This window comes from Porites lutea, chromosome 10 (genome assembly GCF_958299795.1).
Source record: "Porites lutea chromosome 10, jaPorLute2.1, whole genome shotgun sequence".
Classification (NCBI taxonomy): domain Eukaryota; kingdom Metazoa; phylum Cnidaria; class Anthozoa; order Scleractinia; family Poritidae; genus Porites; species Porites lutea.
In genome coordinates this window covers 26,494,512-26,555,459 of record NC_133210.1, presented here as the reverse complement: position 1 = coordinate 26,555,459, position 60,948 = coordinate 26,494,512, and the positions used below count along the sequence as shown (strand labels likewise).

Below are 60,948 nucleotides of genomic sequence, written 5' to 3'. Positions count from 1 at the left end.
TGCATCATGATCTCGCGCGTTTTGACCTCCTATCATGTGAAACTTACACAAAGGAAAGCTAAAGAGCGTTCTGACCTTCGATCGGTCTCGCATGCACTTCCTAACCCTTGATTACGCCTAGTCTGTATACACGACGACACCTTCTATGGGTTAACTCGTCTGCTAATGAACAAAAATGACGTCACCAAAGACTCGCCTATCAACTTTCGATCCTGTGGTGTGACGTTTTCAGTAAAACCTGACTACTAACAGCTACCACTCCAGAGGACGAAACTTCACCGAATATCGACGAACAACCTATAGTATTTTTTTAAGTCACAAAACTGCGACGTCTGATACATCAACATAATGAAGGACGAATTTAAACTTTAAAACACCACCGTAAAGTCCCGGAAATAACCGAACTCTCCTTCCTTTTCATGTCGCTTTCGTGGGAGTTGATTTAGAACGCCTCAATTTGTAAGATTAATTTTAGGGATAAGGGGGCGGTTCTTTAGCTTCAAGATTTATTCAGATGGCGATTTCCCTTTTTGTCCTTTTTTTTTTTTTTTCTTGCCACGGTTTTTGTACCACGTGACGTTCTACTTGTTAAGGGGAAAGGAGGGGAAAAGATCGCTACCTTCAGAATTTATTTCGAAGTTGTCAATAGGCTCGCTGCAGCTAGCCATTCACGTGGAACAAAACCGCCATGCTGGAAAGTAAACGCCGCACTGCGACAGGACAAACAAAAGGCAAACATAATTTTAAATAATAATTTCCTTTGTTCGTCTTGTCGCAGTGTGACTTTTGCTCTCCAACATGGCGGTTTTGTACCACGTGAATGTCTAGCTGCAAAGGGCCTATTTGTAACACCGTTGTCGGGAAGAAGCTTAGAAAAAATGAAGCTCCTTTCACGTGTGGCTCTCGCCTGACTTCTTGCGACTCCCCCAAATGAAGACCTTTCCCAAGGACTACAGGGAAGAGGTCGTTACTCGCAGGACTTGACGGTAAAGCATTAACGTAGGTAAAATTTCCAGTTTTACTGGCATTAATTCTGTGTTTTTTAGTGACTACTATGTCTCGGGAGAGCTCTTAACATGAAGACGCACTATGAGTGGAGGATCTTTGACTACCAACGCCGGACTACGATAGTTTTTTTCTCTTTCATGTAACAAGGGTCTTGGCATTATAACTTTATTTAACTTGTTTATAGTCACTGTGGACATTCTCACTACCGACTATAACTCATTCTTTTAAATCCTCAATCACATTCTACTTCATATTCCTTTTTACGTTTGTTGGGTCGGACAATGCGTTACAGAGATGAATCTCGAAAAATCTCTCTGTTCTTGGACTGGCATTTTACCAGGCCCTGTCGTTTAGATCAAATATATATATATAACCCGTCATGTGATTCTAGCTATCAAGACAGTGGAGGAGACCCTCAAGTTTTTTATAGTGCACCTTCAATGATACAGAAAAAAAAAAAAAAAAAAAGGAGCAATCCCTCCATAGCTCTCTTTTGAAAAGAGTGATAGCCTAGGACCCAAACTAGGCGCGTGTGCGTTTATTGGAATATTTGGGGGGACGTGAATGTAAACAAACATGGAGGAAGCGAAGTGGAATGTTCCAGCGGGGTTAAAACAGCTCAAAATAGCAAAACGGAAGGTGGAATTGAAAGAAACAACATGAAATTCTGAAGCTGAGGGAAGATGTGCCTGGGGCGATTTTACTTCGAGAAAAACCAGAAGAACGCAAATCCATGTGCTATCCGAGTTCAACTTCAAATTAGCGTTCCCAAGCAAACGTACATATTCTCGCTAGATACGTTTTGCCTTTGACATTCTATAAAATGCCAGACCAGGGAAGTTCCTGAAGTTATTTGTGCACAAGTTCCCACAACAACTTGCATGTCTCGTCATAATTCAAGGTGGCGGCTCGAACTGTCCTCCCAAACAATCCCATAAATGTGTGCGCGCTTAGTCTGGGTCCCAGGCTATTACTCTTTTCTAAAGTGAGCTATAAAACTTGACGGATATAATACTTACAACGATGACCGTTAGTGTGGTTGCGAGCGCAACGAATGTGTTCCAGTCAAGACTGCAAGAATCTCTCGTCTCAGCATCTGATCTTCAGTTCTTGAAGGCATAAGACGCGTAGTAAATTGTCACCCCGTCACGCTAACCTTACTCTAAGAGCTCCGCCACCAAAGGAGGCATATCCAACTTGCCGAAAAATTCTAGGGCTACATAGTTCTCCATGGCCTTTTCGCTAAACAAGCGAAGCGTTGGCAGACAAAGCAGCAGCTTACCAAGCCGGTTCGTTTTCTGTGGGTAGAGTGACACGCAGTAGTCACGCAAGTGGCTGTTTACTTTGGACTGAAGCTGTGTCACCTTCTCTTTGTTCTTAAGACCGGGAGTATCTGCGCACGAAGATAAGGTTGATCCTAATTATTAGAGATCTTGAGATTCTGAGACGAGGATGACTTCGAGAACGAGATTTTCTCAATACTACGTAGTGCGCACGCGTGAACCAGCTTCATTTACGGCAAACGGCAAACGTTAACTCTTACCACGTGACTAAGTTTCCCCTTGTCGTTTACTGTTCATTAAAAGTACACAAAATTCGGTAGATTCACCCCAACTCTATCCATAAGAATTGTTTTAAGCTGTTTTAACTGCTCATTTCTCATTTTGAAAATTTCTCAACTTGAATCTCGCGTTTGCCGTTTGCCGTTTGCCGTAAACGCGATGCTTAATAGAGACCTTTAGCATCAGGTAAACCGCAAACCTTAAACCGCAAACCGCAGTTACGCGTTTGCAGTTTCGCGTTGCCGAGATTTCAAACTTTAGCAAGGCGTTCAGTTCGATTTGTTCAGTTCAGTTCAGTTCACTTTTATTTAGGCAAAATACAATACAATACAAGAACACATATAGGAATTGTAAGGTTGCAAGGGAACCCAGAAGAAACCAGAAGGCTTTATGAAGCCTGAGCTCCCCAGTCTAAAGGAAATAAGCAAAATAAAATGATATTCGCGGAGTGATATGCGGGTACGTTAAAAAAAGGAACCAGACAGAGACTGAGTTAAGTTATGAATTTAGTAACAAGATAGAAAAAAAAAAATTTAACTCTGGATTGGAACAGAATACGTTCCATTGTTAGTACGGCAGAAAGGAATATAAAATTGACTTGAACTACGCGTTCATTGTTTATGGCCGCCATGTTGTTTTCATCAAGTCGAAGTGCATCACTTTAATCGCCCAAAAATCAGCAATAATTCATTGATTCGAGATCAAAAATCCAACAAACACATCGCAAACGGATACAAAAAGCTAGTTCATACCTTTAAACGCGAGGCTGTACCATTTTTTGTGGCAAAAAACCTTGCCGTAAATAGCTTACCGCTGGAAGCCCTTCCTGCGGTTCAAACGTGAACTGCAAACTGCAAACGTGACCGCAAGGACGCGGTCACGTGACATTTTGCGGTTTGCGGTTTGCCGTTTCCCCCGAAAAACCTGATGCTAAAGGTCCCTAATCTCTCTAATGTGAACGTCGAAGCCATGCGCTTCGATTCCACGCGAGTAGAAATGCACTTCCCTTTTCCCTTTCAAGCAGCCCCTGCACAGGCCAAAATAATTGAAAATCGTTCGAAAATGTCATATTAAGGTCATTACTCTGAAATAGAACCTGCCGTGTTTTTTTTGTCAAACTTTACCGAAGGGTTGTTTACGCTATAGAAACGTTAATTTTGAAATAAAATTGGGGGTCAACATACTCGCTTAGGAGCAGGAGCAACTTGTATAAACGCAGTGATTCCTTAAAATACCAATATGAATATATTTACGAATACATACTTTGAACACGTTTCTGACGGTTGTTTCTTTTCCTGCACTGGAAAATAGTCTATATATAATTTACGGAAAGTAAGTTACTACTGCCACTTTTGGAAAAAGAGAAAAAACCATAGGCCACCACACTTGTTTAAGAGAAAATGAATCTTTACATCATGTTTTAACGTGCGCACGCTAACCTCGCGTAAAATTATGCGCAGTGAGGACGCGCAATGCAGTGCTAAGGAATAACTTTGGAATTCTGGCGATCGCCTCAAGTTAAAGGGAATTACACAAAAAAATCCACCTCTATATCGCATGGAAGAATTGACCAACAATGCCGGGAATTTAAAGACAAATTAACAATCTAAGTATAATTCAGTTCCAATCTTTTTTATTCGTAGTTTTCGAGTGAACGCCAGAAATATGCAATTCTTGACTTTTTTGTGCCTGTGAAAATTGATAGCTCAAGTGTCGCTTGATCAAATCAAATCAAATGTTTATTGTCCCTTTTGCAGTCAGAAGACTGAATTGTAGGATACCTTACAAGCTGTGATTTATAAAATAACTAAGATAGTACGCGCGCTCTGATTGGCCGAGAGGAGTGTTTGCATGAGAGTATGTAAACATGGTTGTGGCGTCAAGTTGTTTGGCTTTTCGCGCGTTAATCACGCAAGCACGAATTTGAAAAAGTTTTCGAGTTCAAAACTCAAAAAGTTTACTTTATTTACCTATTCCTTCGTCGGCTGAAAGAATGTGTGTCAATTTTTCTTCGCTTATGCTGACATTTTAAGCGAGAAAGTCCGTATTTTGCAAAGCATCTTTTTGCAAAACAAGAACTGATTACGCGTGCAAGACTTCGTGGACAAGATTTGCGACTGGTAAGAATTTCTCTTTTAATTAGTGCCATACAAAGAGTTTTGCGTTTTTTTCTCGGGAAAGTTATTTTATAAAAGCGATAGAAACTTTTTTCCTGTGTTTGCATAGCCTGATATAAACACTCGAGGCGTTGGGAGAATTCTCGACAGTTATGCAAACCCTCGACTTCGTCTCGGGTTTGCATAACTGCCGTCTCGAATTCTCCCAACCCCTCTCGTGTTTATATCAGGCTATGCAAACACGGAAAACGTTTTCTATTGCTTAAATATATACTAATACGCTACATTTATTGACAAGATTGATATTTAACACTAACAAAATTTGAGAAACGTTCAGTCCTTGTGGCCAAGGGCCTGCTAGAACTCCCTGATCTTAGACACACACCGGTAGACATAAGTACCACTCTGTTGTGCATTAGGGGGTATAACGGGTTACCTGGCCGAACCTTACCTACAAATTTAATACACGAGACTGCCCGACGGTCAGAAAGAGTGGATAATGTAGCTTTGTCAAGTGCTGTTTCATACGAAATACCAGGCCAAATGATGGGAAGGCCCCTTTTTGCAGGTTCTCAAGATACCAAGCAAGATACTTAGGTAAGTCAGCAAAGGTAGCGGAGGCGCACTCTAGTATAGAGCAAATTAGTGCGCAGTAGATAGCCTGATAGCCTGGTGTAATTTTTATTTTCGGGAATTCTATTATTTGAGAAACAAATTTTTGAAACGAACCGGTTTATAACAGATCTAATACCTCAAGATAACTTACATACCTGGACACAGAAGAACAAGGGCGCACATACACGCAAATTCATTCGGGTCCAGGTTCAAACTGCGCAGCTTGTCAGTGAACTCGAGGTTGGTATCAACAAGGTCTTCCGTCCAGCCAAAATCGGTAACCTCGTGTTTCTCCAGGATGAGGTTCTGACCAAACCTTAGTGACATTGGATCGCACGGCACGGACCTGTACGCGAGGCGGAAAACAATAAGATCCATGAAGCAAGCCTTGATCAGGGTAACTTGGTCCTCTAACTCGACATCCTTGAAGCCGGGCACATCTTTGGCCCATTGGATCACCTGGTAGAGTTCTTGATACGCCAACTGCATCAGCTTCTTCACGTCTTGAGACTTCCCATCTTCCCCCTTCACCGTATGACCGGCTATATCAGGCATATCAGTCGCCCGCTCGCGAATCTTATCAATGAACGCCATGACTTCCTGCTGATTGACCGGCGTGTCTGGCTGTCTACCGGCAGAGCTGTCGGTATGGTCATCTCCATCTACGACGGTCCCGTTTGTGGTGGGTTCTTCCCGGGCACGTTGCTTTTTAGGGCGATGATCTTGAAGCGATTTATGCCGATGTCTTCCCCCTGGAGTCCGATCCTCTCGCACAGCTGTAAAGGAACGAAGTGAGAAGATCAAGGAATTGATCTACAAGGATTAACAAGGTAATTGACACCTAAAAATACCCAGGGAAGAACAATGCTGTGAATTACCGGCTTTCTTTTCTGAACACCTTAAGTGAGACTAAAATCTGCAATTTACACCCCATGGCAAGACTGGGAGTCCCCCAAGGTCCGAAGTCGCACTATTACACTTCCCTCGCGATATATTCCTACGGGTACGATGCCGATACCCTTGGAGCAAGCTCTCAGGTCGGACCGGGGAGGCGAGAAAACGTCAGCGCTCCTTTCTCATCCCCCCACCCCCGTTATTTATTTATTTATTTTTGCATTTTTCAGGCGAGCGAGGGCTCGCGCGAGACGAACGTGTGCGGGCGCGGAGCGCGAGTGACTCGCGACGGAAGGAAGATTTACCTCGCTCTTGCTCGCCTGAAAAACGCGGAAAAATAACGCCTTCTCTGCAGGCTACCGTCACAGCTTTTTCCTAGGCTACGATACCTACACCTTTCCCCTGGCATTGGTACAAAGACGCTAAAATTGTCATCATCGAACCCAAAAAAAGAGAAAATTACTTTTTGAGTTGTATTCACCTACTCTGTAAATTAGGAAGTTTCATGTCGCAGTGCAACGATGGCTGAAAAATGTGCAAAAAGCGTGATGCACGTGCAGAGTAGTTGTTTTACTAATACAAACTTATCTGCTCTTTGCCGTTCTCGTTGCTGTTGTTGCCTAAGCTCCCTTTGGTTGTCATCCAAAAATTTTGCTACCATGGTAACGTGACGTCACACTTCTTCTCTCTCTTGACGTCACAAATGTTTACCGCAAACGACAAACGTCAATTTGTACAACGTAACAAAGTTTCCCCTGGCAGTAACGTCGTCGTTTACTGCCCATTATGCGTAGACAAAAATGAATCAGCTGAATGTCAGGTTAAATTATTTCGGACAGTTTTATCTGCTTATTTCCTAATTTTAGAAATTGTAAAACTTAAATTTCACGTTTGCTGCTTACCGTAAACGTGATTCTAAGCTCGTTAACCATTTACTAAAGGTTTCCGGAAAAATGCGGTTGAAAGGTAAACGGAACACGGCTTCCCGTGTCGTTTCAGTGGAAAATTTCCGGGAGAAACAGAACATTTGAAAAGGAAGTCAGGTTTTTCAGGACGAAATGTTTCAAACAGAAATTCCTGTTCCATTTGTTAAAATCCATCTTTAATGCCAGTTTCAGGCTTTCGCAGCCGTTTTTCGGTAAAAGGAACTTGTGCATTTCTGTAAATGGTAAACACGATTCCGGAATGAAATTTCAGGGGCACCAGACGTCAATTTTCGGAAAATATCTGTTCGGAAGACGATTTAAGATCTAGAATTTTCGGAACATTTGTTGTCGAATTTCTTGCTTCTCTGCCTCTCCTAAGAATTTTCGAACATCTAAAAAATGGTATAATTGCCCATTTTTAACGGATTTTTACCCTAAAAAGGTGACCTAGAATTTTCGGCAGCCTTTTTTCTGGCTGAAATCACTAGACTTTCAGCAAGGAAATCCAAACAGATGAAAAATTTTTAGGGGATACAAATATGTCTATATCTACCGTTTAAATACGAAAATACGTTTAACAATACTATATTTAAGTGGTTTTGAACTATATTCTCGTTGGGTGCCCCCGAAATTTACCAGTCCTGAATTTTTCTTCCTATTTGCCTAATCCGTGAAACTGACTGTGAACCGACTGATTTGCCAAATTATTAAATGGTAAACAACTTTAATCTCTCTAGTTTGTAGTTGATTGATTCACGGCGGTTATCGAGTCATTTTCTGTGCCACTTTCGATCATGAAGAAAATTTTCGCGCTCAAAATTTTTGTCTTTTGTATGAGGGTCGTGGAAAATACCTCAAACCCCCTAAAAATTAGAATCCGCAAAAATTTAGAGCCATGGGGCAATCGTCCGGTCGAAACTTGAAATTTTACGTCAGTTGGTGCGGCCGCTTGTTGCATCATCCCTCGGGCAAAGTGTATACAGTTGAACTTCGATAAATAAGATGAGTAAACAATCAGTTGTTCGAATAAAATTTGAGGCCATGTTCTAATTATTAAATTAAGTCACAAAATCGGTTTGTTGTTGGTAAAATCGTTCGTTGCCATTCCCATATAAAGTGAAAAACTTGATTGAAGTTCTAATTTACGAAAACAAAATCTGCTGTAAAAACTTCCTTCGTTAGCATACATGTGCATAGCCTCATGCTGTCTAGCTCTCCACGTGTTTTGATTACATAACCATCGTAAAAATCCGCTTAAGACGTGAAAATAATGAATACATCATCGTCAAAAATACTCTCTTGGACAGCCTTTAAACCAGAAACACGTCATTTATGACAAAATTTCCTCGCTTTTCACGTAATATTATCGACTTCTTGACCAGCCGAACCAAAAAACTGAATTTTTTTTGTCTCTTAACCAATAAGGAATCCGCGAGTGAGGTTTGTAAAAAATTGAAAAAACTGTCTTTCCCAAGTAAATATTAAAATAGAATCTCTCAACTTCAGAAATGAAAACAAACAGTTCAAGCAGGGGTTTCTTGTAGCTGAGGATTTTGTGATTATCTAATGACATACACCAGAAGATTAAAAACACAATCACAATGCCCCTATTACAACGCAAAAACTAACAAGCAAAAACTTCCGCTACACTGACCAAGCACAAACTTCCCTGTTTTTTTTTCCGACCGTTTCTCCACATGTGGGGCCACATGCGTGATCCACTGGCGGGAAAACGTCCGAAATCACCGCGTGGCCTGAAAAAGCTTACTCCACGCATGTTTCCACTTGAATTAAACAGCGACAAAGACTGCGCAAATATAGTCAAATCCCGTAAATACGGACACTGATGGGGTCATAGAAAGTGTCTGCATTAACAGCGTGTCCGTATTAAGCGGGATTGAATTTAGAGCAAATGTAAGGGCTTTCTTTCACCAGAGACAGAGCAAACTGTCCGTGATAATGTCCATATTAAGCGGAGTTTGACTGTAGTCAATGAAAAATACACTGACCTTCTTTCAGCATTCCCTGAGCCACACACTTCTGAAAGCGGCAGTATTGGCATCGATTTCTGTTGATTTGATTCACCTCGCAGTTTCCGTCTCCCTTGCAAGTATACTCCAACTGCTTCTGTACTGTACGCTTGAAGAATCCTTTACATCCCTCGCACGTGAACACGCCATAATGGTAGCCAGTCGCCTTGTCGTTGCACACAACACACTCAGTAGTAGAAGAATGGTTCGACCCCACGCCGCTGTCGCTCTCCTCACTTTCCACAGACATACGCGGTTTTGCCGCCTCCGACAAGGAAGACGACGACGACGAAGACGATTTGCGTGAGAACTTGCACGGGGCGAAAGACTCGTTTTTGTCGCGGTCATCTGGCTCGTTTTTGGATAGCGTAAAATCCATAAAAACGTCTGCTAGATCGCTCGAAGCTGAATCTAGATTCCCAGGACCCTCCATGAAACTGAGTGTGGAAAAAGACAAGTGTAATGCAATGCTTGGGTATAAAAACCTCAGCCGGGTAGTTCAACGATCACAAACGCGTGCTAGCGTCGCGCAAAGGCAGAGCACTTTGATTACCATGCACAGAATTACATTCAGTATTGGTAAGGGTTAATGCACTCAATATTGCAAAATGCGTCTCACCTCAGTGTGTCACGCTAACCCTCTAAGAAAAACTATCCGTTTAAAAAAAGGGTAAAACTCGGAAAATTTCACCTAAAACTTTTTTAACCACGAGAACTAGACCGGAAGGATGGAAACTGCGATAAATAAGTCCTAGACGAAGTTTATAAATTTTGGCCTCTAAATCGGCTTTTCAAGGCGTTCCCAGTGACGTGGCTGAAATGTAAATATAGGTGCAGATTTAGGCTTAAGCAAAGTTCAGTTTACAAGGGAAAACACTCCTTCAGAGAGGTGGGTGAAAATTTAAATAGAATTTAGAAATGAACAAGAAATTTGTATCACGCACAACTCGATGAGTACGCAAGAATTTAAGGCTGCCATGTAACAGAAAATAAGACTTAGCGAGCGGGAAACATTCGGGGCCCCCAAAATTTGCAAGCTGCTTTTCACTTTAGCAATATCTCAGCTAAACTGTGACACTGGGTATCTGATTTCTCCTTAAGATATCACAGCCTATGCAAACGTGGATATCACGAGAATAGGGAAAATTATCACCAACGTGCCCTTGATTTTCGGCTGGACAAACTCCTGTCATATCATTACAGTGTATGGAAAACGGCGTTGCACACTTGTATACTTTAAAACTGGAAACACGTTTAGAATACAGCAATAAAGGTGGGTTTCCATTGTCGCGTGATTTTTAACGTGTGAACGTACTTAAATTTTTCGCCATTAAATAAAATAAAATAGAGGCAATCTAAAAAGTGTCACGCGTAAACGAAATAGTTGAGCGAAGTTTAACTGATACATTTACGCGCGACCTTTCATACACTGCCTCTATTTTTTTTACGCGCGTACGCACTTTAGAATAACGCGACAGTGGAAATCCACCCTGAAAGGGCTTAGTTTGTAAAAGAAACTGTGAATATGCGTCGTGGGAAGTTATAGCTAGAAAACTTGATATTATCAACTGGGTTGAGAGGATTCGCTGTGACAAAGACCTTGCCCTCAAAACGTCAGCTTACGAATGCTTTTACGATGGCCAATTTACTTTATCAACCAGGTAAAAAGGTGCACATGTGTTACGAATGAAATTGCTCAAATCGTAAACATTATCAACAAAAAATTGGCGCCAAATTGGCCAGTAACTCGCGCCACTGAAGTATCAATTTCGTAAATAGACCAGAAAATCTTACCACTTAACTCTTTGCATATGGTCTTTTGTAATTGTTATCATTTAAATTATAATATCGCCTTATAACTGTCACTTTTGACCGATGATAGCCTTGGAGCTGCCAAAACTTGTCTCGTCATTGAACGAAAAACACTTAAAAGAGTTCTTACGTGTTCTGTCAATTTAAAGAAAACAGATAGCATTTTCTCACGCAAGGAAAATTCGAACAACTCGCATTTTCAAAGGCAAGTTTTCTTTGGACGTGTACATGAAAAAATACGACAAATTCCTTCTTGACAAGGAAACAAAATAATAGACTAGTGTATTTTTCATTTAGATTACAAAAGAAATTTGACATGAAGGTAGCTTCTAAGCGTAGGATACAGCAATTTTACTACATAGTCAAATTATGGAGATAGGTTGTTGAAACTATTGAGTTAGACAAAATCTTGTGACGATCGCTCCTAAAATCAACGAAAGAAAAATTGTCCCAAAGGTTTCAAATTTCTTCTTGTTTTAAATCCTAAGCAATAATTATAAATAGTTATATGCAAAAATTTGCGTAAGTGTTTACATTTGAATGGTTTCACCTTAAAATTTAATGACTAGGCCATAGATTTAAAAGTTGAAGTGACATGACAACCGCGTTATAAATTTGTCTTCAAGAAAAAAGGTTGAAGAAGAAATCCCTCAAATTGTATTATTAAATATTTTTCAGTAGTTACGAATCCAAAATTTGGCATATTCCTCGATTTTAAATATTTATCTATCTATGGAGTTAAAAAGAGGTTGCAACAGAAAGCAAGCACCTTTAAAATTTATCTACGAGTCCCAGAGGAAAGTATTCGGGCCTTAAAATTTGTGAGTTGGTACACGCGCGCTTAAGGTGCTGTCTCAAGAGTGACTAACACCGATTTTCTCCTAACAATAAGAATAATTATCAAGCGAAAAGCTTATGAGGGTGAACACAATGATCACCAAAGGGAAAGTGTTTGATCTTTTATCAAATTCTTCCAGCTGATTCTTTAGGGAAATGAACCGAGAACGTCTGGAGAATTTGTATGTTGATATTGAGGCTTAAAGAGATAAATCTAAAACGAACTTTAAAGGCCTTTTAGCGCATTGAGCGGAAAAAGGACGGGAAGTTTTAGCTACTCAACTGATATTTAGTACCTGCTAGATGTTAAAATGTACTTGGGATAAGCCAACAAAACGGTATGCTGGTACCTTTCAGGGTTGTTTCGAAATCTTCCGACGAACAGTACCCCACCCACCACCCCCTCCCCACCGTCTACATTAATCCCACGTGCTAGATGACTGAGCGATATAACCTCTTCTTTTAAGCCTAGGCCAAACGTCGAACTTTTCATGACACAAACTAAACTTGCGACGTCTGACTCAGTTAAGTTCTTCTGGATGAGTTTGGATCGTCCAACACGTTCTATCCGTTTGCTTCAGACAGACAGAACGTCAGAAGATCGTCTCCAGGACAAACATTGATCTTCACACGCAACGAGCTAAACTAATAAATAAAAAATTTGTATGATAATGTATATCTAGCCTCGTTCGGCTAAAATTGCTTTTTGGTCTGATTCAGTTGATTGCTTCGACGCATCCCTGTTCGACGTTTGACCAAACAGACGATCTTAACTTAATTTAGGTCGACCCAAATTAGAGTTTAGTTTGTCCAATGAAAAGTTCGACGTTCGGCTTCGGAAGGAACTACCTAAAACCATCGACAGGAAACTCAATAACCTCACTCGTCAAACTTCCGCAAATTTTCCGAATTTCACCTTGCAAAATATTGAAAAATAAATAGTAGTAAGTAAACGTATTACCCAAGGGGTTTCATTTGAATGGTAACACCATAGGATTTCATCCACAGACTCAAAAGTTAAAACTACATACTAAATAAATAGTACCATGTGAGAGTACTGCTGAAGAGGTTTCATTTGAATGGTAACACCATACGATTTCATCCACAGACTCAAAAGTTAAAACTACATACTAAATAAATAGTACCGAGTGGAACTAACGCCAAAAGACATTTCACTTGAATGGTCACACAATAGTTTTTCATCCACAGACTCAAAAGTTACTTACAAGCCAACTGACAAGCCTCCGTCGTTCACTCTGAGCGAGTGAGTCGGTTAAAAAAGTAGGAAAGATATTAAACTCAACTGACAAATAAAAATCACTTCTAGAATGAAAAATAATAAAAACGGCTTCCACATGCATCACCTGAAAAACTTCTCACCAAAACAAGTCAGCTTGAAGTTAATCCTAAACAATGCACCGTCGACAATGAACCAAAAAAGTGTAGTTAATTGAAAGGCGAGTTCTGTGCAGTTTGAGGAACACTCTGTCTTTGTTCTGATCTTCCTTCCGCGGACAAACTATAAATATTCAGCGAATCAATCTTCATGCGACGTAAAACTATAAATTTTCATAATTTCTGTACTATTTATCTTCATCGCGTGAGCTAATAAATATAAACCCTGCCTCTAAACTTGCAAATGTCAGATTGTTTACCCGAAATGTGACTTTTTGGACGACTCCTCTGCCAGCTAAATAAACTAGAAATACGTAAAATGCAATAACCCTCGATAAACTTGTTTTTTTAGTAGCCCCACTCAAGTTAAGTCAAGTCAAGTTAAGAATATCGTCGTGAAGGTCCCTACTTGATTCTTTCTTTTTTCTTCTTCTTCTTTCCGTATTGTCCGGTTTTATTTTTTAATGTGTATTGAAAAGTTAGTATTATATCGGCCGTCGGATTTAGAAAAAAAAATACAAATAAGGCAGTTCGCGTGCAGATTATTCAGGCCGTAAAACGGAGCTGAAACTTTGATCCATCGGCGTGGACTGTCATTTAAATAAAAAATTCTATTAATGCTTAAACAATTATACGCCTCGGGCTCAGTGTAATGTAACTTTATAAAAAGCGACTATTTTACTTTACCTCGCCTTAGGCCTCACTGATATTCATCATCATCTTTGACCATATTTATGTTTTAATTGTCATAAATTATAACAATGTTAAAACAACAAACTTCAGAAATAAAAACAGAATATCAAACATGACGTGAATTTTCTGTACCATCAAATTCGATGTTGATTGTCTTTACGGAGTGTATAATTTATGAAAGCAGGCTGTTCGACCCTAAGGACGAATGTCATTAAAGGGACCACGTAGCGCTATTTGCAATCTTTTTAGAAGGCTAAAATGTGTCTTTGCATCAATTAAATTCCAAATATAATGGTCCTGTTTTGTTACTTAACCCTTTAGGTCCCAAGAGTGACCAACATCAATTTTCTCCTAAAAACATCAGCAGATCATCAAGAGTAAAGGTTATGAGAATTACTAGATTGATTACCACAGGGAGAATGCTTTGATCTTAAACCAAATTCTCCCAACTATTCTTAAAAGAAATGTATGGGGATCAGTCTGGAGAATTTGTATGTGGATCTTGGAGCTTAAAGGGTTAACACAAAGGACTTCAAACTGTTTCCTGTCGTCTGTTGCAATGAATGGCAAGGATGGACATGGATTAAAACTTGGAAAAATTATGCTATACCAACAGAAATCACCAAAAAAATTAGGGCTTTTGCTCTTCTATGAAATTTCTTTGTTATCTTCTCTATTTACAACTCTCTGGGTTCATTTTGCGGGTGGATAAAGGCACTAGGTAACGACGTCAACACAAAATTGACCTAAAACAGTGATATCCTCGTGACATAGCTCCTTCAAGGTTTTAGCTAGGGATAATTACCATCATCATTATCATCACGATTCCATCATTAATATCATCATCATCGACACTGTCAGCATCATCACCATGGTCATCTTCATCATCACCTTCATCATCATCAACATAGCCATTACCATTGGTAACACCAACACTACCACCACCAGCATCAAAATTATCATAACATTGTCATTGCTGTCATTATCGCCACTACCACTATGATCATCACTGCTATCAGCATCAACACAGCCATTACCATTGGTAACACCAACACTACCACCACTACCATCACCATTATCATATCGACATAATATTGTCATTGCCGTCATTATCGCCACTACCACCACAGCGTGCAATGAAAGTAGTGTCCGATAGCCCGGGGCTAGTGGATTTTGCTATCGGGCCAGTGAATTCTGTTATTAACTTGCCTGGCGGGCAAGTGGATTTTTTTGAGGAATTCAAATTACAGAAGAACTGTGAAATCAATCTGCTCAACAAAACGTTTTTTGGGCTAGTTGAAATGATATTTGGGCTAGTAAATGTTAGCTTCAGCTTGCACCCTGCCCCATTATCATTACTGCCATCACCATCAACATAGCCATTACCATTGGTAACACCAACCCTACCACCACTACCATCACCATTATCATAATATTATCATTGCCATTATTATCGCCGCTGCCACCACCATTATCATCACTGCCATCACCATCAACATAGCCATTACCATTGGTAACACCAAAACTACCACCATTATCATCACTGTGTGTACAGTAGCAACATAGTGCCAGATATTGTCAAATTGTGAAGTTACTGGTATTGGTAGAGCTTGTCTGGCTAGCAATAGATAGCTTCAAACTCTACATACACTTGTTGAATCTTTTGATCATCGATGGATAAGACAGCCTACTAAAATTACTTGGTGACTCATTTGGCAGGGCAGTGGGTGCAAATAAGCTGGCCCTTTTTGTAGGGAGACTAAATGTAACTTGTATTCTTCAGTTTAGCTGTTACTTGATTTTGTAAGGAGAATGTACTGATAAATCTCTTTGAATAGGTAGATGCAAGTACACAATGTGCATCAAAACTGTTTACTTTGGAGATTGGTTTTGCAACATACATATATGCAGTGATTCTGTTACCTCTGCATCCTGCATACCTTATGCATAAAATCCCTAAAAAAGCAAAATAATCTGTGGTGCATGCGTCCCGTAAGATGCAAAGATTGATTGATCGATCCGAAGATGTTTTTGAAGAATAGATCCTGTTTGTGTGATTTCTGTTACTGTTCTTGTGACTGTTATTTAATGATGCATATTTCTTTTAGTCTTTTTTGTACTTGACAATAGAAGGAGTATATTTTTATTTCGGTAACTGTGTGCGATACAGTGTTTTGGAGTCTGTCTTCAGATTAACCGTGTGGTTACATAAAGACCCAGGGACTCGCGTTTTTGAATTGGGACTCAGTGGTTCTGGACTGGGACTCAGGGTTAACCATAACCATTTGTAACAAAATCACTGTGTATGAGACTAAATTCATGAGCAAATTGTAAAAAAATTCAAGTCAAACAATCAAAAAGCATAAATTATGTCTAAGTTAAAAAATAATTTTACCCTGAGCTCTGCAAACCCTTTACACACATATTCAATATAATCAATCTCCCTCAAAAAATCATAAATTAGAGGCACTGTCATTATAGCAGTGTGAGTTAACAAACAAGAGACTCTCAGAGATACCTTGAAGATCATGTTATTAATTGCTTGGATGGGATTAACAAACAAAGCATTAACTGCTGTCACAGCTAGAATTATAACCAAATTTTGATCGAGTGAAGTTGGCAAATTACTTGGAAGTTAAACTTTGATTCTTTGCTGTAGGAGTCAAATACAAAATGAACTGATTTTGTTTTTGTTGACTACACAGTGAAGTTTAAACATGTCAAATATTACTTCCATGGCATGCAAAGAAAGATATACAAGTCAAACACAGACATACAATATAAAATGCATACAACATCAACTGGAAAATGCATTGTTTGTTCTCTAGTTTCCAGCTACCTTCTCTTAGCTGATCAAAGAAAAAGAGAATGAAAAAATTCAAGTAAATGTAGTTCTTACCTTAGGATATGAATAAAAGGATGGTGTTTCTTTTTAATAATCGTATTAAGTTTTGGTTCATTTATTTGGAAAGTCCAAACAGAGCACTGTAGATCGTTCCCTTATCCAAGGTAAAGTTCATTGTTTCACCGAGGCTGTTTGTGATACATTATTTATTCTATTAAAGGGTATCCTAAACACACTGAAAAATCAACAAAAGTTTACAGCTGAAATGCGCACAGCGCCCTACTGGGCTGAAATCATCGCAGAAGAATCAAATTTATTGGACTGCAGAGAATGGTTGCAACCAATTGGTCAAATCCAAGCAGTTGAAAGGAATAAGATCATTTTGATTTGAGCCACGCACAATGATGCTCAGCAGGAAGTCAACTTTTTAAATCAAAACAAAACAAATGGAAGACATCATGGGTGGGATGAAACATGTGGTTCTTTAAAAATATTAACACATTTGAAAATTTTCTGATTAGCATCAAATCTAAGAAAAACATTTGAGATGCAAATAAAAGAAATGTGATTACGCACACAAGAAAATCTGCTTAAAAGATACATGTAACTGTAGGGTAATGAGTTATTTTTACAGATTAAAACTAACCAAATGGACTAAGACAGCAAAAATTTGTTTTGTTTGAACAGGCTAAGAAAAAAATGTAGATAACCTACAAACAATTTATCAAGAAATCTTTATGTATACATGTATTTAAGTATTATTCAAGAATTATGAAACTAGGAAGAAAAGCTTTAGTAAAAGCTTACTAATAGTAAGCTGACAAACATTTCTTTTATCAAGTTTTTTTTAAAGGACATAATAAACAAAATTATGAGGGCCAAACTTAAACCTTCAGTTACGTCTAATTGACAAGTTGTTTAGGTTTCAGAAAAATTGATAATGAGACATTTTTGTTGGAATTACCACCATACAAACAGGCAACATAAACAGCGTTTATGGAAATTACGTATACAGTTTAAATTTCGATAAGGTTGGTTCACTTAAACGAATAAAGACATAACACTTTGAAAATTTAAGTTCATACAGGTGACGTTCACAAGATTTCCACTGTTTCTAATTGTTTGGAAAAACAATGTGCGTCTGATCAATCACTGTCGAAAGGAATATATTACACACCTGCCATTTGACTAAAAACACTCAGGGAATCTTTATTGCTAGCAAAAAATGACCATTAATGCCACTTGCAAGCTAAAAATGATGTAAAGGGTACACAGACAGTAGACCACAAGTGCAAGAAAATTAATCTACAAACATTTTATACTAACAACATTAATCAAAACGACAACATCGAAAATTTGCATATTTGGGATTCTCAATCAAGAAAAATCATACATGGTGTCTGTCATTTATTTTTTGGATAATATTGACTAAAAGTAGACAAATTATCAAATCAAAAATTCTAAAAAAAGAGAACTGAGACATAAGTAAATAAAAACCTATAGTAAAATGATATTTAATAAACTTAAGCTACATGTATGTGTCGCATGATCGATCTACTCCATGTGGAATTATCTGATTAAACCACAAAATTTTTTACAATAGATCAGACCATCTCTATACTGAGTTTTATCACTTTTCCTTTTTACCTTGCTGTTGTAGAAAACATCACTAAATAGCATTCCTTAAATATTAGAAACCAATATCATAAGTCAACTATAAAGAAAGGTAGCCCTTATTTTAAAGATGCTTTAAGCAACATTAGATGCAAACTTTCTTGATCGACTTCTTAAGAATACTGCCAAATTGGTTGTTAAAATAAAACTCCTTTGTACATTATTTTAATTAATCACTATCATTTATACCTAAACCTTTGTGGAACACAAGCAGGATTTGTGTTGGGTAAAATAAACCTCTTACTTCAAACAGTGGCTAACTTGAATTTCAGCGAAATTTCCAAATTTCATCATTATAAAATGCTGAATTGTACCATAAAAAAGAACTGACAAAGAAGTTCCATTTGAGCGGTCACTGCACATTTATCAAGCACTTATCAAGCCCCTTTGCATCAGTTATTGATGAAAATAAGATGGGCTAAAAATGTGAACACCAAAAACTTTATATCAGTGAGTGGAAAAAAATAAAAAAAAATAAAAAGAAAGATCATATCCAGTAAAATTAAAGCCTTAAATGATTACCTATCTTTTTGTTAAAGCACCAGGGTTAAAAGTTTATTATCAGCTCTATATGAAGGGGTCTCTTTTTTCCAATACAATTGTAGGGATCGAATGACCCCAGCTACATGTACATGTAAAAGTGAACGATCACTTGCAACATTAAATGAGGCATTTGTAAAATTAACAGAGGAAACATTTTGTGATTACAGTCAAATCATGTCAATACTTGGACACTGAGCGGGCCTTAGAAAGTGTCCATATTAAGCAGACTGAATTTAGAGAAAATGGAATGGGTTTCTTTTCCCAGGAACAAAACAAACTGTCCGTGATAATGAGGCATTTGTATTAAGCAGGCATCTGTAAAATACGGTTTGACTGTATTTTGGCTCCCTCACATTGTGTTTCTGTTGTAGGTAAAATCAGGCCTGGTTCAGACGCCGTACTTTTCATGTGCCGAACCTAACTGAATAAGTTTGACTTTGGAGTGACACTGGTGCGACATCTAATTCAGACGGCACAGCACACCATGTGTTGAGCCTAAGTTAAGTTCGACAAAAGTTTGACACTTTTGCCACACCTTACTAAAACTGCCACACCAAATTGATTCAGATGCTGCTCTTTTGCCGTACTTAATTCATTAGTTAGGTTCAGCACATGAGTGGAGCGGCATCTGAACTGGGCCTCAGTTTTGAGGTAAATCCAGAATTTCCTTTGTCTCATATGAATAACCACAGCTAGACACAAAGGAAATTTTGAATCAAACTTAAGATTGAAGGCTGGTTTAACCTGAGAAAGGATTTTGCATTTCTACTGTAGTTAAATTCAAAAATAATAAAATCTGTGTTTTCTACTGTCATTCAGAAACATTATGACAAAAAATTGTGTCACCCCCAGGACAGAAAATATTTCAATCCACTTTCAATTAGTGCTAAATGGGAGACATAAACATCGCAGGTTGTTCCTGCATTTAAGTCAATTCCTATTACAACATCAATCACTCTTCAAAACTGACTGAACAGCTGGAGCCTGAAACACACTTTGACACTTAACTATACTCATTAATTTCAATATTTTAGAGGCCACATTTAGCATCTTTTAAATATTAAAGCTACGACATGGATGTTTAAGTAAAAAATAGCTACCAAATTATTGCATTTTTTTTAATTAAAGAAAATACATGTAGGTCAATAAGCCCATTCTAGTAAAGGGATGAGAAAACTGATTAAACGCTTTAACGCTCCATTTAAAATGGATGGTGAATGGATAGTAAACAGATTTGTCAGTTAAATAGTAAAGCGGTATAGTACGAACTTCTGTGCCAGGTCACATATGAAGATACAATGTACATGTTGGCCAATAAGCCCCTCACCAATATAACTTTTCACAAAAATATTTGCCCTCACCTGGCCCCCCACACACACACACACACACACACACACACACACACACTCACACACACACACAATTTTGTTCTGGCTTAATCCCTAATACAACTCCACTACCAACCAGTCATTACTTTAACACAATTCTTTTTACTGAAAAATAAACAAAGCAAGGAAACAATCTAAAAAAAAATAATGAACCACAAGATACTTTACAGTACAAGCACCTTCATCCCATCGTAAAACAGCGTCACAATGCAGAATGGATAACCAAAATTGTGTAATATTTTTGATTATTTAAAACAATTCTAGAGCTCTGATTGGCTTAGCCAATCATGGTATATGAGCCATTGTACCATGTTCTCCAAATATGGTAACTGTATGCATCTGCTCAAAATTAAAAACAAGCTGAAAATTGTTTGTTTTCACAAATAAAGGAGGGAAGAATTCTCAAAATTTTGTAGGTGTTTTTAATAAAACAATTATTCCACGCGTGCTTATTGGATATGAGATGATTATAGCCAACTCGGCCCTACACGCCTCACTGACATCTACCATCTCATTAATTTTTAATTGAGAGAGAGAAAAAGAAAGAGCATGGCCTTCCTATTATTGTAACCTTCCTATGATTGTTACTAAATTTGGTAAAAAAAAGAGCAGAGATTCTCCTTAGGATAAAGCGGAGAAACATGTTCACATTAGACAACATTTTCTAAGTGAAACATCTGTAATATCAAAACATTCAACAGCTATCTAATTTGCCCTTTATAGCCTTGAGGCATGACTTCAGGAGTACCTCTTCAACCCCGAAGAGGAGAAAAAGGAATTTCTACTGACTATGATTTAATACATAGGCTCATATTGTGCTGGTCACCTACATTTTTAAGACTTGTACACCACACAAGTGCAACAAAATGGCTCTGCACCAAATGTGCCTTCACTGACGAACAAAAGAGAAATTAGCAAATCAACCGAAACAAAATCTTCACAAAACAAAACCTTCAATAAGTAATTTTGTTCAGAGAGGATGGCTACTTTTTCTTCTGTTCCTTAAAGACAGATCTATAAGTACTTGGAAATGGATTTCATAGCTGCAGAGGTGAACATTTCACAACAAATTTTTGTGGAGAACACTTTTGATAAATCACTACAAAATGCTCTGAAGCACACAGCTATCATTGACAAGGGTACTCAACCGACTTAATATTATATATTTTGAGGTCATGCCAATATCAAAATGGTTCAATTTCTGATGGTTCCAGTAGGAAATTCATTCAGCTTTACTTATTGCAGTACTATAAATAGCTGGGAGAGATAAATTCAAATCTGATAAAAAAGGATACTAATACAGCTGTACAAGCAGAAATATTTTAAAAGGACAGCTTGAAAACTTCCCTCCAACTTGTAACAAGGCACTGCATTTTTTCCATGAATGTTTACAAATTGCAAGAAATGTGTGCAAGTAGGAATGTTTAAGGGGGCAGGTAATTATCAGCTTGAAAATTTCCTTCCAATTTGTAACTAGGCATTGCAGTCAAGCCCATTGGTGGTATACCCATGAATGGTAAATTGCAAGAAATACCCGGGGGTGCGGGGGGAGGGGGGGGGAGGTTATTTAGCTAATTAGCTAAACTTTTGGTGGGTATGTGCCGCTGGCCTCTCAGAGCCCCTACCTCCATTCTGTGCCCAATTCAGGGTTTTCATTAAGAATTTTAGTGGCAGGACAAAGGTGTAACATTACAGGAGAATATTTTGAAAGAGGCTCCACCTCTGAATAAAAACTTGTCATAGGCTACTGAACGTTAGTTGGAGAATTCTGCATAGTAAACAGAGTATTCTCCGATTTCTGATGCCTAATGAACACCCTGCAAATTATGAACCCCATCTTAGTTACTTTTGGAAAAATGTAATTTTCGCGATCCCACCTTAGTCACACTTCTGATTATGCATCTAACTTATAAAGTCTTTTAACTAGGTCATCCTGATATGAACTGACACATTTGTTAAACTTAACATAGTAAATATCTTTCCATTTATAAATCCCTACCTGCCTGAATTTTCTGACCTCCAAAGTCCCGAAAATGTGCGACCCCATTCTAGTAACTCTATTGGAAATACAACCCCATTATAGTCAATCCATGTCATGAAAATGCAACCCCCATCCAGCAGCACATCCCTAGTACCCTATTTATAGGAAGTAGCCCCCCCCCCCTCCGACCTCCTTCTGGAAGAACTGATATCTTATTCTGAGAAGAATAATGAACAAAAAAACTTGGTAGATAATGAAAACAATATGGTGACATCTACGTTATGTAATCCTTTCTACACCTGAAAGACCTCAAATGGTTTTCCTGAAAAAATGACATGCCCATATTATTTTGATGCCCAACAAAAAGAATTATAGGCAAAATAAAACAGAAATGGATGTCACTTCAAGGTTGTATACAAATGTCGGTTGATCACTAAAATTTGAAAGCACTGGAAAATTTACTGCAGTGCTTATGCAGTCACTGAGATACATGTACAATGGTCTACTTTTGGTCTACTTTTTCTTCTGGAGACATCTGAACATATACTAGACATAAGAAACTTTTATGACCACTGTTTGCATTAAACATTTATTATTACACGATACACACTCAGGAAAGTGGTCCACAAAAATAATTATTTCAATGTGCTATGCATGCACTTTACAGCTTGCAAATATATATAGCACCTTACAGTATGTTTGCACAGTAAACATGACCAAACTAAAAAAAACTATTGTGCGTATGCTGAAAAGATTCCCTCTGAATGATCAAACTTTATGGATAGAACCTCAAACTTCAAAAGTTAAAATACCTCTATTGCATGACTTGAGGTTTGACACTAGGCGTGGAGGGCTTAATAAAACTAAAACAACACCTTTGTCGTCGTTAAAGTGGACATATGAAGGCTTTTATCACTTTTGATTAAAAAACAAATTCGAGTGTAAACTTCTGGTTCATGCACTTCACATGACTTCACCAGCAAATATATATTTTTTCATTCTCTCCCATTTTGGGTCCACATCGGTGATGATTATCTTAAGCTTTAGAAACAAAGAGAGTCTATTAAAAAGACATAGGAAAAGCTAAGACCAAGAGGCGAGATAAAAAAATTAAATATTCAAATTTCATTAATTGCTTTTGTTTGCCGAGCGCATCATGGAAGTCACGATATAACAATCATTAGTCACGCATAATCGCTATTTCCTAATTTTATTTTAATAGAATTAATCCTCCGAAAAACGAGAAACAGAAAAAAAGAAAAAAAAAAAACAAAAGGCTGTCTCTTTTCGTCCCCGACACACTACAAAAACGATTACATAACCGAACAAAGCACTGATATTAATCTAAACTTTATAAGCTGCTTTTGTCAGACATTCGTTGCTGTGCCTTCATCTATCACAACTGGTTCACCAAAGTGCAACCTTGATAAAGGAAACATTACGCTCTGTCTTGTTTTGACAGGCCAGAAAATGCTAATTTTAGAATCAAGCTTATAGAAGCGACCGCGTACACCTTCGTGATATTTTTCGAGCATACATTGTATCGTATCATTTCACAAGATTAATATAGACCGGTCAAAAATACAAGGCAAATGACACGAAACTGCACGTTCAGCTTAGAAGCTTTCTTATCATTTTAGATCTGATATTGACAAGCGACATCTTTGAATTTCAATACCAAAGTGAAATATTGCTAAAAGCTTTACGGAATTGAGACATTGAGATAAATTCGGACTTTGCAAGTTTTCAAAATTCTGTGATCTGAACGCCGTGATGCGAGTATTCTTGTTTAAAAGCAAAATAAAACCCTTCAGATTCACCCGATTTAGAATAACAAGGCCATCAACGTATGGTCATGACTTGAATGAGGACGCCAAAATAAACAATGTAGAAGATACATCGCAGGTACATACAGTGGACTGAGCTGCAATGCCTTCGACTATGTTATGCAGGCCTGCTTTTGGAATGTTAGGCGTATTTTCAGCAGCCTCGTCATTTTCCAGCCTGCCAAACTATAAAAACACATAAATGCTTACCTTTTCCAAACGAAGCCACGGACAGAAAGTAGTTTCTTCAATAAACTCAGAGAAAAACACAAGTGAACATGAGAACACCGTTCCGCTCTTGTCGCGTCGACATCGAATAAAAAAACTACGATTGAGAGAGACTGAGAATAGATCACGTGTTGCGCGAGAGAATGTGAAGCCCTCTAGGCATCAGGGACGACCCCCCAGAGACTTTCTTCAGTGTTTTTTTCTTTCCTCGTTTTACACGTTTTATTGTACTTTCACAATTTTAATGTGCGTCTGAATTTTTTCTTTCCTTTCCAGAGTAATTATATTCAGATGGTCAAGCTCAAAATCGAAGCTTCCGTTCAAAACCATTACAAAAACAAAATTGGTCGAGAAGATTGAATATTGTTTCAGCGGTGGCGTCTGGGAATTTTAAAAATTACTTTTTGTCCCTCAATGTTTACGTATTTTTCCTCTGTAAAAAGTCGCTTGACTCTCAACTATTTGATGCATGCATGACTCGAAATCGAAAATGCGTATCGCGAGGCACGTGGGTTATATGGCACGCTAAGATTTTTGAGAATGATTATGATCAATGATGCCATTATGTTGATATCATCACGCACGTTACTACGAAGCACGAGTGCACAGCTCGTGTCCCTCGTCCTTGAGGATTTTTTTTTTGTCGACAAAGAAAGCTTCGTCGTGTAAAAGGGAAAACTTTCTTTGTCGCGGAAACACAGTGTCAAGTTATCATATACGGAAATGGTGGCCAGTCATTTCCTTGACAAGAACAAACTTTTAATTCTCATGGACGAGCGAGAAGCACGAGGAGGACACCACGCTGTGTAACTACCCCATAGCTTGCGCTTGCGAGCAAGCTCTCCATTTAGTGGGATATCGTGAAAAGTAGACGCGCGAGAGGCACGCGAGAGAAGACGCGAAAGCGGCTCGGCCCCACGCGGCTTCGCCGCTCGCTCGCGCGTATTCGCCCGGCTCGCTTTGCTCGCCAAAATAGGAGAGCTTGCTAGGGCAACAAAGGAAATAGGAGACGTCTGCACGCAGACAAGCAGGCTACCTATCCCATGAAATTGTGTTGTGATGTGGGTATTGTTCAGTGTCTTTTCAATCGTTTGTATTACGTCATTTGAGACTTCAACCTCGTTCCCAGGGTTCTCTCCTACCCGCCCTACGGAGCGGGTAGGAAGGAACCCTGGGAACTAGGTTGTTGAGACTTCTCCAATTTGTAACATAAAAAAGTACCCATATAAAAGAGATGCCGGGATTTAGGGATACTCGTCTCGTCGCGCAGGGGTATCAGTTGCAGATTTTGGTCTCTCTACTGAGGTGTTCAGGATGGAAAGCCAATATTTTTGCCCTTAATGATTTCACTTAGGCAATAAGTATCCATTAAAAAATAAATGAAATCAATGTGTCGTATAAACAGCGGGGACACCCGGGGGGTTACTTGAGTAAGTTTTTGCTGGGCATTAGAGCGGTTTTCATTTGAGTGTCGAAAAGTAATTGGTTTTGCACTTTCTACACGATGCGATTGGCTTAAAAGATTCGCGCCACCTTTTCATCCAATCAGAAGTAAAACCAAAGCCAATTGTGACGCGCTCGCATGCATTTTCCCGCGCTTTGCGTCAGCCGCATGTAATTACTTCGAGTTTTGATTGGTTCAATGTATTGTCTGTGTCCTATGTGATTGGCCAGAGTAATTACTTTGGTTTTGGTTTTACGACACTCAAACGAAAACCACTCTATATGCCGCTAGCTAGTCTCTCAAAACCTCTACCTCATTATCGTCAATTTTGCGGCCAATTATAGACCCCGTATTAGTCACTTTTGGTTAAGTGTAATTTTCGCGATCCCAACTTAGCCACTTTCTGTTTATGCATCTACCTTTTAAAGTCTTTTATCAAGGTTATCCTAAAATGAATTGGCATATTTGTTACACTTAATGTAGTAAAAATCCTCACGGTTTGAAATGCCTAATTACAGGAACCCCATTCTAGTAACTCCATTAAAAAATGCAACCCCTTTACAGTCAATCCTGTCGTAAAAATGCGACCCCATCCAGCGGCACGTCCCCATTAGCCTATTACTAGGAAGAGCCCCCCGCCCCGCACCCCCGCCCGCTTCGCCCCTTGAGGGGACAGCGCTCTTAAATAAACCCCTCAGACTGTCAATTCTGTGCTTAAGCAACCTAGCTTAAGTCATTCTTTAGTGCCTCTACCAATGCACAAATTCTCCTTTAGAGTAATAATGTAATATATCAAGCATGAGACGCAGTGTTTCATCACCAAATGAAACACCGAGAAGAGAGTTGAAAATACGACGCGCAGCGGAGTGTTTTAGACGAACTTCGAGCTGTTTCATTTGGTGATGAAACACTGTGTCGAATCCTTGATAATACTTCTCAAACAAAATGAGTTTTGAAGGAGAAATTAAGGATGCAAAAATGAACACTCGTCAAGGTGGCTGAACACAGTTTTGGCAGTTTGTGCGTATATGTCATTTGCCAAATCAGGGCAAGAGAAAGGTTGCAGCTCACAAGCTGAAGCTTGGCAAGTGAAAAAGATACTGATGAAAGATTTTGATTGACAGGTAAAATGTGACGTTTTCGTAGTTTCGATGGCAAAGTGAACGATTGAACACAACCTACGCACAACGTAAAATTTCACTTTTGCTCAGTTTGTACAAAATTCGATCATTAGATTTTCCTGTAAACTTGCACACAGCTTACTACAATTAATCATTACGGTTTGAAACTTATTTGACCAAATTTTAACAGACGGCTTTTTAGATAATCAATAATATAATTGTACTGTAATTATTAAATGTGTCACAAAATTCGTCTGTTCCACTTCCATTTTTAAGTTCTCATCATTTAAAAATACGGTAAAAGTAAAAATTCTGCCAATTATCACGAAATTTTAAAGAGTAGATTTTGAGAAATCGTCTTCTTTGTACCATTGCTTTTTTCGCCGCCATGTTTGTTTGTCTAATTTAAAACACGCGCTACCGTTGACCGCCCCCAAAACTTTGTTCGCCACTTTGAAAAGAATATATCAAACAAAAAGTGAGCACTAACCATGAACAATTTATTGATGATCGATCTTTGCAGGCGTTGCATTGAAACTTGAAAGAATTGGCCCCACTTTTAAGTTTCAATCCATTTCAATGCCTAAATATAATAATCTTAAATGGCAAAACTGGACCATTATTTTTGGGATTCAGTTGATTCATAGACACGTTTTGGAATAGCGTGGAAAGCCTCTTAAAGAAATTATCGAGTGAGACAATCTATTTTTAACGCAATCAGCTCGTTTCAATTTAAAAGCAATCAACTTTTTAGCAAACAAAAAGCGACAATTAGTCAACTTTTTTCTTTTTTCTTGTCAGTCATTACTGGTACTTCCTATAGTAACATTGAGACCCACGTTTTCCACTGTTGGCGAATTCACAAAGCTACAATTGTAGTTGTCAACTTGGCGTGTCAGGCGCAAAAACGGAGTAGAGGGGAGAAAAACGGCGCGAAATGGAAAATCCCCAGGGGTACTCGACAAAGCTTTATACGGGGAGGCTCCACCCCTAGGTCCACCCCCTCACCCTTTTTGCCATAAAAGGTACCCCTTTCGCAGCCTCGTCCCCAGGGCGCTTTTCCCTGGCTTTGGGGGTGGGGCCCCACCTCCAAAGCCAGGGAAAAGCACCCTGGGGACGAGGTTGCCCCTTTCGTATACCTTCTATTGACAAATGGTAACCCTTTTCACATACCTAGTTTAAAACGTTGCATCCCTTTTAACTGCTACACGCTAGGCTTAGGCACAAGTTGCTCGGCAACTTTTCAGCAACTTTTCATTTTTTTAAAGCCTTTTAAATTATTTGTTACTTTTTTCGCGACATTTATTAGCTTTTGTAAGAAAAGTCAGCTAAATTCAACTGGTTTATACTACTGTGTGAGTGTGTGAAAGGGAAGGCGAAGGGAATTCGAGCGCGAGACCGCGCGCGACCAATGCCAGCTTGGTGTTGCACGCCTGTCCATGAGGTCAGTGGTATCATATAACACGGTTTCAAGATAGCGGACAACACTGTCAGTGATTTAGATTCCAGCTGGGGAGAACGTGCAGATGAAGGCCCGATTAATCCTATTGAGGAAGCTAAAAGGCTGGGGGCAAATCTCCCTACCCCCGAAAAAGCTAAAATAGCTAGAGAAAGCAAAAAAAGCAACTATTCGGCACCTTTTTACGAATTTATCCGCAACTTGTGGCTAAGCCTAAATGCATGCTGTAGACGAACTGTCTTTAAAATATATGAAAAAAAAACATAAAACAAGGAAATTTCCTCGACTCATGAAATATTTCCTTAAGCATTACAGGGCTCAAATTTCTTTTTAATTCACAACAGGCAATTTGAGCTCTTAAATGCGTAAAGGAAAGATATAACGACAGTTTAAAAATTTCAGAATTTACAAGGATTTGTATGGAAAACCATGCAAGCGTGACTGGATGGCAAAAGTTGTTTTTCTCATACAAATACTTCTAACTTTCGACGGCCGTTGCAATCGCTACTTTTGAGATATACGGCTTAAAATTCTCTGGTTACCTAATTTTAATACGCTCTTTCAGCTTGTGCTAACAAAATTTTTCAAAAGTGAACTGTTTTCGTGTTTACCGAAAGTTGATCACGTGATCAAGTCATGCAATTCCGCGCAAAGAGCCTATTTGCACTTTTGACTAGTTTTGTTAATCTCGTACCCAGATCTCACTCTGTCTTACGGTGAAAAGTGACATCTGGGTACGAGATTATAGTTTTGTCGCACAAAATTGTCAGTTATTGATGATGGCCCGAGATCAGTGTTACAGGCAAATTTAAGCAACAAATCAATTTTTTGCCTGCTTATTGTCACATTCATGGGACCTTGGTCCCAAAGGAAGTGACCCAAGACTCTTTCCACAGGGTCGACACCCTGGAGCACTGTACACTTCAAATTCGAACCACAACTGTCCAAAATCGTGCGTGTGTAATGCAAGGAATATAAGCTATTGGTAGGCTAATTAGTTATCGCCAGGCAAGTCAAACAAATAGACTTCAAAGCTTACGTTGAACAGTAGACTAGACTAAACTTCATTCCACACGTTTGGGCTGCCGGTGGTTCGCGATGTAATCCTAGAAGTTCCTTGAACGTTTTCTGTACCATCCTTTTGGTTGTTTCAATATCACCAAGATCTTGATCTGAGATTAACAGCAGTTTGATCCTTGCGGTTATTCTCATCATCAAAAAGGTTAAAGAAAAGGCCACGTGTAAGGTCCGGTCGTTTTACACGCTGTCTAGTCAATGAATCCAGCATCGTAAAACCCATTTCGTACGAAGTAATCGAATGCCAAAAAGCGGTATACATGGACTGGTTGTTTAAATAAAGAAACTCCGCATTCTATCATCAGTTATTCTATTCCGGTCAAAACTCGGTTTACCGACACCTGCTTAATACGGACTTCTTATTACTATAGACAGTTTGCTTTGTCCCTGGGGAAAGAAAGCCCCTACATTTTCTCCCTATTCAATCCACTTAATACGGACACCTGACTTAATACAGACACCTTATTACTACGGACAGTTTGCTTTGTCCCTGGGGAAAGAAAGCCCCTACATTTTCTCTAAATACGGACACGCAGTTAAAACGGTCACTTTCTACTCATGGCCCCCTCAGTGTCCGTGTTAACGGGGCTTGACTTAGACTACGAGCAGTCTCTCTTTTTTCTTGGCCCGTCGAGCAAAACGCCCGAGACACGCAAAGGACCCCGCGCGTGACTGACGGCGCGAGACGGGGGAAGCATGGCTGCCGCCCTCGTTTCTCGCGTCTCGCGGCCTCGTTACTTAACGCTCGCGCGCGCGTGCACTTACTAAAACTGAAGAAAAAGAGAGGCTGTTCGCAGTCTAGGCTTGACTGTAATATTCATTCCTTCTATTGTACATTTTTAAAATTTGTTTCCACGCACTCCACGTTTTCTACACTCCGTGCTCCATATTCTTCACCTAACATGTCACTATTTATAAGGGTCGGAACGACAATAATTTTTGGAGGAATCGGCGGAAGGGGGTGCGTTGTGGAAATGTCCCAGTTAAAAAAATGCCAATCATTTCTTGTTTCAAAAGGCTAAACGTGCCTATTTTTGCTCACTGGTAGAACTTACTATACAGCCCCGACTAACACGTACGCCGGCGGACCAATGGACCCCATTTTGGGGAACTGTCTTTTCTACACTTATCCAATTCATCCATGAGCTGGCTAACAGGAGCTTTCGGTTCTAACAAGACCTCCATTTAGTTTGGGTTCATTGGGCAGTCGACTGCAATGGACTGCGTGATGCAGTGATTTAGTATTTTGGAAAGTATACATAAGCCAGACGACCTGGAGTGACCCGTTCCCTCCCCGCAAAAATCGGCCCCATTGAACGGTGGAATGGGACGCGCAAAGCCTTCTGGAAGTTTCGTCCGCCATTTTGTCTTTTTTGACAAGGAAAGAATTTGCCAACCTCGTTCCCAGGGTTCTCTCCTACCCGCCCTCTCTCGCTCCGTAAGTCGGCCCAATGATAATGCGTGACAGTGGCTACGTAAATAAATATTTGTCCAATAAACACCCACGTCTAATTTTTTCACCTTCTTCCGGTTTCGACCTGCTCATTCCGTTAATGTTGCATTGGAAGGTTTCTTCGTTTTTTTGGAAGCTACGAAAGCACTTTTAACTGACGTTCCCTGTACTCGGGAGTAAAGTTATACTACATTTCCCTACAAACTCAGGAAAGATTGCCGAGATTTTCCACGATCGTTTTTCGCCATGAAGTGTTGCTGCTTGGGACAAAAAGCTAGCGAAGAACCAAACTCACCAGCAAGTAAGTCCAGAAGTTGCCGTATTCATTCCAATTATTTTTCAAATAAAGTTAATTTGAAAAATAATTAAACTTATTAATGTGTGTTTTCGGGATTACCCTTTAACAATAACAAAGAACTACGTGTTAGAACTTGCACACAACATGTTAAATAACTAATGCAATTGAATGCGTTGCCAGCGATGACAGCTAAAATATCGCAATTGTTAACTGCATCAAATCAACAGAGAGCTTTTACTTAATAGCCTCGTTTTTCATAGAATTTTTTGTCCTTAAGTCACTTCAAATTCTACCTAAAGCGAATTCAAGATTTAAATATATTTTTTCTTGTTTGTTCTTGCGCCTTCGGCAAACGACCCTTCAAGGACCTCTTCACTGTCTTCAAGCTTTTTAGCGGTGCACGCCGACCACCTCATATTGCCGATGTCTGCATCAGGCACTGTTCAGTCAGTCACTCCCGTTTTTAAGAAAAGCCTCAATAAAGACTCCGACTGTGATCCGAAGTTTAAATGGACAAAACGGTTTGAATATATCGATCGGAAATGATTATGTACGGAAATAAATCCGAAAATATAATGAGACAAGACCCCCCATAGTGGGGGTACATTGGTCTGCCTGCGTGCGCAACAATTTATTAGTCTCAGTCGGGCCTGTATAGTAACTTCTACTAGTGAACAAAAAAACAAACAAACAAACAAAAAGAAAAGTAAGCCTTTGGAAACAAGAAACGATCGGCATTATTTTTAACTGTTATATTTCCACAACTCCCCCCTTCCTTTCAAAATTTTATTTGCTGTGTCACGAAATTTATCAAAATTCTAACAGTAGGAACTGCCACCAAACTGAGTGAAACATAAAAATAACCGCTCAAAACGTTAAAAGAAGGTATAAATGACCCTGGGGCCCCTGGATAGGGTCGCATTTTCATGACTGGATTGACTATTATGGGTTGCATTTTTATAAGGGTTACTCAATGGGGTCGCACATTTTCAGGATTTTGGGTGTCAGAAAATTCGGGTATGTAGGGCTTTAAAAATAGAACCACGACGGTGGCATCATAGAACAGCGGATTTCACCATTTAACATTGTGCATCACGTGCTAGCTTTTCATTTGTGGCGGCCACTGTTTTACGCTTTAAAAGCAGCCAAAACCGACCATTTCTTAAATTTAATTTTCTGTAGCCCAATTTTTAGCCAATTTTATTGACCATCCTACAGTACAAAAGAATATCTTGAGGATCATGGTCGGTGTTTGACCTGTTGTTACTTACAGGTACTTTACCTAGGAGCTAAGCCAAGTAAATGTAAAAAATACAGGACGCTCTTGCATTTTTGAGGAAAAATGAAATAGTAACGAATTGTAAAGTGGAAGGATAAGCAATAACACTAATAAAGACAGCTGCTGATATTCATATTGATAACAGTGTTTGATTTTGATTTTTAACTACAAGCTCAACACGTTTTGCATCCCATTATGACTACCACTACCCCCTCTCCCCTCCTTACAAGGACAAATTATTTTTTCGAAATCTCGCAGCCAGCACAAATTTGAGGAACAGATCCATTGGTTGCTCCTGTTTGAAGATCTTACAATAACACTGACAGTTTTTACCTTCCTTTTCTGGTTAAATTGCGCCATCATCACATCAATTCCTCGGTCTATACTCCGCCTAAAGATCACATAACAGTTTTCGACCAATCAGCATGCGAGAAATCGCTCAGTTATTGCGAAATAATCGCTGTAATAAGAGTGGTAGTACTTGCTTTCTATTTACATCTTTACAGGCACTGACGATTTAGCCAGCGGTACGATGAAGTCTGTTCAGGAGCAGCACAGTGTCTCAGCAGAGAAAGACTTGCAGTTCGAGTTTACTCCTAACACTGAAGATGCTGTCGGAACATGTAAGTCAAGGATAAACTGAAACCAATTCTTCCACACAGCTTTTGATCGGGTGCCACAGGTAGCCCAATAATGACATCACAGTGATGAAAAATACTGCTAATGCCGAATTTTACAAAAACCGACTGACATAGTAGTTTAAGGATTTCATTCTTAACTCAAAAAGGGGACAACCGTATTTGCCTGAAAACTGTAGCATGCCTCGAGTTAATCAAGACGGGTTAAATTAGCCACCAAAGGTTACAATAGAAAGTAGCTTAACGAAAAAGTTAAGTAGGAAAGTTCTGAAGTCTTTACTCAAACCAGGAGCCGGTTTTTTTTGTTAATTTAACAAAATTGTAGGAAAAAAGAGAGAAAATAATCTCACATAATTTTTACAATATATTAAACGACAATAGTCAGTTAAACTGACAGTAATTACATTACATAGTGTGATAAAAATAAACCAAAAAAAAAACAACAACAACAACCAAAACAAAAAAAGAACGAGTACATATTGTGCGCACAGAAAAAGATATTACTTTAGAAGAAAGTTTCACTGAATAGAGAAGATTTCAGATATTGTTGAACCGTCTACTGAAGCATTTTCATTTGGAATGAGGGGAACGCGGTCACATCAAGCCAAGAGTCTATTTTAAGCGGCGCTCTCCGCTTGACGTTATCACGTAACCCCCTTACATTCAACGATAAGACTTTGAAGACTATCATGGTACTGTTCTAGAGCAACACCTATCCTAAATGCACAATAGATATGTAAATATTTGCAGCAGTATTGAGATTGACGCAAGAATGAAGAAATAGTGAAAGCAAACGTAAATAAAAATGTGCTGCAGAAAAAAAAAAAAATCTATATCTAGTCAAATTTATGAAAAACAGCACCAGCTGACAACTCTAGGCTACACAGCTTAACTTGACTTAAATAGAGAAACTCATCACCTTGCCGTTCCTGTCCTCAAAAAAACCTTAAAATTTGGTCATTTCACGTTGTAGTCGTGCAGGGACGGCAAAGAAATGTACAGAAAAGCGTGAAGCACGGGCAGAGTTGTTGTTTTGCTAACTAAAGCTATTGCTTTTTGACGTTGCCGCTGCCTTCGCCGTCCTAGCGTAAGGTCCTTAACTATCAGCGGCTGATGTGTGGGCTCATACACTTTTTCACTCGCTTGAGAAATATTGGCTGCTAAAGGGTAGAATTCTCATTTTATGCAAGCAATTCAGCTCTAAAGTACATTTTATAATTTTTAAGGCGATCTTCAAATAGTTTAAAGCTTTTCTTCCGTGTACCATTTAAAAAGTGTTGTGTGATGGGAAAAATAATTGTCACACTTGTTCTCACGCGACGGTGGCATCATAGAACAGCGGATTTCACCGATTGTGCATCACATGCTAGCTTTTCATTTATGGCGGCCACTGTTTTACGCTTTGAAAGCAGCCAAAACCGACTATTTCTTCGGCAAATTCAGGCGTCGTTTTGAAGATTATTCAGTAGCATTTGGGCTGTTTTTTATGGAAGCTTATAGATACGCGACACTCCGACACCTTAATCAATGAACTTTTCAGATTACTTTAATTTTTGTAGCCCAATTTTTAGCCAATTTTATTGACAATCCTAGGGTGTAAAACAATATTTTGAGGATCATTGTCAGTGTTTGACCTTCTGTTACTTACACGTACTTTCCTAGAGGCTAAGCCAAGTAAATGTAAAAAATACAGGACGCTCTTGCATTTTTGAGGAAAAATGAAATAGTAACGAATTGTAAAGTGGGAGGATAAGCAATAACACTAATAAGGACGGTTCTTGATATTCATATTTTGATAAAAGTGTTTGATTTTGATTTTGCCACAAGCTCAACACGTTTTGCATCCCATTATGACTACCACTACCCCCCTCCCCTCCCCAGTCGAACGCACTGCCCTAATTATTACTAGTTTACACATTTTGATATATTTAAAAATGGACAACAATTTTTCATGGTTTATACTCTAACAGAACATAGAAATGGTGACAAAATGTTTATATCTCAAGTGTGGCTCGTGGTTCCATGGCAAAGCTTTGAACAGGGGAACCCAACGGAAATTTTTGAGAAAAACACCTAAAAACAACAACAAGGCATGAAGACAGTTTCTGAAGCCATTTTAAGCAGTTTGGGAGATTGCTGGGAACAATTTATCTGTTCCTCACTCCCAGCAAGACCGACTGAAGAGTCAGTTCCAGCCAGCAAGGTACACCTACAATCTGGCTGCAACCTGACTTACTGGAAAGTTTCCCAGCAAACGTACGTCCAGACATTACTGGCCAGTTTGGGTGTCGTCATAGGGCAAAATTCAGCCCTTCAGTGGAGGAGGGAGGGAAACAGGGTTGTGACAAATAGCACATAGCAACTATTCAAGACGTCAAATCCCCTCAGACACCCTGCATTGTCTATTTTCAAGCACCACTTTCCTTACAAGGACAAATTATTTTTCGAAATCTCCCAGCCAGCACAAATTTGAGGAACAGATCCATTGGTTGCTCCTGTTTGAAGATCTTACAATAACACTGACAGTTTTTACCTTCCTTTTCTGGTTAAATTGCGCCATCATCACATCAATTCCTCAGTCTATACTCCGCTCAAAGATCACATAACAGTTTTCGACCAATCAGCATGCGAGAAATCGCTCAGTTATTGCGAAATAATCGCTGTAATAAGAGTGTTAGTACTTGCTTTCTATTTACATCTTTACAGGCACTTACAATTTAGCCAGTGGTACGATGAAGTCTGTTCAGGAGCAGCACATTGTCTCAGCAGAGAAAGACTTGCAGTTCGAGTTTACTCCTAACACTAAAGATGCTGTCGGAACATGTAAGTCAAGGATAAACTGAAACCAATTCTTCCACACAGCTTTTGATCGGGTGCCACAGGTAGCCCAATAATGACATCACAGTGATGAAAAATACTGCTAATGCCGAATTTTACAAAAACCGACTGACATAGTAGTTTAAGGATTTCATTCTTAACTCAAAAAGTGGACAACCGTATTTGCCTGAAAACTGTAGCATGCCTTGAGTTAATCAAGTCGGGTTAAATTAGCCACCAAAGGTTAAAATAGAAAGTAGCTTAACGAAAAAGTTAAGTAGGAAAGTTACGCAGTTTTTACTCAAACCAGGAGCCGATGTTTTTCGTTAATTTATTAAAACTGTTGGAAAAAAGAGAGAAAATAATCTTACATAATTTGTACAATACATGTGAACAACAATAGTCAGTTAAATACAGTAATTACAGTACATAGTGAAATAAAAATAAACCAAAACAACAACAACAACAACAACAACTAAAACAAAAAAAGAACGTTTTTATATTGTGCGCACAGAAGAAGGTATCACTACAGAAGAAAGTTTCATTGGATAGAGAAGATTTCAGATATTGTTGAACCGTCTACTGAAGCCGTTTTCATTTGGAATGAGGGGAACGCGGTCACATCAAGCCAAGAGTCTATTTTAAGCGGTGCTCTCCGCTTGACGTTATCACGTAACCCCCTTACATTCAACGATAAGACTTTAAAGACTGTAATGGTTTCATTCTCACCGCCGTCACCAGAAACCTGGCGATCTCTGTGCAATATTCTGCAGTTGGGCCTTTTTGACGCACGTTTTCAAAAATTCGGCTGGATATATATATATATATATATATATATATATATATATTTATATAATAGACACAGACACTAAATAAAGCGTAGAAAATTAAAATGAGCTACGCTTAACAGACTAACCTTCCTTAAGATCTTTTAAAAGCTATATCTGTTGAAATATCCCTTGAAGTTTTGGGATTAAACCAGGAGCGGATGCCCAACCTTTGTTTTTCTTATTTACGCCTTTAAATTGACATGTCGGTTCTAATTATTTGTTCGATTTCTGTAATGGAATAAATGAATAAATAATTGGATGTTTATAAAATAGTTAGTCGAAATTTATTAGATGGGATAATAAATTCCTCTCAGGAAAACAGAACTATGCTTCAAGAATTAAAGAGTTCCTGGTTTGTGATTTGTGATTGGCGGATTTCGATCCATTTTCTGTGTTTCTGTTTTTCAGGTTCCAAAGCTGGTGATCGTAATTATGATGGCAGCGAAAAACGCAATTGTAAGCTGGTTATTAATTTTTAGAGTTCGCTTCTGAACACTGGTTTCGGGTAGCTACGGAGTCGAAATCAGAGTCGTAATCAGAAGCGTAGAACTTTACGATCTAGTGAATACACCATTCTGATTCCGCTTACGACTCCGTCGTTTACGATCAGGTGAATTGACCTAGGTTATCGAAGTTGTAAGCAGAAGCAGAAAAACTAAACCAGTCACAAAGCGTGGGAACGTGCTTTGTGATTGACATTCTGGTTTTCACTCTATCGTAAGCGACAGAGTCATAAGCGGAGGCGGAAGAAAATGGAAACGTTGATTCCTCTGAATCCGATTCCGTCGCGCTTATGACTCTGCTCACGACTCCAATTTTTGATTTTCTCAGATATTCCTCTGTTCCTCTGTCCTTACTGTTACTCAATTTAACCTGTCCCACTTCTTCTGGCCAATTTAAAACCTGAAAAGAAAAATAAAAGTAGTGGTCGCTCGAGATCTGGGTGCGATCATTCCCGCTGGTCATTTATTCAGCAGGCCTGGTGGTACAGGGATGATAACTGTTTAGCCAGAAATTTCGAAAATTCCGGACGAAAGATTAATGTAAGGTGATATGCATTTTTCGGGAATTCCAGCCTAAATTAAAATTGAGGGAACCCCTTCCTTCCTAGTGAATACGAACTTAACGGTATTACAATTTTGCCTATTTAGCGGTTCCAGACTCACGAAATTCACGCCTTTTTATGGATTCAAACCGTAGCGGAAGGGGCAAAGTATATAAAATTTCAGCAAGTCAAGGAAGGGGCAAAACTGCGGTAAAAAGGTAAATCGCTTGCCATTATGCCTGCCGTTATGCTTTGAAAACCCCACCTGGGTTTTTGCACCCTTAACCTGTGCACAGACGCCCCCTCCCCCCAAAAAAATCTGGGAGAGAGAGAGAGCGCTATTTGCACCCGTAACTAGCTGCCTCTTCAGCCCCTCCCTACTCTCCCATTCCCGTTTTACAGCGCGACAAAAGAGGGAACTGGGGCAGAGCCTGTCACGAATTTTCATATTGAAAGCGAACAGCAGAGGCGGCGGATTCTGATAGTCAGATTTACGAAAACAATCTTCATTCATCGCGCTCATAGTTTCAAGTTTAGATACAGTGCATACTCAAAACTATAAAACAGATATTTTTCTCTATTGAGAGCCGTTTTTCTCTCCAAATAGCGACGTGAGAAAACGAACATCTCGACCTGTCGTCTCGTCAGCAATGGCAGCAACGAAAACGGAAGCAGTCCCATCCGCTTTGCGAAATGCGGGCAAGTAAGTGCTTGAAATTGCAAATCACTTGTTGCAACGTAGTGCCATAAACCTCTTCAATACATTAGTTAACAAGTTTTCTTTTTAACTGTCTTGTCAGGGAAGGACGCGATTCATGGAAAGCAAATTTGAAAGCTCCCGCGAAGGATACACGCATTCAAACGACTGTACGTATTCAAGCTTCTAACAACCCCCTCAGTTGTCGTTTGTTTTTTGTTATTCCCAGATTAGGGTGTTTTGTTGAACATGCGTTGATATAAATGAGAAAGGATATTGTTCAATGTTATGTTCGTTGGTTTTGTCGTAAGCTAAGTAAAATATTAGTACATGTACACAGCCACTAGTCGACGAGTTCATGATCCAAGCCACCAACAGAAATTTGATTAAGAATTGGTTCTGTGAACCTGGTAAGGTGCCTCTGTAGTCGATAGCGTGGTCATTGTACTTTCCGTCTCTATTTTTTTCTCTTTTTCATTTTAATTTAGGTTGCTAATGTTTCAATTTTATTTTTCAACCTGAAAATTTGACATGTCACGAAATACCCGGATGTCTTCGCCCCCTTCGTGGCCTCCTTTTACCCATGACGTTCATGGAATAATTCGTGGGAGTAATTCCCATTTATGAGAGAACCTGTACAGAGCAAAAGGAAAACATTGCAAATGTGTGTCTTGCCCTTTGAATTGACTGCATCACAGATTTACTTTAACCTTGGTTTGTAACATGTGCAAAGCAGTACCAAGATCCTTGGTCTGGGCCCCTTATGGACTCAGCAAATTACCAGAAGTGTGTTTCAAATATTTCTCTTCAACATGATTGGCAAATCCACTATGGCTTTTTTTAACAGGCCAATCATGGCGCGAACTCAAATCCTGGTTCACAGGTGGGGACCCAGAACACGATTTTGGCACTGTTTCACAGACGGACTTAACCCGAGTTTAGTTTCGTTTTTGGTGCAGGCTACCCCTTGAATTATTGCAAACGGAATAGTGTAATAATTACACTAGCAAACAAAAATCTTGGATTATATAGTACTTACATTAAGGAACCTACTGGAAACCCTTCTGTTAGGCTGATGTCATAAAGACAATGTGACAACATTGAAGGAGCTACATACCTACAAACGTAGAAGATGATTTGGCCAATGGTGGAATGACAAATTGAGCTGTTGCATTCATTCCTTTCCTTGCATGTTTGTGTTCTCATAAGGTTGCATTGTCTTTGCCAAATCTGCCTAGTGATAACAATGTACCCAAATGTTTGCTTCCTCCGATAAAATTTCCTCTATAACAGGATGTTACAGCAACCAAAGGAAATGAATTTGAAGACTACCTTCTTAAAAGGGAGCTGCTCATGGGGATATTTGAAAAAGGTTTTGAAAAGCCGTCACCCATACAAGAAGAAAGCATTCCCATGGCTTTAGCTGGAAAGCATATTTTAGCCAGAGCTAAAAATGGAACTGGCAAAACAGCTGCTTATCTGATACCACTTCTGGAAAAGTGTGATCCTGATAAGTCGGAAATTCAAGGTAGGTCACAGATAGTTTATGGGCTTGTGTTTATGTTTTAGTCTGCAAAGAAAGTTGTGTCTGATAGCCTGGAGCTTGTGGATTTCGCTATTGCACTAGTGAATTCTGTACTTTTGCTGGCAAATGTAAATGATTCTTGGGCCAGTAAATGCTAGCTGCAGCTTGCCCGAATAGCAAACTGTAAAACTGACTTCCTTTGCACTCTGCATGTTTATTTTTCAATTGGTTTGGGTGCTACCATCACTGAGGGTTTCACAGCTTCTTCTGAGCTCTATAAGCGGTTCAGTTCTCCAACCTTATCACATATTAAAGAGCAAAGCTACAATGCAAAGCGACACTAGCAAAAGAGTACATAAGGAGCCCTGCAATTTCCCGCGGGCCGCCCCGTAGGTCACATACTGAAGTGGGAGAAGACCGCTAGCCAGGTCGCTCGAGTTTAACTTTGCCTAAATGATATTTAGCCACATATAAATTTGTCTGAAGCAGCCCATATCATTCATCTATAAAAAAGACTCAGAATTTCGTTAATTTGGCTGCAAGAAAATCCACATTATTTTAATGGTTTGTAAGAGTTTGAAAAGTGCTTACTCATTTCCCCATGGAAGACACTTCCTTATTATTACTTGAGATAAAAAGTTAACTACAACATATACATTTATTAATGTCATCAGTCTGCTGAGGCGCAGACCCCTCTCTTTGCAAAAGATCCCAAGTGGCGGGCTATTATCCCCTCAGTCTTTTTTTTGACACCTTGGAAAATTCATAAATATTTATCTTTATCAGCTCTTGTCCTGGTTCCCACACGTGAGCTTGCTCTTCAGACGTCACAGATATGCAAAGAACTTGGCAAACACCTTGGTGTTCAAGTCATGGTTACCACAGGAGGGACAAGTCTCAAAGATGACATTATGAGACTCTACAATCCAGGTACCTAAAGTAGTCTGCTTTTAGATCCGAATATACCCTTTGACAGTTTTTTCAATTTTTGATTGGATCCGGTGAGTGGCAAGTTTGTGCCCCCACCATACAAACCTCTGTAAAATTTTTGTAACTCTGTGGAGCAATATCCTTGCTCGCTTTAGACGTATCACCTTTGAACTTGGTAAGTTTATTGTAAGGCGCTCTTTCCAGTCATGTTGATGGACTTTCACCTGTTGGCCCCGGTTGTTCAAAAGTTAGATAGCGCTATCCAGCGGATAAATTGCTACCCAATGGATAAGCATTTCGAAAACTGGATAGTGATTTATCCAGTGGATAGCGCTATCCATGTTTTGCACAACTAGAGCCAGGTCTTCATCAAAACTTTAAAAAAAACACTGTGGCTTCTACTCTTTTAACATGCTTTGACAGTACTGACTTTGTATTGCTAAGTGTGTATACTTTTGAAGATACGATTTTAACTTGCTGTTTGAAGACATGTCATTAGTAAATTCATTGTGCAAGTTTGACATTAACGCTGTTCCTAAATGTATGGCCTTCTTTGCAGTTCACATTATTATTGCTACTCCTGGTCGCATACTTGACTTAATGAGAAAGGGAGTTGCTAAAATGGACTGTTGTCAAATGCTTGTTATGGATGAGGTAAGATGTTCTTTGAGAGAACTGTTACCAACTTTTGGGAGGTCTAAATGGCTGTATATTGGGCAAATTCTTTTTTGCCATTCAGGGCTGTTATTAAGAGGCAGGAGCTGGGGATTTCCCCTGGCTACTATGAATGTGGTTCCTTGGTACTTTCGTAGGAAAAATAGAAGAAAACAGAACCAAAAGAAATCCCTAGCTTTTGATTCCCTGCCTACTAGCTGTATTTACCTGGTAACTTGAAATCTTAGTGACATCGCTGGCATTTTTTGTAGACAAAGACAATGTCAAGGTCATTTAAAAAGCAAAAAAATGAAAAAGGCCAATATCCAGTCATCTTGACCAAACAAGCTTGGCCAGTAAAGGATTTATTGGAGAGCTTAAGGAACAACAATAAAAACGGTGGAAAAGGTATGGCAAGAAAATAATCTGGAAGAAGCAAGGGGCTTGTAAAATTGAGATTTCTCCCCCAGCATTTTATAGGCTGTATCTTAAGTACATAGCACTACAGTTGAACGTCTCCACCAGGGCCACCTTGGGGACAGAAAAAAGTGGCTGTTGTAATGATGTGGCTTTTGTAGAGAGGTTTAAACAAGAGTCAATCTAAGGACTGTCCATCAAAAAAGTGGCCATTGTGGAGAGGTGGTTGTTAGTGGAGGTACGACTGTACATAATTTCTTTTTATTTTTAAGGCCGACAAACTGTTGTCCATGGACTTTAAAGGAATGTTAGAGGATATAATTGGTTTCCTTCCTGGCAGCCGACAGATTCTCTTGTACTCTGCTACATTTCCACTCTCCGTCAAGGAATTCAAGGTGAGCTGCAACATTACAGTCAAGCCAGATCAAGCTCACAGATTCTATTAATGAATTTATTATTTGAAAGTTGAATGGTTGGTAGTTTGAGATTTCAGATTCATCTTTTCATTCATGCATTCGTAATGAGCAGTGAATTCAAATGTGAAGAAGGTGTGAAGTTCTACCATCTAAGTGTTCTTGAATCCTGATGGAAATGTCTTCAAAGCTATTTTGTCCATTCAAAGATTTTTTCATTCTGATGGAATACAGGGAAGTTATCATAAAAGAATACTGCTCATTACGAATGCAGGAATGTAGATTAGAATTTGATACGAGTTGCCGCAACGACTAACGTTTCATTTTTCAAATAATGAAGTCTATGGGGAGAGCTTGACCTGGCATCACGGTAATATGGACAAATCCTTATTTTATTCAAGTCAATACATTATATAAACCTGTATTGCTTCAATTCTGCAGGACGAGCACTTACCAAAAGCCTATGAAATAAACCTTATGGAGGAGTTAACTTTAAAAGGAATAACCCAGGTAACTAATAATATTATTTCTTTACTATTAATATAATTTCTTTATTAATTATTAATAAAGAAATTACATTAATAAAAGTCACTGAATTGACCTTATTCACGATACATGCCATCTTTGCATGTGCCAGTGATTTTTTTTACCTCTACGTGTTGCGTCCCTGACTCATAAAAAATCCTCCAAAACGCAAAATTATTCATGGCATGTATCCCATAGGCGAAAAAATCGATTGATCAATCTGAAGATGTTTTTTAGAACATCCTGAGGCTGTTGTTTAGCTATGCATATGTATTTTTGGTGATTTGAATGGAAGGACTATAAAATATTTCAGTAAAGTGTAATAAAGAGTTTTGAAGTCTGTTTGCAGATTAATGTCTGGTTACAAGCATTTTTTTCAATTTGAGACTCACTGTTAATTGAACCAGGACTCAAGGCCAGTTATGATGATGTCATTTTACCACTACAACCAGAATCCTTCAGCTTTTTGCTTTCTTGTGCAGGTTTAGGATTCTGTTATTTAAACCTCACTGGCCATGTGATTACCAAATTTAAATATGAAAGAACAAACAAAATGAATTCTGGTCTTGGTAGTTAAAAGACACCATTGTGCAAATGGCCTATTAAAATTGTGATGCTGGTTTTTCAAGTGTACACGTTCAGAAGCTGTGCACATTCTTCTTTACTGCTCTTGTTATTTTCCCCTTCTAGTATTATGTATTCCTTGAAGAGAGACAGAAAGTGCACTGCCTAAACACGTTGTTTTCCAAGGTAATGCGTTTTGGTGCATCCTTAGTGACCATTTTTACAAGCTCCTGTGCATTTATTTCTTCATTTTATGGTTCAGATATATGAAATTCATATTATTCATTATTATTTTCATCTTCAACTTTCCCAGGCATATTATGAATGAATTTAATTTATAGCGCTGTAGCGGCGTTGCAGAGGTCAGGGATTGAATCCTGGCAAGACTGAATTGTTTCAGGCTTTTTTTCACAACTGCACAAGTTTTGAGGATCTTCTTTACATGTTTTTCTTGTTATTCCATTAACTAACAGTTCTAATAAAATATTTTGGTTTCAGCTGCAAGTGAATCAGGCAATAATTTTTTGCAACTCAGTTCAACGTGTGGAGTTGCTGGCCAAGAAGATCACTGACCTCGATTACTCCTGCTTTTTCATTCATGCACGGATGGACCAGAGTCATCGAAATAGGGTGTTCCATGACTTCAGACGTGGGGCAACAAGAACCCTTGTATCCTCAGGTTGGTTCACGTCATTATTAATTTATACAATTGCAATAGACCTTATTCACGATACCAGCCATCTTTGCACGCTCTTAAGGACTGCAATAGCAAGTTGTTTCTCAGGTCGCAAACTATTAATGGTAAATCGTTGTTTAATGCATGCGTTGCAAGTAGAGGTTGGGTGGCCATGGGCCACTAGGCTGCAACTGCAATCACACCCCAAGGCAGAAGAACGCCCACAGGCCTACCAACCTGCAACCCGCAACCCAGCCATGACCCAAGCCAATGGGACGTCTAGGTAAGAAACCCAAAGCAACCAAGGGGGCTCGGGGCTACAGAGCCCCAGGCCCCTAGGGCCCAAGCCTGAGGCAACCCCATGGCAGCCCCAAAGGCAGTGGAGGTACCTGCTATGTAACCAGCCATCTGGACACGTGGACCCTGGAGCTAAATGGAGTGCGAATATATACATTGTAGGCATCACTAGACCACCGGCCTGGGGTCTTGTTCAGATGGTCCGGAACCCCCAGGGCAGTGGCCGTAGTCGCTGCCCCAATACGGAAGCTATGGCCTGAATAGGAGCCGATATAACCAGCTGAGTGCAAGGTAGACTGAACTGTGGATGACAACTGTTGCCGAGTAAGAGGGCGACCATCACTAACTGTAAAGAGGGGTCCCTCAGAAGAGTCTCTTCTGGCCACACTTCAGACACCTTGACCCTGAGGTGTCAGTTTCTGCTCACCCACGGACTGGAACGCCCGGAACTGAAGAAGAAACGTGTGAGGAGGCTTTGCTCTGGATTCATGAGATGATGGCAGGAATGGAGTTTTCCAATTGCTCGAACCACAGCCTTGGGGAGGGAGTCAGCCAACTGAGGCGACCAAGAACTGGAAACTGTACTCGTCACAGGACTTTCAGACGTTGCTGTAGACAGAAGGGAGTCTTTGGTAGGAAAGCCCGCCAGTAAGCTGTTGTTGGTCGAGCACGATGGATGCGGCATTACAATGGGAAAACAAAAACTCTCCAGCAGAGGACAAACGCAACAGGAACTACAGGGAACAATGGTAATGAAAACCACTTCGACTGGAAAAAACTTTTGCACAGAACTTTGTGTACAACACAAACACAATGTAGGCACATGGTGTGCGCATGCGCAAAGTTGGTGGTTATCATGATTCATGAATAAGGATTAAAAATTGGTTCAGTGAAAATATTGTTTGTTATTGCATTTTCATGTTGCTTGCTTCCAAAGCTTGGATTACTATAAATGGAAAAGATATGATCATAGCTCACTTTGTTTATGCTTTTCATTTCTTCAGATTTATTCACCCGTGGAATTGATGTCCAGTCTGTCAATGTTGTGATCAACTTTGACTTTCCCAAAAATTCTGAGACCTATCTGCATCGTATTGGTCGCTCAGGCCGATTTGGACATCTTGGTCTTGCTATAAATCTTATCACTAACGATGACAAATATGACTTATACAAAATCGAGACAGAACTGAAAACAGAGATAAAGCCATTCCCTCAAGTTGTGGACAAAAAACTCTATGTGGCAGAGTTTCAGCAACAACCGGAGGATGAAGACTAAGTGCAGATGAATTCTGGTAGGAAAACTTATAACAGGCGTGCAAGATCATGGTCTTTTGAAGTATTAATTTTGTAACGAATGGAGTCAAGATGTTATAGTGTTATTGAAGAGTTAGAGTAAGATGAAAAGTTTGGAACAAAGTTGACAAACGTCAGGTGAGAGAGTCATTATACTTTTGAATACACCTGGGCTGTAATAGCTATGAATAAGAATATTCCTTACTTAACATAGAAGTTGTAAAGCAAATTCATGGTATTCTCTTTTGTTAGTGATAGTGCTAAAAGCACTTTGTTTCTTTTTGTTCATCTATTCTTGTTCTATTTAATGAGTAGAAGTACTAGTATGGGTTGTTCAAAAACAGCCTGAGTGCAATTGAAAATTGCATAAATTAATAATCATTGTGTTGTGGTTTGTTGTTTGTTTGGTTTGTTTTATTTGTTTGAGTTTCTGTCATAATCTGAAACAAAGCATAATGAAAATAAAGCACTTTTGAATTATAAACCCTTCAAAAAATCAAACCACAACACATACCTTAGTGAAAAGAATTTGCTTTACCAATAATGATATTGGCTGTCCCTACTTGCTTCATATTATATTCTTCTTGCCTGTACTTTACTTATGTTCTCCTACCAGAGTTGCAGAGGCACACAAGGAAGCTTCATAGAAGCAAATTGACCTTGACACAAATATTTAGTATTTAAACCTTTCTGATATTCAGGAAGACAATCGTGTAGCTTGTGTTTGTGATGTATGTGTAAGAGGAAGCTTGTCACTGTCACCTTCTCAAAACATTGTTCAGAATAATCACCAGTTTTGTATTATCTGTTCTGCTCTGCCAAATTTTTATAGTTATTTTTGCTGTAATTGTTAGTGACCGAGAGCTCTCTGAATTGATTGTTGATGTTTTTCAGATTGTTTTCAAAGCAAAGTGAGACCACAGTGTAACATGACTTTAGTGAAATTTAGCCCTTTCATTCCTTGAGTGAAAAAAATGGACTCTTGAAAGGTGGTTATAACTTTTGAGTCTGTGGACAAAATCCTATGGTATGATCTTTGGGAGCACCTAAACATTTTTGTTTTTCTGTTACCCTTGGTTCCAGAGGTTTTTTTCTTTTGTATGTGTTGGGGTGCTTTAGTGCTGGCCAACAGATCTTTGGCCAAAGTTACAAGTGGCCAAATGGTCATTAAAAAGACCTAACCAAACACTCTGGCACTCTGGGTATTTTTCATTGTGTTACAAAGTGAAATTTAAATTTTTTTGGAATTGTGGCTTTGTCGACTTTAGGGTTAGAAGCCCTCCATGAGTTACAAAATAATGTTTCACTTCCATCACTATTGTTTTCATCATTTTGGATTGCATGTTCTTCACCTATGAATAGTATTACATTCCATTACAAAATTAATGAGTGAATCATAGTTGTGAGGGAAGATTGGGTTTAATCTGTTCCGCTTAAGTGAGGGTGACAGTGAAAAGCCAGTAGGATTAACATTTGATTGTAGCCTGTAACTAAGAACTGTCGTGAGTAACAGATAAGCTCCAAGCTTGTAGGAAAGGTTGTAGAGTGGTAAATTTAACTTGTGCTTTGGAAACTACTCTCTTATTTTAGCAGCTGAGAAAAGGCTAGATGGACAGTTTTTGATATTTGCAGTAGTAAAAAAGGTCCAACGTTGGTGAATTTAGGGCCGATAGCAAGCATGCTTTAGGGTTTAGAAAAAAAAAAGAGTTACTGAGCTGTGAATGTGGCACATTTTATGTTGAGCAGAGTGCTGACGTTTTATGACAGATGTTTTACTGTTTCTCGTATTTTGCTAGTAAAGTATGTGAGGAACGGAAGGTACTCGATATGAGAAATAACTTTTAGCAGAGCAAATGAACATGCCCATGAGAAAAAGATGCTCACAGTTTTAAATGAAGACTAGTTTAAAGCAGTCGTCATGAATTATTGTAAGGTTGTTAGAGAAACAGAGTAAACTCCAATCTATGGTAAATCCCTGACATTCTCTGTTTTAAGTTAAGATGGTTAGGATTGATCCTAAGACTTGCTTTAGTGGTATGAATTCATCTAAGGACCTTATTTCAAAGCTCAGTGTTTTTTCGAAGGGATTCAAAGAAAGCAGTGCGTGTTGAAGTTTGGAGCTTTTCATTGTTACATGTATGTTCATGTGTATTGTGTGTGATTATTTATTTGTTATAAACTTGTACATATGTATATAATACAAATTATAACTGAGTTCCGGATTTATTTTCTGAGGGACTTTATCTTTGCCTTGGAAGGATTGTCAAGCATTTTGCTTGAGATGAAAAGTTAAGAATGCTTTTTTTTTTTTTGCAAAGATAGATCAACAACACCACAAAAAAGAAATTGTTACATGGTTTTGCTCTCTCCAAGCATTCAGTAACTTTTTGCCTTTTTGTGGGTAAGAACAATTATTTTGAATTTGTATTTCTCTACTAAACACTTGGTAGTTGAATTTCCATTCTTTCATCTTCAGTAATACAAGATTTAATCTTAAAAATTATTGTTAGTGCTAAATCAAAGTCTATAGTTCACTATTACTGGTAGTACTTAAAAGAGTGTCCAGAAACCAATCTTGTTGGCTGGTATGCTGTTGTAGCACTAATGACTAAGATTCAAAATAACAACTAGGCTTGATTACTGCCCTTCATTTAAGGTGTGGCACTGGGTGGGACCTGGGAGAACATGGGTACATTCCCCCAGAGCCAACGAGTAATCAAGCCTAGATAATGCTGATGGAAGGCTGAAAATATCTTCCTTGGTGTTCTCAGCTTGAAGGTGAAGTTAGTAACATGCCGCTTTCTGTTGTTACTTGCCTACAATATTTCAGACAGACTTGTTCTCAAGTTGAAATAATAATTATTTACTTACAAATTCAAGTGATTGTAGGATATAGCATAAACTTTATTTTTATATCAACAACTTGGCTAGACCGTGTAAAATGAGATTTTACACAATTTATTTAGATCCTAAGTCTGGCAAATTTAATGGAACAAGCTATTGTACTGCTTTTGTGTTTTATCTCACAGAATGACCCAACATTTTTGTCCCCAGAGTCCAATAGGGAGTCTAACCAACCACCATAGTGATGACAGCAAAAACGTCTCTCTCTCTCTCTTTTTTAAAATTTTAATGTTCTCTGACACTGCAGCTTGGTTATTCTCAGGTTGTTAAATATCGGTCAGTTTTCCTTGAATTGAATTGCTAGGGACCACTAAAGGAAAAATTCATGTTGTCATTGCAAGGGAATAGCAAAGAAATGGCCCAAAAAGTGTGTTGCACTTGGAGAATTGCTTTTTTTTTTAGAGTTAGGCTAATTAAATCCATTTGTTTTCTAACATTTCGTTGTTGTCATCACTGTAGTGTCCCTAGGCTCCCTTCTGCTCCAAGTAGTGGGCAAAAAGAAAAGTTAAAAGCTTATTGGCTTTGGGGGCCAGTTCCATGACAAAATTAGTTAATTTTTTTGGAGAAACTTCTGTAATATCTAAACAAAACAGAAGATAGTAATTTAACTGCTCTGAATTAGTCTTGTTCCTTCCAAATGGGAAGTTTTCCCACGGGCCATTTAAAAAGCTTACGGCTATCAACAAGTACAGGAGTAAAAAACCAAGGGAGATCAATCTGTCCATAAACATTTCTGAAGAATATCTTTAAGGTACCTTAGTCAAGTACACTTTAGGAGTCAAATAACTTTTCTTGTAATCCAAAGCTCTGATTTACCATTATCTTTGAAATTAATGTTTCACGAAACGTCCCTGTCTTTATCAGTTTTTTGGGTGAGACAGTTTGAAATCATTTCATGTATTTTGTAAGTGTTCATAATGCTGCAGACAGATTTCTTTTGTAGGATAATTATTTATTTTATTCTCTTTTTGATCCTCAATGCTTCCGTAAAGAGAATTGTTCAGACCATACGATCCCCTTGATGACTGAACTTGTATGTTCTGGAAAGATTTCTAGAACCTTATCAGCTCAGAGATATCCAAGGTGCAGGCAGAGAAAAGCTCTGAGCATTCCATCGTCAATGTCTCTGCCTCAATTTTAGTTTTGTGAAAGATCTCTTAAAAAAAAAAACAGTAGAGATCTGCAGTCACTCTAGTGATAAATTAAGATCTGCATGGCAACTTATTCTATACGCCAAGTCTGCTTCACAGATATGGCTCTTAGAAGTCTGGGTAATGTTGATTGTCCATTCCTATTACTCATTACTCCTCTGCCATTAGCGTACTTTCAAGGTACAGTCAATTCTTCATAAGAAACATCTTTTAGTTTATAACTTATGAAGAGACATAACACAGTAAAATTAATGTGTTCGCCAAATCTTTTTGTTTGTTTAGCTTCTCGCAAATGTATTAACACAGTTGCCAGCATTTTAAACTGACTTAGTTTTATGTTAGTTTCTGTTGTGTAAACTTAACCAATTTCTTTGTTTGTTCTTTTGTATTTGTTTTTCGCTAGTTAGGCTTTCTGCAAATAACAATGTTGGTAATTTTTCAGGTGGCAACTATCAAATCTTGTAGACCCACTCTAAATAAGGTTTGATCACTAAGTTTTTTTTATATTACCATGATCTGTGCAGGGTTTCAAGATTGATAAAGTTATTGATCTCTCACTCTACAATCATATCATGTGCGTAGTTTGTTCATATAACTTTTCTTTACATGTTTTGTTAAAAAAATTAATTGTATGTTCAATTTTCTGTTGTAATGATTATCATTATTGCTGTTGTTATTAGTTATTTCTTGGTGTAGCTGTAACTTCTTCTGAGTGGGGATTTCACTTCTCTGCTCAGTTGCTCACAAGGCAATGTGGCTACCCCATCTTCTAACCAGGAAAATACAGAACTTTAGATTCAAAGTTCTAAGAGGACGAGATTTTCTTAATACTAAGTAGTACACAAACCTGAGCCACTGTCATTTTGGTGGGAAAACGCAATAGCCATTATCATTATAGTACAGGTTTTGCGAAAGTTACAGAGTGACAGAAACAATCAAATGTTAGAAGTAAACATTTTTTTTATGGGGTGAGCCAATTTTTCTAGTGAAAAAAAAAGTAAAAGAAAGCTTTTCAAGGTGTCTTGTCAAATCTCTTAGTCGTCCTTGTCCTTGAATCTAAAGGTCTCTGATGAATTCTTGGAGGGTTGACTATAAAGCAGAATGATATGTTATAGAAAAGTGATATTGCCTCTATTAATAGTAAGAATTTGTTGTATTGTTCAGTGAGCGGTAGCTTGAAAGACATTAAAAGTAATCTTTCACCCAGATTTGCTTTTGCCATACAAAGAACACTCTCTTTGACTTGAACTTGGCCTTTTTGACAATTTATTATTCAACACACTTATGATTCCCAGGTCTTCAGATTTGGTGGAAAGATTACTTAAAAGTTTGGTAAAAAATACAAAAAAATAGAAAATGAAATTTTACACTTTGCAGTTGCAGTTTGTTTTCTAGAGAAATCAAACTGTCAACACAATTTAGCCCCATTATTAACTCTAGAAGATAGACTGATATATAACTAGGGAGAAGAAGTAATTCTAACTTGGTAACCTCCATCTGAACTCTTTTCCCTTGAAAACAATGAAAGCACACAAGGGTTAGTACATCTTAAGGGTAAAATTGGGACTTGATGTCATTTCGATATGAGTATGGGGCTAAACGATATGATGACTTTATTCAAAGGGCATGCAAAGAGACCGTTATAAGAGTAGTCAATTGAGTAAAAGATTTATTATGATATCTAATAATGACTTTTTTTCAGTGATTTTGCTTTCTTAACTTCTTAATTAACAAAAGCTGAAATTTGATGATTGATGTGTTTTATTAGTACTTTTACAGGGGTATAGTTTTAAGCCCAGCCTGACAATGACCAGAATCAAATTTCTCCTATTGTCAATTCCAAGAAGTCTGATAGATCATAGAAAATTGAGGCTAAGTTATCCCTTCAAGTCCAAGAGTAACCAACATCAATTTTCTCCTAACGATATCAATACATAATCAAAAGAAAAGGTTGTGAAAAATCGTAAAATGATCAGGAAAGGAAACTCCTGTGATCTTTTTTCAAATTCTCTGAACTAATTTTTTAAGGAAATGTATGAAAATCGTTCCGGAGAATTTGTATGTTGATATTGGGGCTTAAAGGGGTTAAATTACATGGAAGCACTGGGGTGCAAATTTTATCTTTGAGTGTTAAAAATTATAGGGTTTTGAGCCTCAGATCTGTATGAGTAGTTACATAGGGGAGCTGTAAATCCCATACAGCTCCAATACACATTTTCTATCAAGTTTCTGAAATGAAAAAAAACTTAACATTCATGAAAAATATGAGCTGGATTACCAGCCACTACTTGCGATGCCTGTTTGGCAGGCATTTGAAAGGGAAGAGGGAGGGTATTTGGGCGTGAGAATGCACATGATGAATAAGGGAGGCCATTCATGCTTCTCGTGCGCCTGGATTTTCTGTCCCTTTCAAATGCCTGGACAAAGGAGATGGCTGAGATTGAACCTAAGAGAAATACTACCAGAATAAAAGATAAAATTTGTTATCCAAGTCGGCCAAATACCAGTAATGTTATAGATCTTGATGAAAAAACTCTACCAGACAACTCTCATACCATGAAAAGAGCCGATCTAAGCCAGCTTATTGTTATGGCTTGTTAAAACTCTAGACAATTTGATTTTAAGTTCAATTTCAGTGATGTTTATATACCTTAAGTAGAGAGATTTTTGTAACAGCACAAGTTTCATGCTCATATGCCACTGACAGTGACATATACTATGGTCCATTTTCACTTGTGAAAAACATTTCACTTCAACCATCGCAGTATTATTTTTTTAAGAGCAGGAGAAATACTGTTTTTTCATCAATTTCTATATCTATAATTTTAATTATTACAGTTATGAACACCAAAGGTGTAGAATTCTCTTAAAATTTGAACAGCTTTGAAATGTTACTTGTAGAGGGACAAGAAAGGATAATTTGTATTTCCACATTAGGCTTAAAGGTTAAAGAAGTAACTGTAATGCTTTAAATTGGTAAAAAGTAGTTAAAAAGAAAGAATTGTGAAGTAACTGGAAACATGCTGTCAATAAAGTCTGAGAAAGTGTAAACAGTTCTTGTTTTGCTGGTTGTAAAATAATAATGTGTTGTTCACCTCCTCCCACCCTGTTTTCATTTTTTTTTAGAGTGTATTTTGATCCATCTGCCAATTGCCCATTGTAGATCACCTCTTTTGTGTGGTCCAATAATACTAAATATTAAGGTGTCAAGGAGAATACTGACTGTTTTTTGTAGACTTTTTTTGCTTGTAGGTTTTATTTTACCAATTCAGACCATGTGATGTTCTCCAGGGAAGTTGCCTCTTGGCTTTTTGTTAGTTATGCATACGAATAGTTGACATTTGAAGGAAACAGTGCCCTGGGGTAACATAACATTGGCAATGTGAAAACAAAACATACAAGCTAAACAAGCCTATCGTCACAGGAACCAAATAAAGGTTAAAAAGAAAAGAAAGGAAACATCTTAAGATAAGATCATATTCTGCCTCCTGATCATATATTGGCTATATCATAAGCAGTTGCTATTTATCTGTCCCTGTTTCTTAATGACTTGTGTCGGAAGGGATTTAAATTAGATTGAAGACAGTCAACCTTGCTGGTTTCAAATCTTCAATCTTGTCTGGTATGCAACAGTTGCATCTCAGTTTTCTATTATCATTGACTATTAACACTCCTTGGGAAGTAATCTTGGTTTTCCATTTAACAATCTCTCTTCTCTAATTTTCCAAGGTAGTTAATATTAAGTAATAATTGGAAACTTGAGATGTAATTGTTGCATCCCTTGCATGATGCGCCAGACAAGACGACACCCATGATGATTCCCACTCTGTCCTCTAACCCTATTCCCTATGGTATCTTATTGCATTGCATCAGCTGAGAGATGGCAAGTTGGAAATTGTGTGGCACCCCATGTTTTAAGACATGAACAGAACACCAAGAAATATCACAGCTGTACTCCAGCCTATGGAAATTTACTTTGAATTTGTTTTCATAGAATTCTTAGTTTTTTTACAAAATGTAAACCCTTGGCACCCCAGCCTGCTTGGCAGGTGTTAAAAGGGGGGAAGGGTAAGGGAGAATTTGGGTGCACAAGGGAAACGTGACCCCATTTTTCCCCCTCCTCATGTGCCCCTGGCGCTCTTGCACGCCCACATTCCCCCTTCCTCTTCCCCTTTTAAAACCAGCCACACAGGCTATTGACACCCTGGTTTAAATAACACAATAAAATAGAAAATGGATGTGGAAAAGTGAAGAGTACAACAGACAGTTTTCAAAAAATTCCAAATCCAATTTGCAATTGGATATTTTTGAAAACTGTCCAGCCTAACTGTTTTCGAAGTTAATCTCTGTTGTTTGTTCAACATTTATCACGAAGGTGTGATCTTGTCACTTACAAGTGAGAAAAAATATTTTCTTTGTTAACATTAATTAAAGTTCAGTCTATAGTGAGAGAGGGCAAGAAATAAAATTAGTTACTACACAAAAATAATAGACCAGACCGCACATAACAGAGCCTCTTTAAGTACAAAGTTTAAGTATTTATTTATTTTGGTGCTACAAAATACTTACATTTCAATGTGTGAATTAGAGATGTTACAACCGTTTTCAGAGTAACATTCATAGCCACTATCTGTTGGCATCCACCTTTCAGCTAGACTGCGAGCAGTCTCTCTTTTTCTTCACATTTAGTGAGAGGAGAAACGTGCCCCTCCCGTCTCGCCCCTTCAGTCATGCACGTGGTCATTTGCGTGTCTCGCGTTTTGCTTGACGGACTAAGAAAATAGAGACTGCTTGTAGTCTACCTTTCAGCATGCTTTAAATAAGACAGATCAAAATCCCCCAATCACAGTCTAAAGCATGATCTTCTAAACTTGTTGCTCATTTCCATCAAGGTGACATGAGCTTGTGATTGGCTCATTTCAAATGTACATCAAAACATAGATATGTCAAAAGATGACCGTGGGATAGCCTCTATGCATGCAAAATTGAAAGTGGTTGAAAACTAATAACATTAAAATACTGCATTGCAAAAGTTACAATGATAAAATGTACATCACATAGTAAAGTTCCCTTTTTAATGAAAACAAAAGAAAAACTACAAATATTCAGTAACAACTGTATACACACATGAAATTAACCTGAATAGCAATCAACTTATTAATTTTTATAAAATGACTAAGATAGTACACGTGTTTTATTATTATTTTGCCACGCAGAATAAATTACAGCAAGTAATCACACATAATAAAGAGGTTAATGACATTAAATTGACATTAAATTAAAATCAGTATACAACTGGGATATTCATGGCAAATAACTATATACATTTTATACAATGAGAATGCTGTCGAACAATTAGTATAAGTAATAGCATGATTAGTGGTGATATTTGGCATAAATACCACGACTGATATTTTAAAATTGTTATACGTTATTTCATGAGCCGTTAGGTGAGTGAAATTTGAGACAATTTTGAAATATCACGAGTGGTATTTATGTCAAATATCACGTACAAATCATGCTATTATTTGTTTATACTACTACCTGCAAAGGTTTTGTAATTTTCACATGTAGGTATTTCAAATTTAGCTGTAATACCACTGCTCTAAGCCAATCAAATTGCAGAAATTTCTCATGTAGTGGTATAAGCAATATATTACTGGATGAGGCCAAGTTTGATGCTAAGAATTATGCAGATCGAGAAGGATGTTATCCACCAAGGATAAAATTCTCCTTGATCTGCACAATTGTTCATATCATACGGAAGCCAAATGCAATAATAATTATTATTGTTTTATTATTCATTAAAATATTTCCAAGTTTTTAACAAGCTTACCTCCACATAAACTTTCTTCAAAACTTTGGCCTATTTCTCTGCACAGTTTCAGGATTTAAACAGAGGTTTGGTCAACACCGGTTGGTTATGAAGAATAAGCCGGAGAGTTTGAGCCAATCAGAAATGGCAAAATATTTTAAAGGAATAATAAATAATAATAAATAATAAATTATTATAACATCAAATGTCCACTTCCATAGGGACATAAATTTATGCTCTTTTAGTCATCCGAGCCTGAACTGGTGCTGTTTCCTTCACATCTACTCTCAGACAAGTTTGAAATCCTCTTCTCTTCAACTACAAAAGGAAGGCTCTTGAAATTCAAAGGTGGAATCTTGACATTAAATGTGCCCTTTTTATTCAAATATTTAAACACATAATGCCCCTCCATGAGCCCTGTTGGGGTAGAAAATGTGGTACAACTTATGTACTCATGTAGGGCCCCAGGGTACATTACAGGAAATTCACCAACAACTCCATCACCATGGACCTCTTCTTTGACGCCATTAGCATCAGTAATGTACCAGTGTCGAGTTGTCAGTTGACATTTGTCCATCTGAAAGGTAGAGAAACCAAAGTAGCATATGGTCAATACTACACTCTAATCTTTTTTAAAAAATACTTAAGGGGCAAACCACTCCAGATGACTGTTTGCAGTTGACAGGCTACTTTGACCAGCTAAAAATGTTATGCAGGCAAAAATCAAGAATAATATAGACCATTGTCTCTGTTGTACTAATTTCCGCTATTGTTCACACCATGTTATAACCATTCAATACTACACATTTTCCATTGCTTTATAACCAAGCACATGTTCTTTTTCACATTTTATTACCAAAATCTTGTGGTGATAAATATCCACAAATGTTTAGCCTTTCCTGGGCTTTAGAAATTTCTAGGCAATATTGTTAAATCTACTTAAATCTCATATGCAGTGACACCTCAATGCAACAAAGCGCAAATAACAAAACCCCAGCATAATGAATGGCATTCTGTTTTCTTCTAGAAAACAAGACCTCCATATGCATACTGTAAAGGTTCTTTGTAATATCATGTTTAAATGAAGATGTGATCATCGCAGTGGTAATTGCAATTTAAGCAATTGCAAATTAACTCCAAGAAAATTTCTGGAATTCAATGGGATTCGAACTCATGGTCTCTGCGTTACCCCGCAGTCCTCTACCAAATGAGCTATGAAGACCCATACATTGAGAGCAGGCCAATTTGTTGAGTTCATCTTAACCCGAGAAAGGAATATCATGTTTGCACTAATAATATTCATAAACTGCCAAAAAACCTTTACATGTAGTGGCGAATGTTCGCAGACTTAAATGTGCTGTATAAAGCATTCACATATGCACAGTAACAACAGATGCCACTGTCCTTGACACTCACCACTGAGCACTCAGTCCCCATTGATATTGAGATGCGATAGGTAAAGAAGAACAGTGGAGGTTTCACACTGCTTAGTTCTGGGAGAAATGCAGTGGTTGTGGTGACGGTGATTCCCTGTGTGGTAGTTGTGGCGGAAAACAGAAACTTAAAGATTTCATTTTTAATAATGGGGTAACAGTTCCTTAACAACTGGTCTGCATAGGTAACGAGCCATTCCGCAAAATTGCTCCCACCAAGAAAATGGTGCATCCGCATAGGAGCAATATCAAAATTGTCAACAGTGCGGTCAGGGCTTGGCCAAAAGATTTCTCCAGGGTTATGCCCTTCTTCATTTGTAAGAGCCATGAATTGTCCATTTCCAGTATTCACACAAAAAGAAACTGGAATACAGTTACGTAGGCCATCTCTTCGCTGAAGACCGCTTGATGCCACATTGAGCTCCAGAAGAGATTCACTTTGATAGTGGTTTGATATCGCCATGGAACCAATCAGACCTGGACTGACAAGGCGCTGTCCATTGTGGATACGAAGTGAGCATCTTAGGTCGGTTGGAAGCTTACAGCCTACAGAATAAAATAATTTGGGGTGGCTTGTTATGAGGTACTATTACCAAGGAGCGATTTCTTCAAACTTTTTTTTAAAGGAAAATCAACAGTGACAATTCGAGTTAATAGAAAAAATTATTCAACAATGGAAAAATTTCCCACCGTGAGTAGTTCTTTGATGAAAATTACCCTGACCTGGCTTGCTGATATTCACTCACACAATACCAGATATGCCTCAAATCTTAACTTTCATGTACCACGTGTAAGGTCAAATTACGGCAAACACACATTTAAGTTTGCCATAACCAAAACTTGGGAAGAGATTCCTACTAAGATAAAAACACTTAGCTACCATAAGTTCAAAATAGAATATAAGTGAACTCTAGTTAACTCTCAAAGGTAACAATAATATTGTAATATGACTGTCTCACATAACCTGACTGCTGGCATAATCATCCATAGTTGCCATCGCACCAAGCGCACATTTATTATGTATTTCCAATCATAATACAGCGGTGGTTAGCTCGAAAGCTAAGCTCCTCTGACCACCGTACACTTCTACCCAAGCCATTAATTTTCTTTTTTTCCCTTCTTCTTCTCCTTTATTAGTGTATTCCTACCTTACTTTATATAATGTGAATATTTTATAAAGTGTGAAAAATAAAATTGAATTGAATTGAATTAAGTTATGACAGGTACTACCAAGAAGTGATTTCTTTGACAAAAAAAAGTACATAAAAAAATTGGAAACTCAACAACGACAATTTCAGTTAATAGAAAATTCAACTAATACCATTAAGCCTTCCTAATTCTGTTGCATCAATTTCTTCCTCCGTGAGCCCATGATTCAATGAGGTAAAAATTTCCGGGCAGTGAAGCTTGGTAAACTCTTCAATAATGTTCCACGCCCGTTTAATGGAGGCGAAACACGACTCGTATCGACCCCAGTTCGTCTTCCATTCTGAGAACAACTGCTTCCAAGTTCTGCCTTGAGGGCATTCTTCAAGCAACCAAACTTCTTTACACCATCGTTTCCAAGCAGGGAGGCCAGATGCGACTTGATTGAACCGAGGGCAAACCTGACTGCACCGTGCCAAGTCTTTTTTGTCCAAAAAAGAGAAGATATTCGCCAAAGGAATGACAGGCAAAGAAGACAGGTCACATTTCGCCGCCATTTTGGAATGTTACGTTTTGGTCCCAGTCTCCAATCACACGAATTACGGTTTACCATCTAGGGGTGGCTTGGGAAGGAATATGGAAAAAGAACTACCCTGTATCCTGGCCTGGGTACCGTACACTTTTATTTGATGACCTAAATTTATACCAGGAACTATTTCAAATTGATCTATTGCTCCATTTCTTTGAAAAGTTTTCAAGGTAAATTTAGGTGAGTCGCGGTAAAAGCGGTAAAAGAACAGACATTCAAACAAGAGACGTTCGCCCGGCCTCGTCACCTCTAACCTACCCTACCCGAGTAAGTAAGCCTTGGACACAGCTGTGTAACCAAATACTCTCGTATGTATTTGCTTCCTTTTCATATATTAACACTCAGTGAATTTTCACCGTTGTATTTACCATAGGATGTATCGAACTACCGCCAAATAACTGCTGATCAAAGCTGACTAACGTGAAATCGCGTTTATAACAGGTATTTTCCGACGACTTTTTCGGCAGTTGTAGTCATTGTAGTAAATAATTAAGGAGGTATTACAGAATCAACAACTCACGTAGGGTCTCATTCAATTTTAAATTATTTCTATTTAAGGCTAAATTTATTATTACCGCAGCTCAATGTAACCTTTAATGATGAATATCTCAATGTCTAAAATTAAACTTTTAGGCCAACAGGAAGTAGTACATGACTTAATTAATCGACAGTGATTTGTGAAAAATTTTCAACTTAGGTTGATTTTTCTAATGTGACGTGTCAATTTCAGATAAAAAGAACGTCAAGGAATTATTTAAAAATTAAAACTTAGTACATAACTTCAAAACTATGATGAAATGATGCATAAGTTACTATACTCTTTTTATAATCTGAATATCTCAATGTCTAAAATTAAACTTTTAGGCCAACAGGAAGTAGTACATGACTTAATTAACCGACAGTGATTTGTGAAAAATTTTCAACTTAGGTTGATTTTTATAATGTGACGTGTCAATTTCAGATAAAAAGAACGTCAAGGAATTATTTAAAAATTAAAACCTAGTACATAACTTCAAAATTATGATGAAATGATGCATAAGTTACTATACTCTTTTCATAATCTTGTTAACATTATTTATCACTTTCTATGAACTAAACGACAAAATAGAAGTGTGTATAATTCTAAAAATTTGATTACCATTTTTATTATTGCTTGGTTGAATCAGGAAGAAGCTATCTACCTCCAGACGTGCAAATTTTCAGGTATGGAATGCAGGGCCCAATACGCTTGTGCACACTTTTTGAATTACTAAATTTATAATTTGGCTTGTTGTGAATGTAAGAGAACGAGTTGTTTAACTAGTTAATGAGACAATAGGTGAATGAACCAAACAATGTCCCTTGCCTTAAAAAATAATATTAGCCGGTACATTTTCAAAGGCCAATGAATGTTGAAGTTTTTGGGAGAGTCATGGCTCCAGAATAATTTCCACCCTCCCACACCATTGAACATTAGTTTTATCTTCTAAAACCCTTGCTGTCTTTGAAATATTTTGCTATTCATCATTTTTAACACATATCTTGATTGCATGGCATCAGGTAAGGCAAGGTTTATTTTGAAGCCTTTAGATTATAGTGGTATGTGACTCCTTGAATAGTGGTATAATATTATTGTTTCAAATCAGATTCTTTTTTCTACTGTGCGAAGTGATAAAAAAATTAATTATGTTTCTCGCATATTTAGGCAAAATCAATTTTTAAGCTTTGAGATTAAGTTGTATGTGACTCTTCAGTGGTATTTCATTTAAAAGCAGTTACTTAAAAATCCTTTGGGCCTGATTGGCTTGTTCTTAAATGCAGAATTGTGAGATTATTGATTTAGTATCTGTCTGTCTTGCTACCATTTACTTAGATTGACCTGTAGACCAGTATGGCCCTGAGCAACATATACAAGCCAGTAACAAACAAGTTCTCTCATCTTGCGAGTGATGAAGATGATGATTCAGATGATCTTGATGATGAAATTGATGATAGCTATGGGCTGCACAGTCCAACAAGAAATGTCCAGAAACCATTAATGGTGCCTAAGAGGACCACTAAAATAAGAAGAGCCCATTCAAAACCTTGGTGTACAGCTAGAGCTG

At 38.3% G+C, this 60,948-nt stretch overlaps 4 protein-coding genes across 7 annotated transcripts in view; 2 read left to right on the top strand and 2 right to left on the bottom strand.

Annotated features, from left to right (window-relative positions):
* Nucleotides 1-318: 318 nt before the first annotated feature.
* Nucleotides 319-24,476, bottom strand: LOC140951022 (retinoic acid receptor RXR-alpha-B-like). 3 transcript variants are annotated; one of them, XM_073400243.1, is made up of 4 exons: nt 24,357-24,476; nt 9,132-9,589; nt 5,458-6,078; nt 319-2,401 (listed from the first exon to the last, which is right to left on the bottom strand). In XM_073400243.1, exons 2-4 carry the CDS (start codon nt 9,583-9,585, stop codon nt 2,166-2,168), a joined length of 1,311 nt encoding a protein of 436 aa, XP_073256344.1. In that variant the 5' UTR covers nt 9,586-9,589; nt 24,357-24,476; the 3' UTR covers nt 319-2,165. The 3 variants fall into 3 exon arrangements, with proteins under 3 accessions (XP_073256344.1, XP_073256346.1, XP_073256345.1); XM_073400245.1 differs by lacking the exon at nt 24,357-24,476 and adding an exon at nt 13,166-13,187; XM_073400244.1 differs by lacking the exon at nt 24,357-24,476 and adding an exon at nt 9,772-10,387.
* Nucleotides 24,477-37,936: 13,460 nt separating this feature from the next.
* Nucleotides 37,937-46,651, top strand: LOC140951009 (probable ATP-dependent RNA helicase ddx6). Of its 2 annotated transcripts, XM_073400228.1 has the most exons (11): nt 37,937-38,053; nt 38,443-38,538; nt 38,636-38,702; nt 39,826-40,060; nt 40,844-40,987; nt 41,547-41,641; nt 42,331-42,453; nt 42,913-42,981; nt 43,687-43,746; nt 44,059-44,239; nt 45,538-46,651. In XM_073400228.1, the coding sequence occupies exons 1-11, from the start codon at nt 37,974-37,976 to the stop codon at nt 45,807-45,809; spliced, it is 1,422 nt and encodes a 473-aa protein (XP_073256329.1). In that variant the 5' UTR covers nt 37,937-37,973; the 3' UTR covers nt 45,810-46,651. The 2 variants fall into 2 exon arrangements, with proteins under 2 accessions (XP_073256329.1, XP_073256330.1); XM_073400229.1 differs by lacking the exon at nt 43,687-43,746.
* Nucleotides 46,652-55,330: 8,679 nt separating this feature from the next.
* Nucleotides 55,331-58,844, bottom strand: LOC140949774 (F-box only protein 3-like). Its single transcript, XM_073398912.1, has 3 exons — nt 58,451-58,844; nt 57,113-57,675; nt 55,331-56,273 (listed from the first exon to the last, which is right to left on the bottom strand). The coding sequence occupies exons 1-3, from the start codon at nt 58,830-58,832 to the stop codon at nt 55,938-55,940; spliced, it is 1,281 nt and encodes a 426-aa protein (XP_073255013.1). The 5' UTR covers nt 58,833-58,844; the 3' UTR covers nt 55,331-55,937.
* A 355-nt stretch (nt 58,845-59,199) lies between these two features.
* Nucleotides 59,200-60,948, top strand: part of LOC140949773 (uncharacterized) — a 10,279-nt gene continuing 8,530 nt past the window's right edge. The window contains exons 1-3 of the mRNA XM_073398911.1: nt 59,200-59,305; nt 60,031-60,067; nt 60,717-60,948. The exon at nt 60,717-60,948 is cut by the window's right edge and continues 685 nt beyond it. Coding sequence (XP_073255012.1) covers nt 60,735-60,948 — 214 coding nt within the window. The 5' untranslated portion in view covers nt 59,200-59,305; nt 60,031-60,067; nt 60,717-60,734. The remainder of the gene's footprint in view (nt 59,306-60,030; nt 60,068-60,716) is intronic.

What these genes read in the sequence shown, in the direction of transcription:
- LOC140951022 (XM_073400243.1), bottom strand. Translation starts at nt 9,585, where the DNA reads ATGGAGGGTCCTGGGAATCTAGATTCAGCTTCGAGCGATCTAGCAGAC. An exon ending in TCAGGGAATGCTGAAAGAAG is followed by an intron (nt 6,079 to 9,131) that starts GTCAGTGTATTT and finishes GTTCCTTTACAG; the next exon opens with CTGTGCGAGAGGATCGGACT. An exon ending in CCTTGTTCTTCTGTGTCCAG is followed by an intron (nt 2,402 to 5,457) that starts GTATGTAAGTTA and finishes CTTCGTGCGCAG; the next exon opens with ATACTCCCGGTCTTAAGAAC.
- LOC140951009 (XM_073400228.1), top strand. Translation starts at nt 37,974, where the DNA reads ATGGATTCAAACCGTAGCGGAAGGGGCAAAGTATATAAAATTTCAGCA. An exon ending in GCTTTGCGAAATGCGGGCAA is followed by an intron (nt 38,539 to 38,635) that starts GTAAGTGCTTGA and finishes CTGTCTTGTCAG; the next exon opens with GGAAGGACGCGATTCATGGA. An exon ending in AAATGCTTGTTATGGATGAG is followed by an intron (nt 41,642 to 42,330) that starts GTAAGATGTTCT and finishes TTTATTTTTAAG; the next exon opens with GCCGACAAACTGTTGTCCAT.
- LOC140949774 (XM_073398912.1), bottom strand. Translation starts at nt 58,832, where the DNA reads ATGGCGGCGAAATGTGACCTGTCTTCTTTGCCTGTCATTCCTTTGGCG. An exon ending in AGAATTAGGAAGGCTTAATG is followed by an intron (nt 57,676 to 58,450) that starts GTATTAGTTGAA and finishes TTTATTCTGTAG; the next exon opens with GCTGTAAGCTTCCAACCGAC. An exon ending in TGGGGACTGAGTGCTCAGTG is followed by an intron (nt 56,274 to 57,112) that starts GTGAGTGTCAAG and finishes TCTACCTTTCAG; the next exon opens with ATGGACAAATGTCAACTGAC.